The sequence below is a fragment of the Haemorhous mexicanus genome, chromosome 3 (genome assembly GCF_027477595.1).
Source record: "Haemorhous mexicanus isolate bHaeMex1 chromosome 3, bHaeMex1.pri, whole genome shotgun sequence".
Lineage (NCBI taxonomy): Eukaryota > Metazoa > Chordata > Aves > Passeriformes > Fringillidae > Haemorhous > Haemorhous mexicanus.
Window position 1 is genome coordinate 72570265 of NC_082343.1, and position 60948 is coordinate 72631212.

General features: G+C 38.2%; 1 protein-coding gene across 1 annotated transcript; it reads left to right on the forward strand.

Moving 5' to 3' along the window:
* Nucleotides 1-6833: 6833 nt before the first annotated feature.
* On the forward strand, nucleotides 6834-60661 carry SEC63 (SEC63 homolog, protein translocation regulator). Its single transcript, XM_059842337.1, has 21 exons — nucleotides 6834-7025; nucleotides 21188-21287; nucleotides 22055-22169; nucleotides 25680-25792; nucleotides 28091-28152; nucleotides 31478-31536; nucleotides 32293-32343; nucleotides 34808-34916; nucleotides 37344-37438; nucleotides 40025-40157; nucleotides 41342-41434; nucleotides 46141-46295; nucleotides 48065-48212; nucleotides 49974-50056; nucleotides 51683-51742; nucleotides 51964-52122; nucleotides 53004-53162; nucleotides 53979-54080; nucleotides 57912-58010; nucleotides 58867-58971; nucleotides 59525-60661. Exons 1-21 carry the CDS (start codon nucleotides 6902-6904, stop codon nucleotides 59666-59668), a joined length of 2268 nt encoding a protein of 755 aa, XP_059698320.1. The 5' UTR covers nucleotides 6834-6901; the 3' UTR covers nucleotides 59669-60661.
* The last annotated feature ends 287 nt before the right edge of the window (nucleotides 60662-60948 follow it).

The window sequence follows — 60948 nt, forward strand, 5'->3', positions numbered from 1 at the left end:
AGCAACGAACCAGCACGTCTCAGTGCCAGATCCCTCTCCTGCACTCTTGCAAATCATGCACTGGGCTACATGTTTCATTGAGACTGATCTGACTGCAGTGTTCTTCAGTATTCCCACAGATGAAGAAAGCCATCCCCTGTTCGCATTCACTAGGAAGGGACTTCAGCTGATGTGATCTTGTCTTTTAGAGGGGTTTAATGTGTCTTTCACCATATTTTCTCAGATATTAAAAGAAGATTTAAAGGACATTGAGTTACCTGGTGGATTAATTTTAGTGCAACATGTAGATAATATTTTTCTAACACCTAGTAGAAATTGCAATGACTGTTTGAAAGATATTAAACATTTATGTACTGCCTTAGCAACCAAGGGCACATCTCTATCCAGGCTCCAGCTGTGTCAAATGGGAGTAAAATATCTGCAATTTGTCTTAAAGGAAGGACAGTAAGTAATAGACACAGAAAGAGTAAAGGTTATAATTTAAATTCTTTGGCCAGTTAAAAAAACCCACAACCAGCTATGAGGATTCTTAGGTGCAGATGGGTTTTGCCAACTGTGGATACCAGGATTTGTGGAACTAATAAGGGAAAAAACTCCATCTTTAGTATTAGGGTACCCAATATACAATCTATGTGCCACATACATTTGAATTACTTCATGAGCACTAAAGACACAACCCGTGTCTCCCCAGTATGGACATAAATACAAACTAACTCTTTTAAATGTAAATGTGTGATTCCACCTGGCAACACTATTACCAGTACCAGGAGATGGGGAAGAGCTCCACTGATGCAACGTGGTTATCCAGACTATTAGCGAGGCACCAGCAAATCACAGATAGACAAAACCCAGGTCTTGTTTTATCCACAGGTGGATCATCCTACTGTTCGCACGGGCAGCAAAAGCCTGGCTACAGAGTTGTGGAACAGTGGCAGGTTGCAGATGCCAGAGACCTTCCAGCAAGAGTTAGAGCTTAAGGGGAAGAGTTAATTGCCTTAGCTGGAACAGCAATGCCTGGAGAGCAGAAAGTGAGCAACTATCTATACAGAATCTAAGTGTGCTTTTGGCATATGCCACACAATATTGTGGAAAGAATGGGGGTGTCCCACCTCCTCAGCAAAAGGTGTGGTTAATGGAACAGAAATTTGGGACTTGTTGGACACAATTCAACTTCCCAAAGAAATTGCTGTGGTTTGCTGTCCATTCTGTACAGGGGACACTACCGTAATCACAAAGAGAATGTCCTAACTGATGCAGCAGCAAAGGGCACAGTTCAGCAACCTGCAGTGGACATCATGGCAGTTACAGATGGGAGTTCATGGCCAGATGTTGACCCTCCAGAAGGATTATGACCAGTCAGGTGTGACAACTGAAGAGAAGGAACTGCGGAAAAAGTTGGAAGCAGTGCAAGACTAAAGATGGAATATGAGGAATAGGGGGAAAACCTGACTTACTGAAGAAACAACTGATAGCTCAGTGGTTCCATGATGAAGCTCAGGGAAGAATGGAAGTGGTGGCTAATCAAATACAAGAAGTATGGGCAGATCTGGGTGTCTACACAGCTGCAAAAAGAGTTACTAATACCGGTCCCACCTGCCATAAATTATAACCTATATAACTGATCTATGAAATCAACCACAACCATTTTTCCCATTCCAAAGATTGCAAATAGATTACATAGATATGGCTGCAGCATGTGGATATAAACACTCACTAGTGGTAGCAGCTTAATTTTAGCTTCACAAGAGGGGGGCATGCACAATCAGTAATACCAGTTATTGCATGTACATGGACCAGAGTGGAAGGACTTCAGCCAACGTCCAAAGTTGTGGGAACAAGTAAAATTAATGCAAAAAATATAATAGGACAATATTTCAGCAAGATTCCAAGAAGGATGGTCACTTCTTCACCAATATTTTAGCAAGAAATAGGGGCTCACCTCCTGGGCATCAGATTAGAAGCTTGGGCCAAATGAATTCTTTATAGGTTATTCATTTTTATGATGATCTTTGAAATAATGTTTGTTTTTATTAAATGTGGTAACACTTGCTGTACTCAACACCTTAAGGTATTCTGCTCCCATAGAAGAGCAATGTTAATAAAAACTAAGGAAGGGATGTTGTAGAAGATGTTAGTTTCAACTTAGCACTAGCAGCTTAAACATTAATAGCTAGACTATGCAAAGCCTGTAGTTTGTGGTATATGTGCTGTGACATCCATATTACAGCATGCCGAGCAGCTAACTACAGAACCAGCAGAAAACAACCTAAGAGGATGTCAAACAGGATACAGAACCACTGTATATTGTCCAAGGAGATGCCTCCTTAGAACTGGCTACTCACAAAACAGCAAGAGAATCAATAAAAAGTAAACAGACCCCAGACTCCACTACTACCATTAGTCCTAGCTGTCACGTGAGGGGTGAACTTATATTGTAAAGGTGTAATTGTCAAGGGATTTCTTTGTTTGGGTCCATCTTCGGAGGTGCCTAGTTTGATCTGGAGCACTGTTAATAAAAAGATTTTCATAGAAGAGTCTGTTTTTGACTTCCTGATTCTCCTAAGCCTCGAGCCGAACCCTGCTACGGTGCCTGCCAGGCATAATTTCCACAGCACCATCTGCTGGCCAGTCATTACCTCCTGAGAGCCCTGCTCTCCAGACTGCCAGCTGCGGGAAGGCAGTCCATCACCTCATGTCATGACGTGTGGGACACAAATTCCCACAGCGTACAACATATCTGCTAGGTTTTAATATCCATTTTACAGTCCTAAAATCTTCTGTTCTGTTTGGAAACTTCATATCTGTTGCGGCTGCATTGTTCCAAGTTTCACTAGTCCTACTCACTAAACCAGTCTGATTGTCATCTTTGGCACCATACCAGCTTTGTCACTGCTTTTCTTCCACAGAGATTTGGGGACCTTGTCAAAGCACACTTTCTTCTACTGGTAATTTGTGTCCCTGGCTCATACGATTAGGGATTAAGGTAGGATTGAACTCAGTCAGCTGCAGTTTTGTAACTAAGCCTGATAAAAGCCTGAAGGTGTGGTAAGAGGCAATCAGCAGCTGACAATCTCCCACGAGATCAGAAACACCAGCAGGGGATATGCAGGATAGGTGCCAGTGACTATGAAACCACTGTGCAAATGACCACGTGTGCAACACTGAGTAATTTGAACCTAGTGTAGGGTGCTGAAGGAAAGCCAGGTGGGTGGCAGAAGTGCACTGTGAGATGCTGGGGGCAGCACCCACGACTGCAGAATCCACCTGTGCAGACCCTGCTTACATGGAAGGACTCATGACAACTGCTAGAAGCATGACAGGGCTGTGTTGCAAAAAAGGAGCACTTTGGTGAATTGAAATAACAGGTCCTTAAAGCGTTTTGAGAGCATTTTGGGAAGACCAGATTCCTCTAAGTTACAAATAGTTATCAAGATATCCTATAATGTTATCTTCATCTGCAGTGGACCACATTGCTTTTCAAAGCCGAGCAGCTGGGGTTGTTTTTACCTGGGTGACCTTTCAGGCAGGCCATGAGTGGAAACAGAAACATTGCTTCTTCCCTTTTCCTGGGAAGCAAGGGATCATATCACCTATAGGCAAGTGCAGTATGTAAGGAATGGCACTGAAATAAACCACAGGGGTTTAGGTTAGAATGGTCTCTGCTCACTACTGCTCAGTTATGGAGCAACCTCCCATCTGGCTGGGGAACCTGCATATCGGAGCTGACGGTAGGAATTATTTTTCTCTATCCCTCCTTTCCAGTGGCTCCTGGCTAATAGCTGGAACAGGCTGGCAGGGAGAAAGCAGAGACAGGATAAGGCTGAAAGCAGCCCCTTATGATTCACTCACTAAATCAGTTAATGCCATAGGCAACCAATCCCCTCACACACCAACAGGGCAAAGCAGCAATGCTGCCAACAACAGACAGAAAATCTGTAACTGGGTTCCAAAACAACGGCATTAAGAAACTATCTGATGGCCTGCAACAGCAGCAGTGCCTGCTTTCTTCCTGGTCTGACTCCTGTCATCTGCTGAATACATTGACCAGAGATTTTCTACAGGGCACTTATTTATGCTGCTTCCTGCGTGGATTTTACAGTGCCTTGTAAGATTTTGGCTCACCCACTGCTCATCCTTCAAGCTGGTGCCCTCACAAAGCTTCCTCATCTAACAGGCTGCTTTCACAAAACCTGCAGGAATGTAATTGTCTGTGAAAGCTCTGTCCCTTTATCTGCCTGAAGTAGCAAACTCAGCAAATGAACACAGCTGGAGGAAGAGCATTTCCTCTGCTTACAAAACTGGTCTGATTACATGTGTAGGTTTTTACCTGGCATGTCTTCTTTACTGTGCACAGCAGCTTTTCACTGCCTCGCTGTAAAACATTAAGGACTAGAAATCCAGAAGAGGATGAGTTTTAATGCATTCAGGGATCTTCCAAAATTTCTATTGCAAGAGTTGCCATCACTGCAGGGAGTGTACAATACTCAGGGTATATAGCAAAAGACATAGAAGGAAATATCTTAAACTTTGCCTATAAACCCTACAGGGATCTAACCAGAAGCAATTACAAAGTGTATCAATGAAAAAAATGAGAATCTTTTATTAAAACAATTAATTAACACAAAATAATATCCAAGAAAAACTAGAGATTGTGTCTATTCACAGACTACCACACCATGGCACCAGGACATTTGGTGCTCAACTCATTGGTTGAGGCATTGTGTTACCTTTCTCTCCACTTCCCACATCAGTCTTCGTTAATGTTGGGACAGAACTTCTTTCTAAGGTATGCCTAATGCTCCTCTTGCATGGGACGCCATCACCATTTGTGTGTCACACTTGCCCATAGCCTGAACTGTGACGGTGATTGCAGGGGTCCCAGGATGAGGGAAGAGACGAGAAAGTTGACTCTATGTTCAGAATGCTTGATTTATTATTTTATGATATATATTATAACAAATATTATACTAAAAGAATAGAAGAAAGGATTTCATCAGAAGGCTGGCTAAGAATAGAAAAGGAACCAATAACAAAGGCTCAGACTGACTGAAACAGTCCGAGACAGGTGGACTGTGACTGGCCATTAATTAGAAACAACTACATGAGACCAATCTCAGATCTACCTGTCGCATTCCACAGCAGCAGATAATCATTGTTTACATTTTGTTCCTGAGGCCTCTCAGCTTCTCAGGAGGAAAAATCCTAAGGAAAGGATTTTTCATAAAACATGTCAGTGACACCTGAACTTATAAGAACTCAAGATGTGAGATTTTTACAGGATTGCAGTTATGAGTGGCTGTACACTGGACCGTGAATCTGTAGAGATGAGCATATTCCCACAAATGGGCATGATTAGCAATCTTTTCTCCCTCAAAGAGGTAAGTTGCCATTAATGATGTGAATCATCACAGTACCTGCCTTTTGATTTCACACCTTTAGGGTCACATCCCCCGAAGAGCACAATCATGCCTGCAGCCAAATTCGGAATTAGACATATTTTAAATTTTTCCTCTCACATGTTTGCTGAGGGTCCACCCTCCAAATTCTGAGAATTCTATTATGTCTGAAATACTTTCCATTCCCAGGCTCTTCCTGGTGAGAACAGAACAAGAGGCAACAGGCAGAAACTGAAGCACAGGAAGTTCCACACAAACATGAGTCAGACCGTCTTTATGTGCAGGTGACTGAGCACTGGAACAGGTTGCCCAGAGAGGTCGTGGAGTCTCCCTCACTGGAGATGCATCAAGAACCATATGGATGCAATCCTATCCTGCTGAATGGATTCAGGACCTTGACAGGCTGGAGAATTAGGTAGACAGAAACCTAATGAGATTCAACAAGGACAAGTGTAGGATACTGCACCTGGGGAGGAATAAACCTCAGGCACCAGGAGAGGCTAGGACTGATGTGCTAGAGAACAGCTCTGCAGAGAAGGACCTGGGACTCGTGGTGGATGACAAGCTGACCGCGGGCTGGCAGCACCCACATAGCCAGGAGGAGCAGTGATACCCTGGGGTGCCTTGGGAAGAATGTAGCCAGCAGGTCAGGGGAGGTGATCCTGCCTCTCTACCCATCCCTAGCGAGGCCACATCTGGAGCGCTGTGTCCAGTTTTGGGTTTCTCAGTACCAGTGAGACAAAGAGCAGAGATGATGAGGGATCTGCAGCATCTCTCACAAGGAGAGACTGAGGGAGCCGGGGCTGCTTAGTCGGGAGAAGACTGAGAGTGGATCTCATCAATGCATATAAATTACGCAAGGGCATTCGTCAAGAGGATGGTGCCAAACACTTTCCGGTGGTGCACAGTGACAGGGTGAGGACAGCCACAAATTAAAACACAAGAAATTCCACCTCAGCATGAGGAATAACTTTACATGGGAGGGTCGCAGGGCACTGGAACAGGCTGCGCGGGCAGGTCGGGAACTCCCCCTCTCCGGACACATTCCAAACCCGCTTGGGCGGGTTCCTGCGTCACCAGCTCTAGGTGCTGTCACCTGCTCCTTGGAAGGGGGGTTTGGACGAGATCCAGAAATTTCTTTCAGCCTTAACGAACTTGTGATTCTGCAGCGCGTTCTCTGAGACAACCCCGCTTTAACAGGGAAATTAGACCCAACAGCTAAAACGGCCCCACACCAGCCCAGACTCCGGGATTTAGCGCTTCCAGGGGGCGGGGCCTTGGCCCGAGCCAATGGGCGGCCGGGCGGGGGCCGTGGGCGGGCCCGCCGGTGACGCCACACGTCACCGGGCTATGGTGGCTGAGTAGTGACACGTCTCCTTGCGCGGCCTGCCGAGGGGCGGGCGGGCGAGCGAGCCTGCGATCTCGCGGGATCCCGGGGCGGCGGTACCGGGGGCCGCCGGCGGCAGCGGCGGCAGCGGCGGCGGGGACGAGCGGCCGGCGCGGCCATGGCGGGGCAGCAGTTCCAATACGACGACAGCGGCAACACGTTCTTCTACTTCCTCACCAGCTTCGTGGGGCTCATTGTCATCCCCGCCACCTACTACCTGTGGCCGCGGGACCAGCACGCCGGTGAGCGGCCCAACCCCGGGCACGGCCGGCTTCTGCGCCGCGACACAGCGGGGCTGGGCCGGGCCCGCCGCGGAGCCGCCGCGCTCGGGGCGCCCGTCCGGCCCTGCCCGCGCCCCCGGGGGCCGCCTGGAGGGGCGGCGGCTCCGCGCTGCGCTCGCCGGCGGCCATTTAGCGGTACCTGGGCCGGCGGAAGGGTCCCGGGGCCGCCGCCCCCCGAGCGAGCGTGCCCGGCTCCGCGCCGCGGCTCCTGCAGAGTCATTGCTGCGCCGGGGTCCGGGTCTTTGTTTGGGGTTTGCGTTTTCTCTTGTCTTCCCGGAGTGCTTCAGGGTGGATGACCTAAATTTTGATCGTGGGGAAAGAACAAGCTATTGAGTTGGGGACAAAGAGGAAAAGTTACTGGGTTCAGCTTTTATGTGCCATAAGGTCACAGCGGGTGCGAAAATGGGGATTTGTTTTTTTTTTTTTTTCCCCATTGCAGATCGCAGTTAAATGTCCGAAGGGCTAAATTTCTGTTTCACCCATTGGGATGATGCTTTGTATCCCTGAACAGTGTTATAAAGTTTCTTTGACTAGTTCTAAATCTCATTTCTAAAGTAATTTTCCACTTTGTCTTTCCTGCATCCCTCTATTCTTGGAAGCAGAAGGCGTTTTGGTATATAGGCTGCACAGGAACACATTTTTAACAGCAGTTCTGAGATTAAAAGGCTGTAGAAATTGTATTTAGAGGCTGGGTGGTAAATGCTTAGTAAAACAGGGATGCTTGATACTGGTTCCCTTTGCAGAAACCTACTGACCTCTTAAGAACACTTGTGCTTTGCAATCTGAGAAGAATCCCTTTTGTTCCTTGCATCTTTCTACATTCAGTATCTGGTGGTTACTTAGTAGCTTTGATGCCGTTTTAAATGGCTTGCCAGGTTCTGCTCAACTTAGTTTTATATGTAGAAGAAATACCTAGCAATGGAATCTTAGTCCTGGACCTTCTAGTGAGAAGTAGGATGGAACAAATGTTGTTTTGGTGCTAAATGACAGCTGTTCACAGTCTTGGCTGCTGCCAGACGTGCTGGTGGCCTCTGACAGGGCTCGGGCTTGAGAACCTCTCTAGAGGGTTGATCTCTGCCCTCCAGGTACTTACTACCTGTTGTACAGCTGAGGAATTAGTTCTCTCTGCTGAAAGGAAGGGTTTCCCTGCCTCCTCTGTCTGCATCCTGACTGTTGCAAGAGGGAGGCGTTAGTGTTGTTGAAGGTGTTTTGTAATCTTTGGGTTGTTCTTGAGGAGCGGGGAATCAGAGAGAAAATACTACTTCTGTAACCTTTTTTCAAACATCAAGATTTTTATTTTTGTTCTGGTGAAGGGTGGGAGGCAGTGGGGGAGAATCACTTTTTCTCTTGAATAATGCTTTACTTCCTCCATAGTTCTCAAAAGCTGCTTCTTGGGAAAATGGGCTGCTTCTTGCCTGAGATGCTGTGCAGAATGGTGTGGCTAGCAGGGACACTCTGTGATGTTAGCATCAGTTTCAGGAGGCTGATAGAAGCAGGAAAAGCTGTAGAAATGCTGTCAGACTTGAAGCACTTTACCAGCCTTACATAGTTGATTGTCAACTATCCTTATAGAATGGCAGAAAATGAAAATCTGATTTTGGAATACGGCTGTATGGATTTCACCCAGTTTCGAAATAGGCCTGCCATTAAATTTATTACTGATTTCTTTCTGTCTAGCCAGCGTTGTCCAGTAAATAGGGGGGCCTGCTGCATATTATTCTGCATTCAGTGCTAGATTCTTACAAAGCTGTGTCGAACCATACTTTCCAAAGCAAAAGGTAGATTTTGTTATGCTGTTGGTGCAGAGAAATGAGTCAACTAAGTGAAAATCACCAGTGGAAATGAAGGGAGATGGAAGAATGATTTCTGCCTCATAATTGTCTTAATGGATTTTAAAATGTGAATGTAGTCCAGTTTTTAGCATATGCATTAGTGGCATGCCTACAGTCTCTTGATTGAGTTCTGTTCTGCAGGCTCTGTTGAAACAAAGACTTGTGGTGTCATCCAGATCATCACTTGGGACTAATGTTGATCTACTAAGTAAGTTCTTATGAAGTAAATCTGCTGAGTAGTAGAACATTGTGATGTTTAAGTTGTTTAAGTATATGGCTCTTAGGAAAGTAATTTCTAGCAAAATCCTCTCAGTATTTTTCTCACAGCTTTTTGTATATATTCAAGCATGCCTGTTCCAGCATTTGAACAAGATTTCAGGAATAAATTAAAACATTGTGATGATGGAAAACACTAATTGTTTAGCCACCATTTCTTGTTTTCAGTGTAATTCGCTAGTTTAAAAAAACAGCAAAGCCAGTTATTTCAGAAGCAAAGAGAAGGCCTATGTCTTCAGAAGAGAAATCTTCCAACACTAGTAACTCCTGCTCCCTTTGATGAGCAGAAATATCAGGAGGTTGATATGAGTTGTTATTTTGGTGCTAGTTTAGAGTGAAGTTTCCAGTGCTGAGGCACATTATTGTGCCAAAGTGAACAAGCTCTGCCAAGACCTCTGCCCTCTGTGTGTAGGACCAAGTAACATTTTTGTTCTGGAGCTTTGTTTTGCCTTTGTCACCCCTAGTTTACTTGGTGAGGATCTTCAGGGTCTTAGTCTCTGTCTTTGTGATGATTGTGAGGGAAATGAGGAAAACTTCAGACCGTCTCTTACTTGGTGAGGTGCAGTTGTACTGGTTGATCTCTTTCAGCTCCAGCTGCAGGAGTGAAGAAGACCAGGTCAGGGGGAACTTTTGAAGGAAATCAATGCTTGTCCTCCTCACTTCAGGACCCCTTTGCAATGCAAACCAAAGCATCCAAAAGACACAGAGCAGATTCCTTTTTTGGTAAAAACTGTGTTGGAAGAGGAGCTTCAGCCACGTTGTGTTGTAAGAGCAGAGTAGAGCTAGCGTTTCGCAAGGGTAAAATGCTCACCGCAGGAAGGTCACGCCACTGGTGCCTGCTGCTTCCATCTACAAATGTGCTGCCATGGATTGCTGGTATGTGATACAGTACAGAGTGCCAGTGGAGGGAGAAGTGCAGCAAAAATCTGGGAATTGCTGATGGCCTGTAATATTTTAGGATTTGTTCTGTGCTGTAGTTTTGTAGTAAATGCTCATGGAATAAATAACCCTCCCCAAAACTCAGTATTTGTTTTTACTATAGTGAAGCTTGGAAAGTAAGACTGGATCTATATTTTACTACTTCAAGGAAAATCAAAATGTGCCTAATGTCAGATTTGTAGTAGAATAGTTTTTTGGCAAGCCATTAACATTTTGCTTTTAGTTCTTCTTGTAATAAAGTTTTGGAAAGCCTTGTCAATACTATTGTCTAGAAGAACAGCATGATGTAACTTATGTCTCTAAAGTACTGAGAAAAATTTGAGCTGCTTTTTTTTCCTGAGTGTCTAAACCTGCTTTTTCCAGGCGTTCTGATAGAGTCCATATGAAGTGTTGCTGCAGCCTTTGGTAGGGGTTGATGTTAGTATTTGGGAGGGTTTTGCTCTGGTGTGCTAGACACCCTGTGAACTGTCCCATAATTTCATTACCTCAGCTTTGATAAACCAAACAAGCAGGTAATTGACTTTGTAAAGCGGATTTGTCCAAATGACTTTACCTCCTTGGTGTTCACTCCAGAGCTAATAAGGCCTTTATAGAAGGTTAATTATTCAGCTTTGTGTCTTGGACTGAAGTTTCATAATTGCATTGAGGTAGCAGTGCTCTAACAGAGTTGTCTTGTATTTCTCCCTATCTCTTATGCCAAATAGAGCACCAGTGTATGGGATTGGAAGAAAGTAATTTTAGCTAAAATTGGTTGTTGTCCCTTTTTTCTTCTCTTTCTTCTGTTTTACTTTTAATGTGTATTCATTTCTGTGTAAGACTGTGTGTAGCTGGGATGGTACAGGATGTGACTGAGGGAAAGAAGACTGATTTTTTTTCCAGTGTTGGTGATGGCTTCAGGTGATGGTGAATATGGCTTCAGGCTATATTGTTTATCCTTGACTTGTTTCTTTAAAACATATATGTTGTATATATGTTTTATTACTAAAAGAAGTCATATTTTCTCTGGTTTACCTTTGTTTTGGGAAAATACTGGTGTTAATTTAGCCTAATTACTGTGAGTAAAACTATTGCAAAGATTGCTCTTGGAACAAAAAAATGTGATTGCTGCTAAAAAGTTCTTCTGGTGCAGATTCATTCTTAGCTAAAAAGGTATTTTCTGCAATGGGAATTTTCAAGTTGTTTTTCTGATTGTTAATTGTGAGAGTTGAAGAAAAAGATTTTTTTTTTTTTCCTTAGCAGTTAGGGGTGGAGGAGTGTCCATCAAAGTACTTTCCTGTTGTTGGACTTGCTTTGAAGTTTCAGCGTAAGCTTGTGTAGATTAAATGTCAGCGGCTAGAAAGGAAATGGAGAGCAAGGGGTGAATTAATTTAGTTGGATAATATGGCAGTTGTTGCACAATGCTGATATGTTTGCTGAACTTTGTGTACTTTTTGACTTATACCTGTGCTATTGGATTGAGACACATAATTATAAAGCTGTGCTGAAACAGGTGGTCAGAGATTGTGATGTGCTTTGCAGTTAAGTACATGTACCTGGAAGCTTGCTAGTTCATCTTTTTTTAGTTTCTTTCGGTCTACATTAAATAAATTGTCCTGTTTTAGGGTGCTGGGTATTCATAATTTGTTACAAAGCTGACGGAAAGAATAGAAGTGTCTATCCTAAGTTTTTTATAGTAAGTTGAACAAAACAAGATGTTGAAAACATTTCACAAACCCCTAAGAATAACAGCTGTGAATGCAAGGATAACGCTAAAACAAGATTGCAGTCACTTCTCTGAGACAAAAGAGGCTGTAGGAGCTATTCTGTTTGGAATGTAGATCTTCCTTCTTGAAGTTTAAGAACATAAAAACCTACTGTAGGGAAGGGAAGCAAGCCAGATAATGGCTGTATTTTTGAATCTAGAAAAAAAGTATTGGTATGAAATAGATAAAAGCTATTTAGTTAACTTTCATTATAATAGAAATCCATACAAAGTCTATGGTGTTTCATAATTAAAAAAAATATATATTTGGATTTTGTTTGTTTGTGTTTTTTGTTTTTGTTGCTGCTCCCCAGCCTGGCTGTATGTTGTCTGGTTTCTCACCACTAACACTTTTCCTTTGCACCCTCCCCTCTCAAATGTATCTGTGTGAGATACAGCCAAAGTTTTCTTGAAGACCGCTGGGCTAATACAAAGAAAAACTTTAAAAAATCTGGTTAAAGAAGGCAATTTCCTGCTACTCTTTGAAGTTGCCATGCCTGTAGGAAGTAGCATAGGCAGTTAGAGAACCCTAAAACTATTCCAGCCTTTTTTGTATTGAGGGTGGGCAAATATATAGAAATATTTAACAACCATAGCTTACTTGGTGACTTAAAAGGGAGAATATAATACCATGCTGATACTTAATATTATTTTGTTAATTTTCTTATTGTACTGCTATTTTGAAGCAGTAGGGCATTTTGTATACTTCTGTAGAGAGTAGATGTCACTCACATTAAAAACTTTGATCAGAAGTCCTGAGAAAGTTGTTCTGTAAAGGTTTGCTGTCTTAGGAGCCATACTTCTCAGTATACCTGGATATCTCTGTGTAGTAGTGTCAATAATGAAGGTTTCTCTGTAATTTTTTGGTGTTTTTTTAATCTGTGTCGCTTTAGGCTGACCTCAGAGATTCTCATATTAATCCTCTGCTTTAAGATGCAGGTAGGGAAACTGAGGCTGTGAAGTTTATTTGGCTGAGGACAAACAGCTAGTGAGCAACTTGGATGTGACTCAAGCCAATGCAGAGAATGCAGGCAGCACTTCTTCAGTTTTATCTGTAATGGAGTAATGAGCACTTGTACCTCACAGCAGCTGAGGGAGAGGAAGCAGGATTGCTGCTGCTCCCACTCTGGGTAAAATTCTTCTGTGATGCTCCTAATCCTCTGGTGTGAGATAAGATTGGTTGGAGTGGGTTAACTGTGATGCCTGTCCTTGCCCACAGCTCACTGAAATCTCATTAACCTTACTCCAAAGTATTTCGAAGCATTTTGGCATTTGGTAATGCAGGATAAAGTACAGGATGCTGGTAAAGGACAGGATAAAAGGACAGGATGAAAGCACAGGATGCCATGCTCATTGCTAATGTGGTGCATAAGCATGGGTGTGAAAACTTGATATCTGTGAATATAAGCATTTTGTGCCCATATATATGTGTGTGCTTATCCTTTCCTGTTAATATAACCTTTTATCATTGTGTCAGGAAGTGGCAGGAGAGTCAGTGAAACTCAGTTATGCATCTAAGGACTGTTATTACCTACAAATTGAGCTTTTTGAGAGATAGAGTATGCCATGGTTGACATAAAACATTTCAAGTTCCAAAAAATACTGTTTATTAGGTGACTGTTTGAAGGCAGAATATAATGTAATGATGATACTTAACTTTGTTTTGTTAATTTTTTTTTCACTATTTTGCTGTTTTGAAGCAGTAGGGTTTTTTTGAGAAACATTTGAAGCAGGGGCAAACATCATGAGATGCCACTAGTAATGTCTAGCAATTATCTTAAAAAATATTTTTCAAAACAAAGCATTTGCAGAGAGTTTTCCAAATTACTCTGTTATTTGGAAAAAGAATGCCTGTCTTTTCATGGAATTCTAAAAAAGTATTGTAATCTTACTATAACCACTATAGCTTCCTAGCAGTAAAATAAAAATAATAGCCCTGTATTAGAGATTAGTTGAGTAGCTTCAAGACTGTCCAGAATACAAAATGCTGAAAAGCTTTTTTGTGGCAAGTTAAGGATGAAGCCGTTAGAAAAACTTTATCTTTCATTACATGTACATAAAAATAAAGTAGTTTCTATTTTTAAAAAATTCATCCTATGTTACGGAGGCTTATGAGAACGGTGTACTGAAGGTTTTATTGCACACCTTGTTTGTTTAATAGTTGCTGCAAGGTTGTCTTGACTACTCACAGAGATGACACTAAACTACCAGGTTATACAGGCTATTAGATTTAGATTCAGTTGTGGTTTCATGGGCAGCTAAACTGTTCCTGGAGAAGGAGCAGGAAATTTGAGAGAGAAGCAAGGTAAATGACAGGAAATGGAATCAATAGTGATTCCATAGTTTGGGGTGGTTTTTTTTTTTTTGGTTTGTTGGTTGTAATTTTTTTTTTTTTAATTTGTGTTTCAAATTCATGCCTGTGAAGAAGCGTTTGGATCTGCAGCAATCTGAGCAAGTCTTGACTGGGTCTGATGCTGCATCCTTGCCCCCTGTGGTGCTGCTTTCTCCCATTGTGGGGTTTATAGGCCTTTCCCTCAGTTACTAGCCAGGACCTGACATGTATCTCAATTTCATGGTGAGGAGGGTTGTGCTGGCTGGAAATATCAAGAGCAGGGTACAGGTGCAAGAGCACAAAGCAGGTACCTAATTTCTTTCCTGAGCAAAAAGATTAGTGTCTGCCCCAGTTTTTAAATAAGTATACAACTAAGAAGATTTAAGAGGTGTTTTCAGATTTTTCACCTAGTATTTCTCTTTTACAGGAAATTGCTTACAGGCAGAAGATTCCTTTACCATGGTTGGCTGGATGAACTGTTTGAAACTAGGATATTTGTAAGCATTGTGGTTTCTACAAAGGCTTACCTTGCCAATAATGTTTCAAATACCCTTTTTTCTTTGGAAGCAAAAGCATGGACATACTGGGTCAGATCAGGTGGGGTTTTTTATGTAGTATTACAGAAGTGAGTGCCTTAAGGAAGGAATAACAGGACAAGCATAAATGGTGGTTCCTTTGCATATTCTCTGTGTTTCCACTGGTTTGGAGTTCAGTAACTTTTGTTATAGCATCTGTACCATCCTGTGTGAGGGAGGTCACCGTATCTGCTGCCCACATCACAAATAATTGCCTTTGTTTTGCAGCTGCTTCTGATGATGCTTATTTGCTCTACTGGAAGAGGAAGTAAATGTTCAGTCCTGCCTGTCACTTAGGTTTTTTTACAGCCTTGCACTTTACTCTCTCAGCTGGAAGACTTGTAGATTATATTTTAGACATAAATCTCCTTACACGTTTGATGGCTGTTGTTCACCTTAATTGAATGTTTTCTGGTTGCGTCTCTCTAAAGAAGTGGGGCTAGGACTGTGCATCACATTTGAGGTATTTACAGCCTCGAGGTTTGACCTACCTCCAGCTTATGTGGTGGAGCACTAATCCCTTCCTTTTCTCATAGGAATGCTCTAAACACAGGCTCTGATTTTTATTAGTAGTAAACATTCAGCTGAGTTTTACATGGAACAGTTTCTCACAACACCAAGATTGCATTCTGAGAGGTAATGGTCAGCCTTGAGCTCATCCTTGTATACATAGGATTAGGATAGCCCCCTCTGCTGGACTTTTGTTTTCATACCCTCAATTTCATGTGCCATTCAGAAGTGTGCTTGCTTGATCTTTACAATTCTTCAGGATGCCCTTGTCCTTGTTACCCAGAATAAGTTCATATCATCCAAGAGCTTTATAGTCTGATTACTTATTAATGAAATGTGTTGTAGTTTCAACACAGATTCCTGCAGAGTTCCTGGCGATTTCTTTCTGCTGGGATAGTTGGCAATTCACTCTGTCCTTCTAGTCACATATTTATTTTTGCAATGGTTAGATGGTTGTTCTGAAAGACTTGTAAAAGGAACCTTTCAAAAGCCTTTTGGAAACCACAGACTGTATCAGCAGGATCTGTTCTGTATGTTTACTTCCTTGAGAGGACTTAAGCAAAAACTCTACTGATGCTGAATGGATGTATGATACTTATCCTTGTGTCCCTTGGGTCCACTAATTCTGTCCTTTATTAGAGTTTCTTCAGGGTGTGCATCAGAACAGTACTGACTACAAGCATTTTTAATGACTGATGGTATGTTAAGTGATTTTTGTTTGCATTTATTTTGGATTGAATGTGTTCTGGTTTCCTCCCCACATCAAACTGATAAAATTCAGTTGATAGTTAAGAGTGTGTAATCTTGGAGCACAGCATTGTTGTTGGTTTTGTCTGAAATTGATAACCTTGACTCATGTGGGTGTTGTTCCATAGTAAAATGTCCAATTTTTCTGATTCCTCTCAGATTCTGTTAAAGTTTTGCAATGCAGCTATAGCTCCAGCCCTACTATAAATTTGATAATTTAGGTGATAGAACTTAAATGTTATTGTAGTTAGTTCCACTGACTATTTTGTCAGTGCAAATGGGGCAGTACACTAATAGGAAGGAGAGGGTTTGGAAGTGGCTTGATTAGCAGTAGTGTAATGTGGAACTGTGCCCAGCTGACTGTAAACACAAAGCTTGGGTAAGTAAACTCTGAAAAGAGGTTAACTTTCAGGATACTGAATTGTCTTATGTTGCTGTTTTTTAAAGCTGTTAGTAACAAATGCTATCTTTTGGTCAGCAAATATGCATGGAATTGTGGGAATGGAAAGTTAGGTTACTTATTGTTCCTTTTAAGCTTTATCTAGTTGCTGCAAAACGTGCTCTGGAAAAAAGCAGCTTTGCTATTAAGTGTTTTGTAGGTCTCTTTGTAGTTAATGAACTGCTTGGGGTTTTAATACTTAAAATGTTACTCAAGACACATAATTTTTTTGGCTTATTTCTGTGAATATTAACTAGAGAGAAAAATCTCTTTGAAAACAACTAGGGTGAGATTATTCAACTGTAAATGTTTTAGTTAAGAGGCTAACCTGGACATGACCTCTTTATAGATAAATAATGAGGGTAATGAGGACAATTATTATAATGACAGACATTAAGGTTAGAAAGCATCTATCAGATGGTTTAATTCTTCACTGCTATGGTCCATTCAAAGTCCTGAAACATGGTTTCCATTTTAAATTTTTTTTTAAAGTAATCCCAGTGGGAACAGTAGTGCTTATTTGAAGGCTTTTTCATTTAAGCAACAGTGTTTTAGAACACTTTAAAATCAATTTAATTTGCTTCATGCCTCTTAATTTGGGGTTTTACAGTAGAAGTCAATCCTATTAGAATAAAGTTGAAATTGCTCAGTACTTCAGAGGAGCTGCTGACTTCGTGAGTTTGCTGTGAGTTTCAATCCTGCCTCTTAGTTGCTGGTAAAGATGGGTTACTTCTTTTACAACATAGTTATAAGTGTTTGTCAGTGTCATTTTTGAAAGTAACTGTGTGGGTTTTTTTCCTCATCCTGTGACTTTTAAAATTATCTCAGATAACATACTATATCCATGTGGAGTCTTTTTCTGTAATAATTATCAAGGAAAATGTCAATAGAGTTAAGCATAGATGGCCTAGTGAAAAAGTAGGGTAGCCTTTTCCTACTTCATCTGTTATCTGAGAAATGGTTAAGTGCTTAAGAAAGTAAATTTTTACAGAGAGCCTCAGTTCAAGACCTCAGTAAATAAGTTGTTCATACAATTATTTGATTTCTGTTATTGCTGAAGTAGAAAAAAGCCCAGGAGTTCAGATTTTGCATATATATATATATATATATATATATATATATATATATACACACACATAACTGTGGAAAGTAAATAGGAGCCTACTTAAGTGTACAGTTTAGAGGATTAAAACTGTGGAACTCTGAGTAAAATCCAGGAAACCTGAAAACTCTGGAGTGTTTCGACTGAGTCTGTTGCCCTCAGTTTTAACAGAACAGATGTAATGCTTAGAGCTGTGGTGTCCCTGTGCTGTAACCTTTACTGAAGACTTGAATGCTGTGTGTATTACTTGCACCTCTTGATGCTTTCCACAGGTACAAGTTTTCCATTCAGGTGTAGAGAGAGGATGACACACTACAAATGAGTTTTGTGAAAGTCTGGTTTTAAAGTGGGCTGCAGAACTGTGTTGCTCTGTGTTCCTTGCTGAAAGAAGTAATTTTCTTTCAAAACCATTCTCCTTTGGATGAATTGTCTGCAACTGGTGGACAGAATATTTCATGTGCACCACCTCCCATTTCTTTTTCTGACAGATTCCACTGGAACTGTATTCTGGACTTTGTGACTTTGTTTTTTGTAGTAGCCTGAAGATAGAACACAGGAGGCTAGGAAGTATTTCTGTCCTTTCCTGCAGTTTGAGGTAGAATAATGGAAAACTGGTGGTTTCCATTGATTCTGGATATTAGCTTTTTCCTTGCTTTTGGCTGTCATAAAAATGGACTGATACTTTGAAGCTTTTATATGCTTTAGATATAAATACTGATGCCAGTAGTCTTATTTGTGGTATTTTTTTCCTGAAACTGACCTTTGTTTGTTGCAGCTGAAACAAGATTCTGGGGATTAAAACTTCTCAGTATAATTGCAGCTGTATCTCTTTCTGTTCTCTCTTCTAGAATTGCCTGTGTCCAATAGCAACAAATGTGCAATCTTCTCTTTTTTCTCAGAAGGATGAAGAAGAATCTACCCTTAGGTTTTGTTTTGTTTGTTTTGTTTTGTGGGGTTTTTTTAAGCACTTTTTGGAACTTCCAGAACCTGAAACAAAAATATTAGGTTTAGGTAGGGGTCAATTGTCAAACATTTCTGAGAATTGGGTGTATCCTCCTGTTTCTTTGGAAACAAGTAAGTAAGATAGGTGAACTTCAAAACCAATCTTAAGCCAGGCATGGCTGAATTGTAAACACAGGTTGAATGTAATCTCTGAAAATTGGAAATCCAACCCGTAATTAGCTTTCTTCTGTGTGTATGTCCTGTGTCCTCACCCATTCTGTGATTAGTAAATCAGAACAGAGGTTGAGACAGATATGAGAATTTTTGCTGCGTGAGGATGGTCATGCTGTAGAATAGCTTGTTCAGAGGCACAGTGAGCTCTGTCTTTGAAGCCACTGCAAAGGCCTACAGCCAGACCTTGAGCAGCTGTTTTTTTGACTCTCCTCTGAGCAGCAGGGTTTGATTAGGTGATCTCCTGAGGTCTTTTCCACCCTTTCCAATCTGTTAGGTTGTTCTGTTTTACCCAAGAACTGTGTGGTCTTCGTTACCCATGCAGAAGAAGCATATGCCTCAGGCTTAAAGAACTGGATTTTCAAGAGGTTTGCATAAGTTCTGATCAAGAGAAGTCAACTGTTTACCTAAACACTCTCTACTTGTACCTGTTTTGATGCCCAGAATACAAAAGAAGTGACTGAAGCAGTCAACAAGGGAAGACCAACCTATGTAATCTCCTTAAACTTCTGTAAGGCCTCTGACAAAGTCATGAAAGAGATGGCACTCAGCTTTTCTTTTGTATCAGTACTAGTTATATTTCTTGAACTTGAAAAATGTATTAAGATGTAGTTTTGACTGGACATTCGCATTCATTTTTTAAGTGACTACAATATGTACTTGTGAGAACCCTTGTGAGTAAGAATTGTGTTGGGGAAAATCTGCTTGTGAATCTCAGGAACTTTGGGTGGATTGAGAACAATGTGGAGGGAAATAAAGCAAGCATGGGATGCTTTCCCAGATTATTTACAGGAATGAAGTGGCAGTCTATGTCGGAACCCAGGAAATTCCTCTGGCTGCCCTGGAGGACTCGAGCCCCTGCCCAGGGCAATCGGAGACTTTGGCACAGAGCCCAAGACCCCTGTGCCTTTGATTTAGCCCTTGGAAAAAACAATAACCAACCTTTATATGAAGGATTACAAGCCATGACAGTTTAAGTGGAATGATAGTGAATTTATCACGGGGTGAAAGATTTTTTTGGGTTTTTAGAATGGGGGTTCAGGGGGCAAGATGGAGGAATCTGGGCATGTCCAGCCTTTCTCCTTCTTCTTCTTGGCCTCCATTTTCTGCTGTGATGTTGGCACTTTTAGATTGGTTTAGAGTAGAAGCTTGCTGTCTAACATAGGTGATAGGTTTGGAAAGAAATTGTAAATATTGTACACGTAGTTTTTGGTATAAAAAGATAACACCACCCCGGGGGCAGGCAGAGTGCCTCTGACTGTCTTGCTGAGTGGACCTCGGCTGGACAGAAGAAAGAATTTTATAGATAAGATACAATAAACAACCTTGAGAGCGAGAAATGAAGAGCTCTGACTCCTTCGAGCGCCGGGCTGGGAAAAGAGACTTTCTAACTTATCTCGGGGTCACTCTGACCAGCTAGAGAGCCCTGAGAAGTCTACATCCTCTTGTGAGAGGGGTGCTTTAACAGTACCTTGATGCATGGGGTAGTGTTAGTGAGATTAACTCAAAAGCCTCATGGGTGCATTATTATGTCTTTGCTTTCCAAGGCTCTTTAATACCTATTCCTAAAACCGTAGGAGAGATTCACTATTGTGAAGGATTTTGCCCATCGAATGAGAAGTGGTTTTGACTGGAGGAAAAGCATTTCCTCCCACCCCACACACTTGTCTCCCTGTAATCCCATATCAAAGGATGTTGTCTGAAGTGCTCTTACACTGTAATGGGAAGCCATGATCTGGACTGAGAAGAACCGAGAGAACTCTGCTTGTCTGCTTTTAAAACTCTGAACCTTTTTCCCTGACAGAATATGGATTCCAGAGCTAAGATCCAGAGAAAGTACAATTCATATTTCACTGCAGAGCTTTACCTTGAGGAATGTGTAAGGTGTTCACTGCAATGTGATCAGGGTCTTGCAGGATATTGCAGGGCAGTGTGCCAGTTCTGTGGCATGGTAAATTCACTTGTGTAAAAAGGAAGCTCCTTTTGTCAGACAAAGGCAAAGCAAAAAAGATCTGATTTATCCACAACTTGCTGTTGTTCCTGCTGTACTCTTTATTTGTATACAAACACCAGTTTGCCTGTGGGTTGCATTCTGTTTGTTTTTCCTGCATGCCGTAGCTGACATACTGAAAAGGGAAACTTCTGGAGTTGAATGGTAGAAGCAAAGTTTACAGGTGCATGTTAGGCAAAGGTTGGGTTCACATGTGATGGTTACTGTGTGGCATATAGGAAATAGAATGGATTTCTTTGACGTAGAGAGAGTAATCTGACCAACTTCTTACGTTTATGCATGTACAGCATCACTTAAATGGATAGAAGGCATTCTTTCCTCTGCTAATGCTGGACCTTATGTTAGTCCTCCAACTCTCCTTGTACTTCCTGTTCGGGGTGAGGTGGGCATGTTTGCTGTTCTGAGTTTTGTCAGCTTGGTTAATCACAATCTCTCTATTTTTACAGAACAAATTCGATTAAAGAATATAAGGAATGTATATGGAAGGTGTTTGTGGTACCGCTTGCGACTGCTCAAGCCACAGCAGAACATAATTCCTACAGTGAAGTACGTACATTTCATTTGCATGGCTTTCCATTAAAGCAATTCTTGCTTTCTTTTATATAGAAATACACTGGTTTGTAATCAAAGCAGGGATTAGTTACTTTTGCATCACTAAAGAGACATTTGCAATCTGCAATATTTGAATAATTAATAGGTAATCATTATTGTCTAGTAGGGCTTGAAATCTAGGTGCATACTGTTTGTCCTGTATAAAATACCTGAGTGAGCCTCAGCTGTAAAAAAGGAAACATTGCTTTTATTTGTTCAAAAAAATAATTCTCCCTCACTGAAATCAGTAGTGCTAGTGCAATCTTTTGATTTAAATATTTAGTATGCGAACATATATACTCACATATAAAAGAATAATAACTTTGTATGTTTGAAGGTGAACCCTTTATCAGTTCCTTGTAATGCCCGTCCTCAAAATGTTTTGCTGTCTGTTATGCACCTGTGTCAGCTTTTTGTGTTTTGGGTTTTTTTTCCTTTAACACATTGTCTAGGATCTACTTAAAATCATCCTTTAAAAATAGGAAATAATAGTGTATACCTGCTGAGGAGAGACAGTTAAAAAATGGAGGTTTTGTGGTAGTGGATTGTCCTTGTTAAAAGCTAGGAGAAAAAGCGGTATTAAAACTGAAATACTAATACCTGCTTTAGTGTTTCTTGCTGTTTTAATACTGAAGAGTGATATAAAATGACTTTCAGTGTTATTAGAATGGTGCTAGAGCTTGTGGATTTGTGCATTTAAAAATTCTTTTTCTTCCAAACAGGAAAATAGTCCTCCTTGCTGGCTGGGCATTATTTTTGTTCCTTGCATACAAAGTTTCCAAAACAGACAGAGAGTATCAAGAATACAACCCTTATGAAGTTTTACATTTGGATCCTGTAAGTAATAACATCTTTCACTAGTCTGTACTACTGTAACTGTATATGCTGTGTGTAGATGTCTAATCTTGGACTTGTTTTTTTCAAACAAAGTAAGTTTAGTGAATCTGTCTAGTCTTTTGTTCTTTTTGGCATGTGAAAGTTACTGCTGCATGTTATAAAGTCAAAGTCAGTTATGTGTTTTTTGCTTATATCTGTACCAATTTATAACTTTTATATCTAGCGCCTTCAAAATGGAGTGAGGTGGGTGTTTTAAAATCCTATTCTGGTGTTGTTTTCCTCTCTGTGTACAGGAAAACAACCAAAACCATCTGTTTTGTATGCCCGGTGTAAATCTTCTGAATAGGAACTTTTAGGGATCCTGAAATAACTGTATAAACAAGAATGTGAATTCATTTGATTTACAGTTTCTGTGCAGAGCAATATTTGTAAATCAGAGGTTTCACTGAAGGGTGTTGGTGATGCACATTGTGATGTATTGCAGGCTAGCTTGAATCTTGGTTGTATCTGTGAATGCAAACAACAAATTCTAAACAGTGATCCCAGCCAATAGTTTTGTTGAACTGGGATAAAAAAAAGATATAGCACCTATCTAAAAAATAGATGTAGTGCTTTGTTTCATACTGAAGGACTGATTCAAAATGGATGCAAAAAATTATGTATCCCAAGGATAGACTTCCTGAACTTCTTTTAAACTCTTCATCTTAACCACAACACCTCGAGCAGATTGTCTGCTTATGTTAATTATTTCCTGATCCAAGGCTCCTCTGAATAACAGTAGTCATCTTTCCAGTTCTGGAGTCTGAGGTATGTTTCACTCTCAAGTCTGAAGAAATACTCTGTAGATCCAGCTCAGCACAGGAACATGAATGAGCTTTGAATGTACCTGTTTTGATTAAATGTGATGTATATTGTTAGTGTGAGAGAGCTTAATATGTGTGTGAACTTTAGCAAATACATCTCTTGCCTTTAAATGATGTTGACTTGTTAGCAAAGAAAAGCAGCACCTTGTGCTAAGAAAGCCATTTATAGCAGGTGAGAAGTCTGTAGCCTATTTCTAGCTAGACAGGTAGAACACCTGCCTGTCACGTCTGGAGCCAAGTTACTGCAATTCAACCACTGCTCAACTCACTGATTGCTGATTAGAATTCTCTCACTGATGCACAGGAAGGAGCAATAGAAGTTTTTACTGTTAAATGGTATCTGTTGGACCCATGCAGTTTAAATGTTCATATAACTAGGTTAACTTTGATTAAACAAATCAGGCTAGGGATTAGGTCATCAGAGTATTTTCCTTTGTTATCCTTCTGAAATTTCTACAAGTATCAACCTAGAGGGCAAAGAAAGGAATGCACGTAGTGAATTACAGCTTTGTGTTTACTGATGAAAACTTGTACACATGCTCAAGACATTTGCAACTTCCCCAGGCAAAGAAGCCAATTCTGGAATGCCTCAAGAACTGAGGGATGGAGCATATTCTCATAAGGACAAGCTGAATGAAAGCCAGAGATTTTAAAAGGGGGATGAAAAGATGGTTGTGAAGATAGATAGTTGAAGTAGGGCTCAAGAAAAGAGTTCAAAATCTGAGTCTGTTTCTTGCTATCAGGCAATTTCTGTTAAATCTCTTTAAAGATTTTCAGTTTGGACTGTGAAAAATGAACAGATTTCTTCTGTTACCATTCAACTGGCACCTTGAGAGTTGTTACTGGTCCTGCTGATGAAGTGATACAGATGCTGAAGTGTAGTTAGATAATGGAAATGTTGCTGTTGTTAAAAAAAACCCCAAAAACACCAGCAACCCTCTCCCCCCCAAACTTAAAAAAAAATTAAAATGGTTGCAGATGCAAGCACTTCAAGATTTTGTTGCACAGTAATTCACTTCTTCTTTGCATTCATACTCTAGTCAAAATTATGTTTTGTTAGCATATCAATTTATAACAAGAGGCTTTTTTTTTCCAGAGAAGAACTACAGCACTAACAAAGTCCACATAATGAACTTATACCAAATTTTATATGCAATATCAGCACTGTGTTTAGAACATAGAATAGCTTTTTTTGAAGCATACCACTGGAATTCACTAACACATAAGGTGCTCAAATATTAATTATTTATTTAATAAGTATCTGTACTGCCATTTTAAAGATGGGATCCAAGGCATAAAGATGAATCTCAAAAGGATCTATATACAGGCACACTCTGTGTTCCAAGCAGACTGACACCAGCTGTGCAAGGTTACTAAGCATTTCTGTAAGTCAGGCCTGACCTCTCTAGCCTAGCTTTTGAAAATGAGGAGTAAGAAATTAACGTAGATGGAAAACATGTCAACTTTCTGGGATTGTGTGCACCTTCTGTGTCAGAGAGAAAAAATCAGTTTTGTTTTTTTACAGGCAGCATTCATGTGAGCCATGAAAACACATCTCAAACAGCTTCCTTTTGTTCTTTTTCCCCTATTTTCTAGCTTCTTCTCCCTATCTGGCATTCTTTCTCTAGTCTTGAAACACGTGGTTTTAGTTGAAGTCTAATTTATAATGTAGTAAATAATCCTGTGCATTAAATTCGGCATGCTGTTGAAAAATAGTGTTGGAATATGGCAGACTGTATAAAGTGAGATAAAGTAGCAGCAAGTGAAGCCTCAAGGTAGCTTAATTTCTGGTTTAAATTTATTGAAACAATAGCATAATCTGTGGATAAATTCTTGTGTGCTTATTATGCAGTTAAGGTCAGCATGCTAAGCTTCTCTGGCACAAAATTTTGAAAAGTCTTGTGGTAATTGTTGTGCAAAACTTAGCAGATAACATATAGAAAACACTTTAGCTGAACTTACTATAAAATTGTGTTTGTTGTCTTGGAGTAGTGAAGTTCACAGTCCAAGCTGTACGTTAATGCATAGGTGATTGTGTTGGTGGCATTTAACAACATGCTGGAGTAGAATAAAAATCAATCTTTCTCAGGTATAGGTAATGTATTCCCTTTATTCAAGAAGTTTGAAATAATTTATGGGTAGGATGATTCTAGTCAAAGGTGTTTTAAAGTGGCAGGGAAATCTGCTGTTCCTGGTGACTGACAGATTTATTTCTGCATACAAACTGTAAGTGGAACATCATACTTGATCTATGAACTATGCTTAAATAGAAGAATATTGCAAATGAGAATTCCTTGTATTCATGACTATGTTTAAGATTCACCAAACAGATATGAAATCCTGCCTTTTTTTTTTTCCTATGGATGGACAAGCGAAATAATCCAGATAAAACCCAGTGTTCAGTCATCTGAGTGTATTTCAGTTAGACTCTGAAATTCTGTCTTCATTTAAAAACAGAATGGTTGTAAGAATGTTTTTCAGAAAAATAAAAATGTTTTAATGAAATATAGGTTCATGGTCCTATGTTAGAATAGAATTCTTCAGTGAATGGTTCAGAAAAATACTGCGCAATGTGTATTATGATTATATATAAGAATGAATTTTATTTAAGGTATTTATTAAAAAGTGCAAACCTTTCCTTTTGAAGGGAGCAAGTATATCGGAAATAAAGAAACAGTACCGTGCACTGTCCCTAAAATACCATCCAGATAAAGGAGGAGATGAAGTTATGTTCATGAGGATTGCTAAGGCCTATGCAGCGTAAGTTTTTTTTTTTTGCCTATGGAAAAAAGGGAATAATAATATTATGGGGAGAACAGCCTTTACAGTAAGAGCAAGGATGGTGTAAGCAGGCCGGAAGAAATGTGTTCAGACATGTAAGAAAAGTCAAAACGTGTCTTCCTGCAGTGAGTATTTGCTTTGTATGAGTTAGGAAGGATAGTTTGTTTTGCACCTGTCAGAATACTGTAAGGTGTTAATTCTTTGTGTTAACTTTTATGTCAGCTAGGAAAAGTGTTTCCAGTATAACACATACTAAATCTTAAAGATGACAAAGAGCAAAATGGGTGTTGTGGTTTTTAACCAACCAACTCTGTTACAGCAGTTTTGAAGCAATGCTTAGAAAATATATTTACTGTTCATTTTACCTCGTGGTAAAGCCAAGGAGTAAAAGACAGTACTTTTAACTGTTCTGTCCAGTGAAAAGGATGTTTTCATTCCAGATCTGTTTTCTCTCAGCTTGCTCCTATCCCTTTTCAGTTATGCTTGCCATGCAGTCCTGATTTTTTACTTGGTGACTGTTTCATAATTTCCTGTAATTTCATAATTCTTAAAAGCTGAGTCCTTGAATCTGCTTTTCCTCTAGAGTATTTTTTGGTCTTATCTCTTACAGCATTTTAATTTTTTTAGTACCTGAGGGATGTCTAACATAAGAATTTGGTATAAAGGAAATCAAAATATAGGCATTTCAATATACAGTTCAATCACAATACCAGTGGGATTCTCCTTACTGGAGTCTCTAATGCACTCACTATCAGGATGCTGATGGGAAGGCATGTGTGGCTTGAAGCCAGCTGGAGCCCGTTGCTCTCTACAGAATTCTAGTTGTCTGGTTTTTATACTCTGGTGGACTGAGCCAGGTATTTACTCCCCTCATGCTGATGTCTCAAACTTGAGACATTCATAGTTTTTTTTATGCACTCAAAGAGAAATGTTTATACCACCAGTTGATCCCCTCATCTGTTGATAGGTGTTTTATGTAAAACAAAGGCCACCTTCGTGTCCCCTTGGTGCTGAGGTGGAGTTAGCTTCTCTGCAGCAGCTGTGCTGAGTCACTGTGGTCACAACATGTCATTCTTGCCTATTGCCTCTGAGACTTCTTCAGTTATTGGGGGTTTACTGGGTCAATCACATCATCAGGGAACCTAGGAAGTGGTGATTTCTGCCTTGAAGTCAGTTGTGTGTATGGTTAACCTTACTGATGGAGAGCCCTGTTTGGGAAGAGGTGGGAAGGAGAACCAACACCATGCTCACTTGAGAGGTTTGGAAATCATATTTTTGCTTAAACACATCTATATCACTTTGAAAATCTCTTCAGTTGGAAATTCTGGTATGCCTTTTTGAACTCCTGAAGCATGTAAATTATTTGCCTTACAAGCCAGTACTCAAACACTTGGTGCTACAGTTTGATAATTCAAACACTTGTGCATGTGCTGTGCAGAGGTATATTGTGAGGTAAATGATGGTGAAGTTCCTTAGCCATAATGTCTTGAAAGACTATAAAAGCTGCCCATTTGGTGAGTCTGCTTGTCAACAAATGGGAGACTTAGAAGTGATCTGGAGAGGCCTGACTTCTTCACTGGGTTTCTTATGTGAGATAAAATCTATCATACAGTGAAAGCCAGGTATTCTGTTTTCTAAAGCAGTATTCTTCCTTCTAGTAACAGGAGTTATGTCAAGGTGGCACACAATTGCCAAAAAACTGTCATTACTGAACAGGCACAGAAACTGTAAGATTTAGGAGGTGGTGTCTTATTTAATAAGAGAGTATTAAAATATGAAACTTGGGAGTTCCAGGGGAAAAAACCCAACAACAATGAAAAACAGGCTGTCAAAGGCTAAAGTTCTAGAATAAGATAAAGATATGGATTACTTCTGATCAATCTTCCATATTTACCTTCCTCCCAACAAATACGATAAATTTCAACCTCTTTCTTGCAAAATTTTCTGTGCTGTAACCTAACATCAAGAAATACTGTGTGCTGATGGATGTGCAGTCACTGTTGTGAAAGTGAGATGTGATTGTGCCATCTCCTGCATAGGCATCTTCTGTGTCTGATTTCCTGTCAGAGTCCTTAAAGAATTCACTTGTCTATCAAGGAGGAATACAGCAGAATCTAATAAACCTATTAGATTTCATAGTAAAAAAAAAAATACCAGAAGCTGTGTAGCTTTCCAAACCACCTCTAAAGGATAGTGTGCCACATTTTAAAGTTTCTTTTTGTTAATGGTTTAGAGAAATGTCTTCTGTATTAACTTAATATCTCTTCTTGTAACTAGCTTAACTGATGAAGAGTCACGAAAAAACTGGGAAGAATTTGGTAATCCAGATGGACCACAAGGTAACAATTATGAATGACAGAGGTTCTGTAATCACTGCCCATTGAGATGTGTAATACCTGATCAATCCACAAGCAGTTAGAGCTTTATATAATAACTTTCTCCTGTGATTAAAGCAGCACATGTGATCAATTCTTTGCTTGTGAAACTGGCTCTGGGGGTGGTGGCAGGGAAAGGCAGGGAAGAGTTTGCTTTACACTTCTTGAACTTTTTATTATGGTGAAAAGAGAAGAATTGTTTTAGTCAGCTTCAGTAAGTAGGGAGATTTGCCAATATTAATGGAGGTATAAGCAAAAAATAGAATACTGCTTATCAGAAACTTGTTGATTTTAAACATTTCTTGGTATTTATGGTTAAATACTAGAGATGTATATTGAGAAATTAACAACTTGCCATAGTGCAATAAACACACTTTGAAAGGATGTACATGGGGTTATTGTTTCTAGGCAGGTTGCTACATGAAAATAATCCTGGTGGTGGTGTGTTGAAGTTTTACAGTAGGTGATCCAAACAAAATGAATTTAAGACTGAAATTTAATAATTTTTTCCCTACTTGCAGTTGTGTGAATTGTTTGTAAAACGCTTTTGTGATTGTTTACGTGGCCTACTAAGGAAAAATGTTGCTTATTTCTAGCTGATACTCATTACAGGCAAAATGGAAATCTGCCATTTGTTAAGCAAGTTATACAACATATCTGTGTAGAATGAGTTACAGTCAGATTGGAAATAATAAATGGAATTTGTAACTTAATTCTGAAGTTACAGGATGACATGAGGGTACTCTGTCATCTGTGCTGTAAATTCTTCTTCTGAATTATATCCACCCAACATAGGACAATAATTTATAAGTTAAAAAAGCCAACCATAGCCCTTGAACTGGTGTTTCAAAGAAATAAAAATCTTCCCTCTTCCTTCAAAAAAACATCTTTGCCAACTATATCACAGTCGGACAAAGGCATTTCTAAGGGACTAAGGGGGTGGATCAGCTTCTTTAATCACCGTGTTTTATAGCATAACAGATTTCTGTCAGCTCCTAGCTTCTAGTTCTTCCTTTGCTTGGCAAGTAAGAGGTCTCTATCCCTCTTGCTACAAAATACAGATAAAATCTTTCTTCAGAAATGCTTCACAATATCAGCAAAATGGTACTGTATATTTTAATAGCTTTGCTAGGACCTTTCTGGATGCTAAATTGTTTTCCACATCCATAAGCCACTCACTTAGTGTTGACAAGGCATAGGATTTGAAGTTAGGCAGTTGTGTCAGTGTCCTTGAATGGACCTGAAGCTGTGACATCAAAAGAAAACTCAGCCAAAACTTGAGAAGGCACAAAGATCCTTGGTTGGCTTAGTGATTGTATTCACAAAGCTAAGAGACTTTGGATTCCCAGAGGGCAAAATGAAGTGATTTTTTGGCAGGGTAGCAGTTTGTACTGTGAGTGTTAAGCCTCCTGCTCTTCTGAAAACTCTACCTCAGACTTCAGTGGAAGTAGAATTCTCTGCTTTATTTCTAGACCTCTCGTTATTGTTTGAGACATATGAAGAGAGGGAGAAGTCCCTGAACTTTTCTCTCTCTCTCCTCTATTCTCTAACCTTGTTCCACATTAAGATGTAAGGGGCTTTCTAATTTACTGTAATTCTTCTCTGTATTTATACATCTGTGGTGTAAAAACATGTACCCAAGCTATGTACTCTAGTCTTCTAGTTCTGTACAGACAAAGGATGGATATAGCTCCTCATGGGAGTATTTTCTGGGCTGAGATGAAGCACATCTAGGGTTAGACATGCCCAACCAAGTTCAGTGTGGTACATCCCACCCTCTGTGCCCAGCACAGAGGGACAGGGAGCAGCATTCCTCTCTATCCAGCTGAGGCAGTGTGAGGCCAGAAGCGGGCAAACAAGGGTTTTTGTATTTGCATGACTTGCTGCTTTACTAAAAGTAAATGCAAAATCATTCAAAGAGTGTTTACAAGCAGGTGAGGGAGATCTGAAGAGTATAAAGGTAGTCTACTAAAAGTGCCTTATGATTAAAGCCTATTTCCCCCTGGTATTTGCTGGTGCTTCAGTTCAGTGAGCATGAATGGGGGCAAGGAGACCCTCAGACCAGAAGAGAAAGAGCTTATTACTGAACTGCTTCTGTTCCTGGAACAATTTAAGTCTACAATCCTAAAGGTCAAAAATATTGTAGTAAACTGAAATTTACTTCATCAGTAAAAGACAGATTTTTAGTAGATTCTTAAAAAAATCCATAATCATTAACAGGTTAGAGTCTGGAGATCTTCCTTCTCCAGAGCAAGACATTTCCTGTAACTTAATGTGGTAAATTCACTGGGTATCATCTGGTTGAACTCCTAAGGCTGAGGGCTGGTCAGGCTATTCAGATATTTGACTGGGGACTCAAGGAATAGTAATTTTCAACTTAGAGAAGTCACCTTAGGCTTGTGGATAACAGCTGTTTATCTGAATTGATGGCTGTCACAGTCTGTTGGAGATGGCATCAGTGTAGGGCCTAACTACAGAGGGATCCTAGCCCGTCCTTATTTAAGGCATTGCTCCTCATGGATAAATGCTAGTACTAAGGAAAACGTGTTGTTTTTCTTTTAAAGTCCTAGAAATAGATAAAGTCTTAATTTCTTTTCTTTCCCCCACTGGTTTCATGGAACTCTTAGTACTGGGATAGATAGTGTTTGCAAAATTCAATTTATTACCACCTGTGTCTGAAAAGCTATTTTATGCTACTCTCTATTCAGATCTGTATACTGGAGATGTTAGAGAATCACGTCTTCTGTTTTCTGTAGTCCAGCTTCTTTTGAATTGAAGAGTGTTCCTCCTTCTTTCTTACCAGTCACAGAAATTTAAGCTGACAGAGGGTTTTGTGTTCACAGTTTGCAGCTTAGAAACTTGTTCTAGAGGGACAAACCAATAGAACTACCCATAGAAGTAATTTGCTCAGACCATTTTCTTACAGTTCATTTGCTTAACTTAACTATATTTATTTAAACTGCTGAAAACTCTGCAATGCAAAACTCACAAATCTTTCAATTAAAAAAAATATATATGAATAAATCTTGCCTATTTCACTGCAGTATTTTAGGCTAAAATATTTGGTATTTCAGGTGTTGGATTTAAGTCCTGTTATTGCATACTTGGCATATTTCTAATTTGTTGCTTGATTTGGCTGTATTTGTTAAAATTTTGCTGATTGAAGTAATAAACATGAGTGAGTTTTTTGTGGGTTGGTGGTTTTGTTTTTTTTTTTTTTCAGACATAATGTGACTTTAAAAGTGTTTCTCAGTATTTTATAGTGAACTTATTTTCTTTCATCCTACAGCGACAAGCTTTGGTATAGCTTTGCCAGCTTGGATTGTGGATCAGAAAAATTCAATTTTGGTAAGTCAGCTTACTTAGCTCAAGAATTTAAGGTGAACTTTCAAGTGTTTTGGGAAAAAAAACCATTTAATGGTTAATACTGCACATTTTTAGTCAAAACACATTCATACTTTTGTCCAAGTGCACGTCTTTGAAGCAAATTTCAGGAGTCGTGAGTGTTAGAGTAGCTTAAATCTAACCTTTGAGAGTAAAGTATGAATATGTTTGGATGGATCTCATTCCAATGACAATGAGGTTCTCCTGTGGCCCCCCCGATACAGAGTGTGTTTGCTCTTGCAAGGAAACACAGTTAGAGCTGCGTGCTGGGCTTCTCTAGTTCCATTTGGTTTGCTAGTGATGCTCTAATCACACAGTATCTAAATGTTCTTCCTGTTGTACTTGTGGCTGCAAGGTGTTTTTCTTAACCACCTTATTTCTTTTGATCGTCTGTCCACTGCATCACAGTCTTGCTGCCAACTTTTTATTTATTAAAGAAGCTGACCTGTGACAGTGTGTGAATCATTTAAACTGATTCATATGTGAATCACACTAAACTGACACTCCTTATTTAAGCCATACCTAGTTATATTACTTGTAAGTTGCTCTTCAGAAATAATTACACTGTTATGCAATAAGCTTGTGATAAGTTTTAGTAAGCTTGACTATTTTAGAATAAATAGTCAAGTACTGCTTGACTATTTTAGAATAAAGATTAAACAAGAGTGGTATTAAGTAGCCACAGTATCTAATAAAGTATGTTTTGTATTTTTTCTGTAGGTGTTGTTTGTATATGGATTAGCATTTATGGTTATTCTTCCAGTTGTTGTGGTAAGTAGTACCTGATATTCTCCTCTCTGTAAGCAAGTTGTAAACAAAGCTGTCTAAGAGTTCTCATTCTTACCTTTCATGGAGAGTGCAAGTGAGCTGTTTTTTAAAAGGTGGTGTTTTATTGTGAAAAAAGTGTAGCTGCTGTAGAGTTTACAGAAAAATGCAGTGCCATGATAGAGAGGAGACTCCAGGGAAAATACTGGCTATCACAAGAATTATTAAGTTATGTAATTTGTCTTGCAGTTTCTTTCTCAAGAAAATTATTGAGGTGATGAGCTCAAGAGGATATTCAGTGGTGTTATAGTAAAGCTGGTGGTGCTAGAATGATTACTGCTGGTGAAGCAGGTGGTTGATTAGGTTTTTCCTACCTGCCTTTGTTTAAATAACTTCAGTTTTTATTGATCTTCTGTACAACATGATATGTCTGCCCTTGACATTCCATTGTGTGAGAAATCAATTGGTAGGTAAGTGTTATTTCAGGGTTTGGGTTTGCCCTAAAGTATTGCTTTTGAACAAATTTTTTTACCCAGTAATTGTGCATTCAGGGTGTGGCATGAAGCAAGATTCAGAAAACTGACACCAAAAGGCCCTCATGTTCTTGAAAAGAAGATTTTCATTTGAAAAAGTGTCCTGAGGTCTTGGCAGCTGCTTGTATCTAGTGTGTGCAGAGACTCAGAGAGACATTATTCCTTCCCTTTCAATCTTTCTGTGTAATTGAAAATTTAGTTTGGAAGATTAAATATGATGACTTCAACAAATGGTTGAATAAAAAGGTCTAAAGTCCAGGATGCAAAATTTTTTCATGCCTTTCCTTTTAGGATTCAGTTGGTGCTTTTTTGTATACAGGTACTTTTAGTGATTTACACCAAGTTTATCATAGCTCAAGTGAAAGGAAAACAACCTTGCTGTTGTTTTCAAATGTTCTGAGCACAGAAAAAATGTTCTGCCTCTTCTTGCCCCATACCAGATGTAGACTTGTATGTTCAGACTTGTCACTCTAAATTTCTTTTATAAATCAGTGAAGAGGAATAGTCATTTTTATAGAGCAAGTTATTTTATCATTTCATTTGAAAGTAGTCATACAGGATAATTCATGCCTTTAATGGGTCTGTTTCTCTTTCACGAATCAATAAAGAAGGCAAACTTAACTGCAGTGTAGTCATTCCATGTTTGATGGGCATCTAAAATAGAGTAAGGCTACTTCCACCCTTTGAATCCAGATTAATGAAAAAGACCAATACTGATAAGTAGTTCTTTCCAGGCTTCCACTGACCTAAATAATGTCCAGTACATGAGGCAGGAGACAGGAGCTGTATCTGCAGAAGCAGTTAGGGCAGCCTTTTTCATGTAGGTTTGGACTGGCTAGGTATGTTTTTCTTCCAATACTTGTACAAATATTTGATAGCTGTGGGATTATAATTAATTTTTTATGCAGAAAAACATTGTAGAAAGCTGTGTAATATACTGTGTCAGCATTCATCTATTCACAGATGAATCAAAACCTAATTTATTTAAAATTTGTTGGAGCCACTCCTGGAGTATTTCCCAAATAATTAAGTAGATTGCAGAATTCTTTCCATAGTGGGGGATATTATGAAACTAATAGTAGTAAGCATCACTTAACTTCTTTACTGCTGCCTGTTGCTCGTCACTGATAGTAAATTTCACAGTAGATAGAGGAGTATCTTCAATGTGTTTTCTTATGGTTAATGAGCTTTGCTTTCAGGGAGGAGTTTAATGAACAGATTGCAGTTTATAACCCAGCACACCATTTTTCTGAAAATATTTTAGAGGGTACAACCACTGTAGAGTGAGTTCTGTAATTTGAGTCACTGGTGTAATGCTAATTAGGCAATTATCCGAGTGTTGCTCTTCTTCTGTCAACCTGAAGGTGTATGGCTTAATTCTGGAAATTTACAGTGAGGGCCCCATGCCACCTCCAGATTCCTCTTCTGAAAAGCATTTTGTGGTCAGGTGACTTAAATCACAGTTTTGCAAATGTTCTCATAGTGAAAGAAATCTCTTTGCTCTTGGTTTGGTCTTGGCCTGCCTAAACTAGATTTGAATGCTGAGTTGCACTGTAGGGAGTTACCACATCATGTATAGCTAGTGGTAAATCAAGTGAATTCTCTGTTTAGTGGATTTATTAAAACAACACCAGAAATAAACCAAGCAGTGTATATGTGTGCAGGTGTATGTGCTGGGGAAAATGTCTCTAGGCTAGAGGTCATTTAAAAATGTTTAACATTGGATTCTCTCAGATGAATTTATCAGTGTGCTTTTAAAGTTTGTGTCAACAAATACATTTTTGTTCCCCTCTCCTTTTTGAAATTCAGTTCACCTCAACATACGTTGTATCAGTTGGGCTGAGTTACCTGGTCGTTGACAGACACGAGGTCATGCAGTATGGCTGTTTTGATGCTTCCTTGTAGCTGACACCAGTCTGCTCTGTTGAATATTTCAGGGTTCCTGGTGGTACCGATCAATACGATACAGCGGAGATCAGATTCTCATTCGGACAACTCAAATATATACATATTTTGTCTATAAAACCCGGAACATGGACATGAAACGTAAGTAAAAGGCATCTTGAACTGTAGATGTGTTCCTCTGGAAGTGTCAGTCTGCTGACATTAAAATACTTCTATTTTATAGGCCTTAATTAGGTTAAAGCAATGCTGCTGGTTCCTTTAGAATGTTTTTAAAACTTAATTCTGTTGCAGGTAAAAAGTAAATGTCTGGGAGAGGGAAGTGTATAGATCTATATTTATGTCTATCTATACATGAAAAAAAAAAAGAAAGAAAAAGGGTATGTTGGGAAAAACGTGCTGACTTGCCTGTAGCCTCAGTTGCCAGTAGGAGCCAACCTCTGTGTGTTTTCTTCTGTTTGTGTAAAAAAAAGGCTTTGGAATTTTTAGGAGCTTCATAAAATTTTTGTGTGCATAAAGAATGCGACAGCATTTCTTGTTTTTAGATGTTAGAATAGAGAGCTAAATTTCTGTTTAAAAATTGCTATCAATTTTATGTTGTTACTTGCTTGTAGCTTTCAATGTACTTCCTTTTCTTGTCTACTCCCTGATTTTAAAGGATCCCCCACCCATTTTTTTGGGCAAAACTGTAGGTGTACTTTGTTGCTGCAAAATTGTGTCTTACGGTTTGGGGGCTGGAATGAGCAAGAATTGGCACAGTACTACTTAGTTCTAGATAGGATTTAACTAGATTGCACGCTTAGAGCAATTGAAAAACAGAATAGAGAAACCCCCAAAACTTTCTAAAAAAGGGTTCATAAGTATATTTTCTTACTCCTTTGAATTGCACTGTTTTTCAGCTTTAAATTTGCTGGAAGATTGCTGAAATCTGCTCTTGATCCATCCTTGTCCTACAGAGCAGAAATGCTTTGCAGGTCATCCAAATGGTGTAGGGAATGCAAAGGTGTATGCAAAGATGTCACCCTTTTATTCACAGGACACATGGGTTTGGGTGTGGGATTAGTTCAGACTGTTTTGTACTCTTTTGTCATACTCATATGCTTTTTCCTATCTCCAGCTAGGTGAGAAAAGAGTGAGTAGGTGAGACTTTGAAAGTTTAGGGAGATCACTTTCTTTTTTCAGACTTGTTCTTAACAGTAATTTGTTTCATATTGAACCTCGCTCATAACCCAGCTTCAAGGCTTTCCTTGTCCCTCCTAAAGATTGATTAAAAAATGAACTTTAGGTTTAAGTGGCCTTACTTAAGGATGTAAAACTTTTAGGTAGTTCCAGGATCAGAGGCAGGTCAGTTTTTTCTACTGAGGTCTGTTGTGCAGTCTGACTGAAAACTGAGGTGCAGCTGAGGTGGCTTAGACAAACCACACAGTGATCAGGTAAGGCTTTTGCTTGGTTGTGAATTCCACTGCAGTGTGGTATATGAGTGTCAGCAAATACAATCAAACCAGGCTAGGAAAATGATGAGATAAATCTGCATGACTTGCCTTGTTTTAAAGTATTTTTTCAAGCTTCAGGACAAACAAACTTTCAGAATCTCTTTTTGTGGAGATTTTCAGTTGTTGATCTTAAATAATGGGAAGATATTTATAGTCATCTGAAAGTCTTCAATATGCTGTGCTGAAGAAGAGAATAGGTAATTTAGCAAGGAAATGAAAATTGATGCTCAGGGAACTTGACTCATTGTTACTAGTTTGAATTCTCTGGGCACTGCAGGTAGGCAAAAATAACTAACTTGCTTGTAAGTGCACTTGCTCAAAATATAAGAAGGAAGCTTGAGTAACTACTGCTGAAAAAGTTATATTAACTGGAGCAAATGATTGTGTGAGCTCTCTCTGATTGTCTCTGGCTGAGGGGTCTGGTATGTTCATGAGCAGGAAGCTCACAGTGGGACTAAAATATCCAGTTGTCTAGGGCTTTCATTTTAATTACTCTACAGAATGTTTTGTGGTAATATGGATTTTCCTAATCACATTAAGAAAAGAGTGGTCCATCATCTTTGTGCAATTTGTTTGTAGGATTATTTATTGGACTGCTTTTCTCATAATTCTAATAATTTTTTGGTGAATTTTCAATGCTGACTGAGCAGAAAATGGAGCTGAAATTTTATCCTTCCTGCCTCCCTCTTCCATACACGTTGTGGTACTGCTGCAGGCACATGGGCTGGTGAGAGGAGTGGTTCTGTCAGCATGCAGAAGTAGTCAAACTGCTGTGCAGTGATGTCTGCTAGTCCTAATGAAGTCTAATTATATTTTTTTCAAGACATTAACTGTCAAATGCTGGACTTCGTACCTTGCAAAATTGAGCCTTGAATCATCTCTCGGTTTGTGCCAGACATTGATTCCTGCCTCCTTTGCCCTGTGGCAGTAGTAACTGATCCATTAAGTAGAGGACATGGATATTCATGGTTGTTGGGGGAGGAACGGGAATGAGTTTTATGGCTGAAGGTCCTGAAGAAATCGGTTGGTGGCTTAGGATGTTGACCTTTTTTTTGTCTGACTCCAATTATCTTTGCAGGGCTTATCATGGTTTTAGCAGGGGCATCTGAATTTGATCCTCAGTACAACAAAGATGCAACAAGCAGACCAGCGGACAACATCCAGATACCTCAGGTCAGTCATGTCCAGAGGTGTTTTAGCTGACTCCTTGAAGGGAAGAGGGAGGTGATGCTTCTGGGTGACCAGCTGGCATAATTCAAGTTCTTCAGGCATTAACTTTGTAGTGAGGCAACTGTATCCCTTCAGAAATAGGAGTTAGAAGCTAGACTCGATTTAAACTTTTTTAAAAGAAAAGATAGCAATAATAGTGCTAATGCTTATTTTAAATTGAATTGGTTTAGTATATAGGCTGCTGTATTGATCTTTTGGGGAGGGGTAAAGTAAATAGGAAGTTGTGAGTGTTGATCCTTAAAAATTTTGAGAATTGACATATGGAGGTGATCACCATTTGATATTCTTTTAAATTGTTAACACAAATCTGGTTGAGTGCATTACCAGTAAAATAAAATTATTATCTGATGTCTGAATTAGTAATGTCTTTAAATACGTGAAAATTCTTCCATGCATATCTATTCCCCTCTGATTGCCTTTTATATTCATTTCCATTCAGTGTTTCCAATGACATCAGAGATGCCGTAAATGCATTCTGTGGCAAATAATTTTTACTAGCAGAGTATTACAAAGTCTTATCAGAAACTAATGCTTTGATTTAAGAAGTTTAAAACACAGTATATAAAATGCTTCAATAAAAATGTTTTGAGTTGGCAAAAAGAGGGGGAAATAGTCTCACAGATTTAACCTTTGCATGCACACAGTTGAGTTTTCATGTTTTAAACATGACCTAAATGTAAGAGTCAGTCTATTTTCTTTTGCTTAATTGTCTTTGTCTCTTTTGCAAATTCTTTATCATGTTGTGGACTTTGAGTAAAAGATAGAATTGCAATAAAGTGGGGTTTTTCAGCAGTGAGAGCAAAAGGCTGGAAAAGACTTTGATCAATGGTTCTTCACTCATGCTGTTGCCAGCATTGGCATTCTGCAAGGCCTTTTACATTTAATCATTCATTATTTAAAAAGCAGTCAAGCCTTCTGTAACCATATCCTGCTGAGAAGCTGTTCCAGAACTTGCTGTTCTAGCGATTCGGAGTCTTGTTTGTGACCAATTTGTATCCTTGGTTTTTATCATCACTGTTCTGGTTTTTATCAGCACTATTCGTGCTGTGTACATCCTTATGCATCTGTAGACACAAGCAATAGCCCATTAGTCATCTTTTTGTCTTTGTTTTGCAAAACTAGAAAAACTGCTGTCTTTCATTCCTCTCTTTTCCAAAAGGCTCATTTTGCTCCTCCTGCTGTGTACTGAACAGGGTACTGCTCCCAGTTGATAGATTTCTAAATTTTACATTTTTTTTTATCTGCTTAGAATTGTCCACAGTATACTGTTACGTCTTAACAGTGCCTTAGTTGGTGGCACCACTGTTCCTGTATTTCTGCAGGGAATGACTTTCAGCATACTCTTTTCCACAGCTGTTTTATATGGTGTTTAGTACAACTAGAGTGGGATGAGTAAGTTTTCAGAATTTCCCCATCTTAGGTATCTCTGTTTTCCAGCTAGCAGGTTCCCATCTTCGAGCTGCTGTTCTTTTAGTATGCAAGTGCATGACTTTGCATTTTATGACAGATTTTGTTCCCTTTCTAAAGGTCCGGTACTCAGTGTCATCTGTGTTTTTTTCTGACTATATGGCAGAACAATTCACTGAAACATCAACACAGAAGGGTATTGCTAATAATTTCTGCTACTGCTTTTGGGGCCATGATCAATGTTCCCATTTTTCACAAATTCTCTTTTCTAAGTTTTACTGCTCTAGATCCGGGGTTAGACCAGGGGTGCTTATAAGAAGCTTCTTACACGTTTCTTATAAGCACAGAGTGAGAAGATCTTTTTTTCAAGTGTGGGGGAAGACTGGTTGGTGTAGCTTAGCTTTTGATACCCAAAGTTCTCTTTTTGTCTAAAGATTTTGGAATTTTTGAGCTTAAAAAGTGAAGCTTCTGGGCCATGTACTAATGGTACTTTACCTGAGCTACTGTTACTCAGACCTGGTTGAACTGTGGGTCTTGGTCCTGTGGGGAACAGGAAAGGTCATCCTGAGTAAAGAACACCATGCTTTTTTCAAGATGGTGTGGTTTATAAAGAAGTTAAAATACTTGGTCTTCAGCCTACCAGGGATTTCAGGCTTGTAAGCCTCCTTCCTGTTTTACCTGAAATTATTCCTAGGGAAGTTTGCTGTGTCTTAGATGGGGGAAAGGTCTCAAGGTGATGCTGTTGCTTGTTGCTTGTGCATATTAAGTTCAGTGCCTTAGAAATATGGTGGAATCTAGTAAACCTTAGCAATAAAATCAGATATTAAAAATATTTATCTGTCAATACAAATTTACTTAATACTACATAAGACAAGTTTATTGCATGCAAATCTTTACAACCCACCCGTTTGCACATTGAAAAAAGATTTATAAAGACACATCTAAACTTTTTTGAGCTGAGTTTTGAATAAAAATGGCTAATGTTCATCTCTGCAGAAATTTCCAAGGAAAAGTTACTTCAACTCTTGCTTTTGTGAACATGCTTTTTTTCCCCTTGTGAACTCTTCTCCTGTATTTGCTTGTATTTTGCAATAAAATAGCTGTTTAACTGTTTCATTTTAGCTAATCAGAGAAATTGGTGGCATAAATTTAAAGAAGAATGAGCCTCCTCTCACCTATCCTTACAGTCTGAAAGCCAGAGTTCTGCTGTTGACCCATCTTGCCCGGATGCAAGTTCCTGAGGTCCTTGAAGAAGGTAATGGCTTCTCTCCTAGTCGGATATTACTGGAAACAGAGCAAGATGCTGCATTATTATTATGATGCAAGCATTGCTGAATGCTACAGTACTTTTGATTCTTGTCCTAGAAAGAGGACAAGAATGGATCTCTACTCAATAGTCTCTATGCAAGCTGTTTAATTTTTCAACTTTAATGACCCTTTAGAGCATTTACTTAGCATTTCTTCACTCTCCTGACAGCCCTGCGATACTGATATTTTACTCTTTAAGGCTTTTGGCTGCAAATATGGCTTGGATAAATTGTTTTTGATTTTTGTAATAGAATAAAAAGTTAAACATGAAGTATATTTGCTTTTCAGAGCAAAGAAGTCCAAGATCAGCATAATGCTGCTCTCTGTAGCATTTCCATATGTATTTATTTTTGGAGGTTTTTAGCCCAGTATGTGAAGTAAAGATGACAAGATAAGAACTTTAAATATCAGTTACCTGTTAGCTTTGGTGTGTGTTTTGGAATTTTTAATACTTTTAAATATTGAAACTGAAATGTTTCTAAATGTATTTCTTAGCTTTCATCCATGAAAGCCATAGTTCTAGGCTGGCCAACAAAGTTGAGATGTTCTACATTTTAATGGAAATAAAAAAATTAAAACACAAACCAGCAAATCAGGGAAAATTCTTTGCTTCAGATTTTTCAGTTCCTTTCAAAAGAAAAATAATCAGTTTTAAAAAGTCATGAAAATATCTCGTATTTCTTTTCCTTAGTTACTGTTTGTACTTAAAACTTCACAGTATTGCATTCAAAAAAATTTTATATGTTCCAAATAATGTTTTTTGCAAAACTGGTGTTTCACCTAAAGTTAAAAATCCTAGTTTTAATTTGTGATTACCTAAAGAATTAATGTGACTTTTAATATAACTAGTAAATTGTATCATCCTGTTGCTTCTTTTTAGATGGATCTAATAAATATTTTGTCATTTGGTGTAGAAGCTGGTATACAAAATTTGTTTCCTCTTAGCACTTTCATTTTCCTAGTTTTTTAAGGAATATTACAGATGGATATGTCAGTAAGAATGAAGTGGCATTTTTGGTAATACAAGAATGAATAGCAGTGAAGACCAGGCCATTAAATGGTGCAGTTCATGTAAACTGATTGTTTTTCCTGAAAGTATATAGCATAATTGCAGCCAGTTGTATCTTGCAGATCAGCAGTTTATCCTTAAGAAGAGTCCTGCACTACTTCAAGAAATGATTAATGTGATCTGCCAACTAATAATAATGGCTCGAAGCAGGGAAGGTAAGAAAAAAAACTGTGTAATTAAAACCAGTAAATATGTTCTTCACTGTGATACTTCATAAAGTCTTTGGTTCTTGTGGAAGACTTAACCTGTGATATTTAGAAATGCCTAAATGCACTGCTGCTCTTTTTGTAATGAGAGAGTTGTCTGTTTTGAGGATTGAAATGCTGCTGCTGCCAAGCTCTGCTCTGAAATCCTGAGTGTGTGTGTCCAGCTTGTAATTTTTGCAATTAAAGTTTCTCCTTAACTGCAATTGAAAACCTTTTCTTGAAGATGTGGTTCATTTTCAGTAGCAAAGCATTTAGTATAAGACTTGTGTTCTTTTCATTTGCACTTCAACAATTTTTCTCTCCTGTTATGAGTGCGTCTTGTTTTTTAGATCATTTCTTTGCCATTATTTGTTCATATTTCTCCATATCAGAATTCTATGCTCTTTACCTGCTATGTAGTTTTATTCTGAAGTTGTAGGGACAGATGCTTAGCTGTGTGTCTTGCCATAGAAATGATATTTTAATTGAAATACAATATTTAAGCATTTTTTTCCACTGTAAACAGGCAGTTACTCAGAAGATGGTTCTTTGCAGTGTAAGGAAGCAAACACTTTTATATCACTCCTTTTTTACACCAAACATAGTCAAGGCATTTTTTTATGTCAAACTGGTCACCATTTTTTTGCTATCAAACAATACTTACTGGTTGATTTTCACTAGACCAAAACTCCTTTAATAAGCATTGATAGCCTCCTAGTAAGAATGGTTTTGGGGAAGATATTTCCCAGAACTATTGCAAGTGGTGCTGGAAATTGTGCTCCATAACAAATTAAAGTGTGAGAGGGGATGTGAGCAGGTAAGGATGTTGTGTGCTAGCTTAGATTATTTTTTCTTTAAATTTGGATAGTGTTTTATAAAACATACCTGAACCTCTGTGATACTGTAAAATACTTCAAAGCTCTGAAAAATACATTTTTAGATGGCCTATATATTAGTCAGCTAGCAAATAGTTGTTTTCTCTTGTGCAAAATGAAACCAAAATAACACAGGCAGAAACTTTTTTTATGCAACAGAACTGGAAGTCTTTGAAAAGTGAGAAACACCAATAGTTCTTGTAAAAGCTGAAATAAGATACTGAACAGAGGGCATTATATACTTTGCAACCGAAATGTCCTTCAGGTAGCTGTATTCTTTTCCTTTAGTTCTGAATATACACAGAGATACTTTCTTAATTTGACTGTAAAATAAATATTTATAGATGCATTGTTCTTAATAAATTGCTTTCAAGTTCCCAGAACTTTAGATTTTAACTTAAATTAAAAGAAAAGGAGACAGTATTTTGAAATACAGTGGTGTAAACTAATTTTCTATTAGCATATGAAATGGTTATTTATAAACCAAATCTGAACAACCTCTACCACTAATAATTTCCAGGGTTTATCATTATTTCTTCCAGCCTCAATCAGTTTGTGAAAGCAGAAGAGAATTTATAGCTGTCATTATGTACGGTAGAAATTACTTCCCTAGATTTGGGAAAAAAAAGTAGGTATGGGTCATAGGTAGAGTTGAGGACTTGTCTGGTACTTCTCTAACAGCTTTTCTTAAAATTATTTCCAAAGTTTGACAGTGGCAGTAGCCAGAAATTTGTACCAAGCAATCAAACATTTCCTCTTGCTTCCATGCCAGTGCTCTCAGCACATGGTGTTAGAGAGAAGGTGGTACCCAACAGTCTTTGGTCAATAGTGAAGTCACTACTTTTACAACTTACTATTTATTTAACAAATGTAGTGCATTTACCCTGTTTTTGATGACTGTGCATGTAGAGAGAACTGTGTTGCCCTGGGAAACAACTGGAATTTGTAAAGGTGGCATTGGTTTGGTTTTGTGTTGTTTGTGTTTTTTTAAGATGAATAAAATTGAACTTAGGTATTGAAATTTTTAAGAGACTGCTTTGCTTAAGTTTATATTTGTCACCATAATTTTAAGTGACTTAAAACTGAACTGCAGTTGGTTTTGGGGCTAGTTCTAATTTTCACTTAAATCAACCTTGACACAGTACATAAAAGGATCACATGCTCCAATTAGTCATAGATTTTCAGCAGTCCTAGCTCTATGAACGTACAAAGGCAATGGCATGTGTTAATACTTTCTAAAGAAATATTTTGGGGACAAATCATACTTTGTGAAACCTAAATTGATAGTGGGACATGAAGCCTCAGTTTGTGCTGCATTCCTGTCTTTCAAATATTCTGAAATGTTTTTGTTACTATTAGGAGCTTAAAAATGTCTCCAGCAATTTATGCTTACCTTGTAATCAGGTCTTTTGGAGAAAGACACTTGATAGGAATCTTCTCGAGCTTGGCACTTTGCTTTGTGGCATCCCTTGCTTGCATCCATTGTTCTGGGGCTATTTAGCTGATACCTGAGAGCCAGCAGATGTAAATTATTTTCATGGCTTCCTTGAAATCATCCTTAAATATGACAAGTAGATAGCTGCCTTGCCAAGTGAGGTGTTTGCTGCCAAAAACATGGGATGTGCTCCAGTAAGTGTCTGCCGAAGTTAGGCATGCGTTCAGCTGTCCAGTCAAAGCACATTCCTTAATTCAGGTTGGAAGCTGCAGTGTAATAAAGGGGTTGTGGCTTGACCCAGTTGTATGCCAGTCCTTGCCAAGCAACTAAAATTTGCATTTAAATTTGGGATTGACTACTTTAATGTCCTGTGTAGGTTTTAAACTGAAAGAGGGTGGTTTTAGATAGAAATGCTTTGCTGGTGAGGGTGGGGAGACACTGGCACAACTTGCTTGAGAAGCTGTGGATGCCCCATCCTTGGAAGTGTTCAAGGCTAGTTTGGATTGAGCAGCTTGGTCTAGTGCAACTTGGAGCAACTTGGTCTAGTGGATGGTGTCCCTACGCAAGGCAGGGGGTTGGAACTAGATGATATTTGAGGTCAGTGCAAACTAGTCTATGATTCTTTATTTTTGGTCAGTTTAATAACCTTACATTAAATGTCATCTTGTATTGCGCAATTTGACAATCAGAAGCTGTCAAAATAGGTACAGCAATGACATTAATTTTGTGGTAGGAGCATTTGGGGGATGTTAAAAGCTATGCTGTCCTCAAGTCCACTCTCAGGGAACATAAAGACCTGTGTTCTTTTCAGGAAACCAAGATCATACTTTCCAACTTTAAAATATTTTTCTACTGTCATATGGATGATGAGTCAATCCTTTAAAAAAGAGAATATTTTCTACTCTGACTAGTGCTCTGTGGTCTCAAAGCTCTAGGTGAATTTCCTGCAAAAGACAGTTTGTCAGAGATTATTTAGGATTCTTTTATTGACTTGGTCTGCAGTGTGTTTTTTTAACTTAAAAAAAAAAAAAAAATCCTGTGACTTTCCTTAGCAGCAGCAGCCAAAAAAATTACAGGGGAGGTGGAAGCTGAGTAAGATAGAAAGTAAATGTACTGTTACTTGGTTGGGACATTTATCTTTCCATTACTACATTTTTTTTAAAGTTGAAGTTACATCTTTCTTAGTTACCTGTGTGTCTAGCCAGGTAGTTCCATTTGTGTGTTCTGCTTCTCTTTGCGTTGCATATAATTGTCACACGTCCTTCCATGTAATTTGATTTGATAGCTGTTGATATTTATAACCTGGTGTAATTTGTAGCTGGGTGTAATTAGTGAAGAAAGAGATAATTTGAAGAGCAGAGGGGCAGCTGAAGCAGAGGGAACAGTGATCTACCATGTGCAGTTGCTCTGCCCTCCTAGCTGCTTAGAAATCTGCCGCAAGTAAGAAGTTGTCTGAAATGAGTTCTCTAAACAGGGTTTATGAGGAGTTTTATTTATGAATGAATGGTTGTCAAACAAAGTTATTGCAGTTTGTGTCTGCTCTGCTTTTTCATTTCTTTGCAGATGTGATGAGGACTAATAATTGCTAAGTGGGGTTTTTGTTTTTTTTTTTTTGTTTTCTTTTGCTCTGTTCTGGCTAAGACTTATTTCTCCTTGTCTACTTTATAAACATTTTAATTATGAGTGTAGGTCTTTTTGTACATTAAAATATGAAAAAAATTATAGGTAATTTCTATAAGAAAAGCCAAATAGACACTCCTTTTAACCAATTAGTTTATTTATAAATAAGGTATGCATTTGATATTTTTATAGCTCTTCTTATTGCCTTCTAACATAATATAATGCACTCTGCTTAGCTTCAATTATAAATATAGTTTTCTTCTTGCATGTGATAGGCTGCTACCTATATGTTCATTTCTCAAGATGGATATATTATAAATAATGTATTGTAAAAGATTAATGTTTAATGATAAATTATAATAAATGATACACTAAACATGTTTTACACACACATACATAAAACATACAAATATAAAATAAGTTTGTTTTGATGCTGCATTTTTTTAAACTGAATTGCTGAATTTTTTGTCTATAATAATAACACAGATATATTGTGTAGTTGTTCCCTCAGACCATGTTAGTGTTCAATTGTGACATCCTAAATAGAGGGAGGAAAATGTCTGCTGGTCTGTGTGGCTGGAGTGAGAGTAAAAAGTCTGCCTAATTAATTATACTGAACATTTTAAGATGTCTCTTTCTTTTGCTTGGTGGACTGGAAATAAGGTTTTCTGTAATGCAAGTGTACATTGGGAAAGTATAAGAAGAAAAAAATTAAAAATTGTGTTGTTTGTTTCATTCTCCTCAAGAAAGGGAGTTCCGTGCTCCATCTTTGGGATCTTTGGAAAATTGTATGAAGCTTTCCCAGATGACAGTCCAGGGACTTCAGCAGTTCAAGTCTCCCCTTTTACAGCTGCCTCACATTGAAGAGGACAATCTGAGAAGAGTTTCCAATCATAAAAAGGTATAAAAATACAAATGACACTTGGTAACCTCTTAAAATGCTATATGCTACTTCTTTTACCTATTTGTGGCTAAGGAATAAGGTCATGAATTAACTAAGTAATAAATATATAGTTATTTTTAAGGAGCTCAATACAATACTTCCTGGATTTTTTGTCTGCTTTTGATTTTTCAAAAATCCCTCTCAGTTAGGAGGTGGGAATTATGGTCAGAGGTCTGTTAAGTATAAATAAGTGTAAAAGATCAGTCTGTGTCGACCTAAGAAACAACAGAAACAGTTTCTATCTCCTATTTAATATTCTTCCAGAATGTGTCTGGAATATCCTACTGTGGCTTTTTTTTCTGGGGATGGCAGGGCAGGCTTGTTTGACTTTACATTGTTCTTAAGGTACTTTGATAGAAAATATATTTGGAAGCTTACACAGAGGAGTTCATAAAAGAAAAAAAATCAGTTACTGTGGGAGGCATTTCAGGTTTTGTGATCCTTTGTGTGAAAGAATGTGTCTCATAAAGCTTTTGCAATGTAACTATAGTTGGGTAAGTGTTGGGATTTGTAGAACTAAGGATGAAAAAGAATAGTCTTGTCTGAATACCTGCGTGTGTTTCTTTACCAATTGTCTCTGCATTTCAACCTGCTTCTTCATTTGAGTCTAGTGTATCTTCTGGGAATGCCAGAAACAGTTAAAAACAGCCCTTTGCTTCTACTAAAAGCTGTTGACTTTTTGGATAGTTTTATTACAGTGGTTAATTTGCATGAATCTTGAAAATATTCTTTTTATCTGATGGAATTTTTGTTTCACTTTAACTACAGCCTTAGGGGGTGTTTAAATGCTTCTGTGTTAGTGCCAAGACTAAGAATTCTTAGGTATTGCATTTTTTTAATCCTCTCTGAAGATGCTTGTTCATGAAATATTCAAGTAGTCATATCCTTTGAATAAAGTAAAAGATTCTTTTACAGGTGTCATTAAAGACTTAGTTTTTAAATCCAGTCTTAAACTACAGGGAACATATGAGAAAATAAGCAATTTCAGATGTATTTTTTGACATGAGCATTGTAGCTAAGTGAAAAACAAATAATTTGGCTATGTTATAATCCCACCTCTGTTTGTTGTGAAAGAGGGGGGAAAATCCAGTTTTTAAGGCTAGTTTTACAGGATCACATGCATTGAGTTCTTCAAAAATACAGTGCTCTAGATTGGCAGTATGATCAGTCTACCTGGATGCATGAAACTGTTTTTAATAAAGTACATGCATTTATAACAGTAGGTAATAATTTGTGGTTTTTTATCCTTTTAGCGCTGCTCTGCAGATATTAGGAGTGGATTTAGATTTGTTGGCAGTTCAGTACCAAAAAACCCCTAAACTTGTATTTGGTAGTTTCTGCTAATGTAAATCTGAAAGCACTGAGGTATTCTATCTAAATAAAAACCCTATTAGTAAGATTTCTTAGCTCAACTTTCTGAAAAACCTGGCTGAAGTAACAATTTTATAAGGAACTATGAAGAACCATTTCTAAGAGGTGACATACTGAAGAACACAGCAGTGTTTAAAGCAGTTCTGTTTAGTAGGTTTGAGTGCAACCTCTTTGGTTTATTGTTTCTTGAAACATACTCTTGCTAGTTTCCTAAAGTGTGAGTTTTTTTAATAAGAACAAATGTAATGGTGTGTATATATTAGTACAGTGATGTGGGGACTCTGATGTATTATGAAGAGCTGATTTGTGGTCTGTGTTCTGTGCTTCCATGGGACTTCCTTTCTTCTTTTTTTCAGTATAAAATCAAAAGTATTCAGGATTTGGTGAGTTTGAAAGGCTCAGATCGTCGCAATTTACTGCACTTTCTAGAAGATAAGAAATATGAAGAAGTTATGGCTGTCCTTGGCAGCTTTCCATATGTCACTATGGATATAAAACCACAGGGTGAGTGGGAGGTCCTTTTGTTCTGTGTATGTCACTCTTCTGACATTTTGATAGTCTGCTGGCAGTAAGCTTTTGGAGGATGCTGAAACACACCTCACTGCTATCTGTGTGATCTGGAAATTACATACTTCTTTGAAGTGGTGGGTTCTTGTGCATGAGAGTTACAGTCTGAGGAGATAAAGTACATTGAAACATACCATGTATTCCCAAACCAGCAGTAGTTTCTCATACACGAGCTTACCTGAAGTTCCATCATTCGGTTTTAATATTTCATGAGCAATGTGGAATTTTGGTTCGAATACCACTTTTATTAGCTCTCTTAAACAGTTAAACTTATTCCAGAATTTATGCTCAGCTTTCTTCAGCGTGCAGGTTCCTTTCTTCAGCATTTGTGAGGTTCCTCTGGGGTTCCTTTGTGATAATCCTGGTGTAGTTTTTATATCTGGCAGAATTTGTACAAACTATGCTTAGCTACGTTTTATTTTAGTGAATGTATAATGCTCTCCCTCTCTGAAGATTTGGTATATTGTAAGCAGTTCCTGTTAGACAGCTTTGCAGTGGGAACTGAATTAGTTCTGTGGTCTCCATTTCTTTGTAGAAGATCAGTGATAGTAAATGTGTGATATTTGAAAGTCTGTTCTTATTCTTGTTTCTGGTTTATGTTTTCATTGTGATAGCAATGATCGCATTCAAAATGTGATATGCTTTGTCTGGGGAGCCTGATTGTAATTTGGCTTCTGTGGAGTCCCCTGTGAGAAGCAAATGTTAGTAGAAATATCTGTTAAGGAAGCAAATGTCTGCTAATTTTGGTGTTTCTGAATGTTATTTATGGTGTTTTGTTTGGTTTTTTAAACAAATAAACAGAAGATTTTATGTTATTGCATCGTAGGATTGTATACAATCTTGTTAATCTGCTTAAAATTCAATCTTGAAGTACCTCCCCATATTTTGACAAACATTTTTCTGCCTGTAGTCTTCATTTGTCACACAGCTGCACTCCAGTGTGGTGTGAAGGATTAAACCATCTAGATGCTTTTCTGTTTAGCTCAGCATTGCCATTATATAAAATATATATATCTAAGACAAGTGAATAGTAAAACTGCTTTCACAGGAAGGGACTAGAGGGGAATAAGTAAAATGTCTACACTGGAATAAAACTCTATTCCTCTCCTACCTGAGACGTTCTCCATTTTATAGGTTGGAGGTATAAACTCCTCAGTGGCTCCCCTGTGGGGTTTGTCCAATGTTTCAGTTAAACTAATAATTGCTGTTCTTTTATTTTCCTTTGCCTTCTCCTTAAAAAATAATTAAATGCATGATTGTTAATGTGGCATTGAAATTGAGTTGTTAATAATATGAAAGTCAGGAAAATGAAAATTATGATTCCCAGAACAAATATAACAGGGTCCCTCTGGTCATGTGTGATATTTCATGTTTCTGAAGTTTTATACTTTAATATATAACGCACAATATTACAGGGTTATGGTTCCCACAGCAGCTATAACTTTGAATTTTCCAACTTTCATGCAATTAAAATTTCAAACTCATTGTTGCAGTTTTATAGGTTGCTGAATTACCAGTTCTCATTCTGATAGTCTATTTGAAGTTGTAAGAGACTTATTAAATAATACTTTAAAGTTATTTTTTGTTAAAAATTCTGGAATTTGAATGCCTACATTTAGAAGTAGCAGAAGTAATATTTAATGGAGAAAAAGGCTTTAAAGAAGTCTAATAGATGTGTTGTTTTTCTTTTTGCACTAGTTTTGGATGATGAAGACAGCAATAACATCACAGTAGGTTCTCTTGTCACTGTTCTGGTCACACTAACAAGGCAGACCATGGCAGTAAGTATTAAGAATACTTGTTCTTTCGTGGTAGCTGTGGTTGTACACTAGTAAAAAGGCTGGTTGTTTTGTAAACATAACTGTGAGGTTAAGATTTGAAATTGAGAATTTGTGCTCTTAATCTGTCCTTATGGTCTTGTTCTGAATAAGAAAGTTTTCCTGGAATAAAATCAAAGTTCAGTCTGACCAATTGCAGTTGTCTAGGGAACAGTAAAAGAACATGGCAAGTGATACTGCTCTGAGGTTTGTAAACAACAGGAAAAGAGACATTCAGAAACTTGGTTCTTGAACTAAAAAAAAATATTCACTCAAGTCCTCAGGACAGTGTTTGATTTTGCTTTATGTGGGCTCATAATGTTACAAATCTCTTGGGTGTTTTAGAAAGAAACAGTCCAGCGAAATGCAGAATATGCGTAACTTAATATAAAGGAGGTACACACCAGTGTCACATGAAGAGCGTGGACTGCTGAGTAGGAAACAGTGTGGCATAACCAAAACAATACTATACCCTAGCAGTTAAACTTCTGAACTGTGCTTATTTTCAAGCTTAAAATGCATTAATGGCTTTATTTGAACAAAAAACTTTAATACACAGAACCTAAACAAGCTTTGACATGTCAAAGACAATGTCAATTTTTGCATTTGTACTAATGACATAATTGTCTAAGTAAACAGAAAGTTTGAGTTACACCTCCAAGTTACACAAGCCTGAGTATTGCAGGTGAGATCAGACTGTTGAAGCCAGTTCAGCAGAAGGTCTGTATATGTGAGAGATCCATGTGCTCATGTTGTGGTAGCCGACGGTGCAGTAGGTAGAAAGTAAAAGCACTGCATCACTATGCTGGAATTGCAAAAAGGAAATGGCAAAGGAAACTGAAAATTATGAGGATGTTGAACTGTGCTTAGAAACTAAAATGTCTAACATCATATAGAAGATTTGTTTAAGATGTTTCCTGTGTGACCTCCACTAGGCAGTCTGGCATAGAAACACATGACTGTAAAACAAGAGCTAGCCTTTTGTATGATGCATGTCTTTTGTGGTGGTATTTCCTATTTGCAGTCTTTATATACCACAGCTCCTTGTGACTGTTTTGTTTGGGTGGGTTTTTTTTAATGGCATATAGTATATTTTGAAGAAAGAAATGCCATTAAAAAATCCATTTACAGAGAGGTGTCTCAGTCTACAGTATATTAACATTGTGTTATGTCTTAACATTTCACATTTCTGGTTTGATTTGTTGTTCTGTGTCCCTGAGTAGCAGAGCAGCTGTTGAAGTTTTTAATGCTCTGACAACTGGAGGAGAATTAGCATTTTACTACTGCTTGCTTTTGTGATCTAGGATTTCTGTGCTTTATAAAACAAGTAGATTCTTTGGAACAAGGTGACATGTTGCTATTAAACTTCTTTATAATACAAGTGATGGAAAAATCTGAGACCAAATGTTTGAACTAGTGTTTAATTTTGATCTGTTAATCCTCTGTTGTGTCTGTCACTGATAAAAGAATTTGCCATGAGTAAAATATTCAGACCTGATTAAGGTGATTTAGTCTAAGTTCAAATATGAAATAATAATTTGCTCTTGGTACAGAGAGGCATTAGTAGTTTTCACATTTTTCTCTAACCAGGAAGTGTTTGAAAAGGAACAGTCTATATGTGCAGCAGAAGAGCAACCAGCAGAAGATGGGGTAAGTGAAGAGTGAATGTTCCTTTTAATTAAGGAGAACTTTCTTTCTGATCTTGAATTGCTAATTGTGCACTTCTCAAGCATTTTTTCCAGAAATGCCTACTGAAGTGTCCTTTGAACTGTGCTTTGTAATTTTGGTTTTCAGCTTAAAACGCTTAAAGTAGAGTTGGATGACTGAAATTTTATGAACAGAATAAATATTTTAATACTGCTTTCCTGCAGCAAGGAGATGCCAGCAAAGCTAAGAGCAAAGGATGGCAACAAAAGAATAAAGGAACCAAGAAAGCTTCAAAATCAAAGAAAAAGAAGCCATTGAAAAAGAAACCTGTGCCACCTTCATTGCCACCACAGAAACAGCAGAAGCAAAAACAAGCTAATGGGGTAGCTCATAGATTCAATGATATTTATAATTTTATTCAGTTTATCACTTGTAGTCTGATGGAGGGTTTTGTATCTGTCTCTTCTGTTTCAGTTTATGCTTTTGTGAAGTGTGTCTTCTAAAATATCAGTTGTTTTCTCTACGTTTAACAATTACTAGTGAAGTAATCAGGGAACCACCATGGTAATGTTTGCATTGGCCACTGAAAGTTCTCCTCGAATGTTTTAAAAATGTGGCTTCATAGTCTCTTCTTACTATTTGTTCTTGTTATGCTGCCTTCTTGGAGGTGAATTGTTCTGTAACTTCTACTTTTTCTTTAAAGATGAAAACTGAAATGAAACTTTGTTCTGGTAAATTAAGTAGCTTTAGAAACTTTATGCTCCCACTGCATGGTGTTTTCTCCACCTCTTGGTCTATCTTGTAGGTACTTTTTTAAGTTCTCTGTAATTTTCTTAAGACTTTATGAAATGCTGTCCCAGAGTCATAGAATGGTTTGGGTTGAAAGGTCATTTGGCTTAAAGAGCATTTAGTTCCAACCCCTCTCCTGTGGGCAGGGATGCCACTTGCTAGATGAGTTTGCCCAGGGCCCCACCCAGTCTGGCGCTGAACACTTGCAGAGATGGGACATCCAGTCTGGAAATCAAATACTGTTTTTTCCTATTCCTGTTGGGAGAGCCTTATGGAGAAGGAAAATGACTTCTGTCCTCCTCTTAGTGAGTGAGGTGGAAAGGATTAATGTTCACTGTAGACAGAACTCTGTGACACAAGAGGCGCATAGATTGTGCGGCCCAACCTTAAGGCAGGCGCTGTGAATTCTGTATACTACAGTAATGCAGACAAACTAAGTTAGAGGTGTTGGGTTTTTGTTTTTCTTTCCCATTAGGAAGTTGTTGTGAAGGAAGAGGAGGAGGAGGTCTCTGATAAAGGAAGTGAATCTGAAGAAGAAGAAACAAACAGGGACTCTCAAAGTGAAAAAGATGATGGAAGTGACAGAGACTCTGACAGAGAACAAGACGAGAAGCAAAACAAAGATGATGAAGCTGTAAGCCTTACTTTTTCTTGAAGGGTGATGTTGCCTCTGGGGTTGAGAGAAAATGCATTTTAATCCTCTAGCATCCCCTCAGGCTAGTCAACACTAGGATGAAGGAGTAATACTGGTTCTCCAGAGGTTTTCAGACCTCATTCTGGTATAAGAGCTTTGTCATTGCAAGTTTGTTCCAGAATGAGTAGCGGAGAGTCTTTTCAGCATGGTCAGAAAACGTAGAAATGACATGAGAAAATGGCTAAACTTCAGGAGAAAAAATATTTCTTTCAGCTTAATTTGATTACTATCTGCTGCAGATTTGTGACTTAAAGTCTCTTCTTTGAAATGTGTTCTTTACAGGCAGTGGCTGTTGCATGCTGCAAAGTGCATACTAAGCATGCAGTAGTTGAAAAAACTTGTACAGTTGCTTATTAAATGCTAGTAATTGTCTGATTATGTGTCTGAAACGGTAATAGTGTAACAGAGAGTGAAACATTGTGGTGGTAGATGATTTCTGCACCATAAGCCTTACAATAAAAGGCTTGAGTGACAGCTGAATGAACTGTACAGGGTGAGATTAGGCTTCTGATGGGAAAGGAATCATCAAACTTGTAATCAAGACTCCTATGGCTGAGGTAGAGAGTGTTTAGACGTAGTATTGTAGAATTGAGTTTTGAAGAATGTGTGCAAACCCCACAGATCTGCCTTTTCTCTTTATAATGTTTAGTATTGCATGAGAACTAGTCACATGTACTATTTTCATGGACCATTTTCTGTCTTTTTAATTCAAAAAATGGTTAGTGCACAGTAATTCTTTAACCTTATCTTTGACAGGAGTGGCAAGAATTACAGCAAAGTATACAGAGAAAGGAGCGAGCCCTTCTTGAAACGAAGTCAAAGATAACACATCCTGTTTACAGTCTTTTTTTTCCTGAGGTCAGTAATAAAAAACATTACAGTTGTGAAACATGAAAATTAATAATAATATAAACTAATTGATCCATTTATATTTTTACTATAAATATTGGGCTTTTAAAAAAGCTTAATACCTGGGGAAAAAAATTAGTACTAATTTTATAAAGTCTTTACTTAAAAATTAAACACTTTCAGATACTTTTCTAAAACTTTTTTCTTCATTATTCTTTCTACTCAGTTCCCAGAGGCTTGCAAACCTGTATAAAACTTAAGGTGAAACATTTTGGGTCTTTTTAACTCTACATCTGTCATGGGTTAGCCCTGGTTCAGTGTCAGTGCACCCATGAAATATATTTTTCTTAAATGGCTGCTGTGAGATGTGACCATCTAACTGCAAGTGCTTGTTACTGGGAGAGGTCCTGACCCCTCCTATGCTACGAGTAATCACAGGAGAGTTTGGGGGTCATTTGGATCAGCTGGTAGTTTTGACTTACTGGTTGACTTCAAGTCTCTATGCAGCAATGTGGTGGCAGCACAGTGTGCAGCTATGGAAGATGGGGTTAGTTGGCAAAGCTCTCTCTTTTCACCACAGTGTAGTGTGGAAGTGGCAGAAGCCAGCTGTGGAACAGTCTTTTCTATAGAGTTAAAAAGTACAAGTTCTACTGTGGATGAGTGTCAGAGGAAATTATATATTTGAGAGTGGTGACTCAGTATAGGATGGGATGTGTTTACAGCAGCCTTTGGTGTTGGAAGAACTACCTGATATATCAGTTGTTACTTGGACTAGCAGCTAGCCACTCACTTGTCTGAGAAGCCCTTAACAGCAGTGGAACCTTGAAAAAGAGGAGATTTTTCCAAATGGAGGGTTTGTGTTCTGAGCAGATAAGTTAGGTCCTTGGGGTGACCTGATTGGAACCAGGAGGGAGTAGTATTTGGCCACATTTTCTTTTTTGGCCAGTGGTTCCAAGAAATGGCTAATAGCTCCTTTCCTTCCTTGCAGTCTGACTAAGGAACTAATCTAGGATCTCTTCTCTGTTGTTGTGCTATCTCCAATAAGGCAAATAAATTGTCTTCCTGAAGGCCTTAGCTGACATCTAGTTTTGTAATGGCTGAACTTGAAGCTGTGTTTTCCTGACAGTTGGGTGCACTCCCATCTCTCAGTACAGCTTCCACCAGTATACCAGCATAGTGTAAAAAGGTGTGCTGGCATTCTGCTCTTCTGGCTGCCTTAGATCATGTCAAATGTGCTGCAGAGTCTTAATACCTCCTTGCTGTGAAGGCAGCTGGCTTTGGTCATCAGTTGAAGCTCACAGACAGTGAGTGTCATCCCCAGTGCCTTAGGGATGCTGAGTATTTGTATTTTTTCTCTTTTACTGAAGTGAGGGTCCTTTCAGAGACTTTGCTTACACTTACTCTGTATAGAGCTGCATAAGCTTCAGCTGTGTGTGACTGAGTTACATATGGGTTTTGTGATAAAAAACCTAAATACAGCTTGCTGCTGAAAAGAAATCTAGGGCTGATCTGAATACTTGAACTTAAAAGATAGACACATTCTCTCATGGTACTGCAGTTGTAAATTTTCCAACTTCACTGATTTCATGAAAGTTGAATGCAGCTGTACTTTGTGCTGTAGCTGCAGTGGGAGCAGGTTCAGATAGAGTTGATCTGCAACATCTGAAGAACAAAAACCATCATAGTCTGATTTGGTTTTTTTTCTCATCTGTTATTTAGAGTATTGTTTGTACTGTGGTCATGGCCAGTTCAGAGATAAAAAATTAGAGATAAAATGCTGTGTTCCAGATTTTAAAGATGTTTGAGTAGTAGCTGAGCATAATACTTGTTCTCAGGAGGCAGCCTTAATGCTGTTTCATCCAAGTTTTGGGGCAGTTGATTGCTCTGCCAGAGATGTGTCTTTAATCTATGCAGGTTCCTAAAGAATTATCTTCTGCTCCTGCATCCATGGGTCCAGAAACTGCACAGATTGTAGTTTTGACATTTTTTAGGTAGAAACTGGCCTTGGTGTTCCAATTTCATGAACATACTGGTTCCCTGGCATGCCAAACCTTGCACCCATCTGTTAAAGGGCGTTTTGCCCACTTGCCTGTTAGTTTGCCAGATTCTCACAGGCATAAACTTCAAATCCTGCCCAATAAGCAAGAGGAAACTCAGTCCTGCACAGTTGTCCTTTCTGTAAAAAAGTGATGGCACTTCAGGGTCAGGAACACTCCTGTAATTTCCAAAAAATATAGAGTCCTTTGAACTTTACATCAACGGTTGGCATTTGCACTGGTATTTTTCCCCAACTTGGCTGTTATTTTTATTAGTTTTTGTGAAAAGCCATTTGATGATTTTGATCTTTGTCTCTTTCCATCACTCTTAGCAGCAAGGATTTTTTTTTTTTTTTTGAAGAACAATGTATAGTAAGTCAGCACAATGTTTTGGTAAAATCAAAAATAACATTGATACAACTGCTGGTCCTTTTTGTTATGGTCACAGTCCTTATAGGCCCAAAATGGATTCTGTAATGGATTTTGCTTCTGTAGCTCTTGTTCATCTGTACTATTTATACTGTTCATCTTTCTATTCCTAGAGGCCTCTTGGCTAGGAAATAAACACTTTGACTGCCTAAGAGTCTTCTTTGCTACAGCTGTCAAGAAGATTGACAATATATTTACTGTTGAAACTTACAGATAAAATAACTTATGCCTTGTAATCACATGGGATGGTTTTTCCTAAAGAAAATCACTTGGAATAGTTGTAAGAAAGATTTAGAATTCTACACATTCTGGCACTAAATAGCATATGAATAGGTTTTTGTCCTATTCTCTGTGCCTGTTCCAAGAACATGAGGGAATGCTGATGCTTCAGTGGGATGATTTTGCTTTTATACACTTCAAAATGGGTATTTAACATGTTGAGTTAATTTTACATATCTCTGTTCTGGGACTCAGGAGTGCTAATCGGTGTTTTTAGTTGTTGGTGTGAGTGTCTTGCTGTTGTAAATGGTTGAATTTTTCAGTGAGATTGTGATAGTTAGTGTAACAATTAGTCACTTCAAAAGCAAAAAAGAGTTAATTTGGCTTTTGTAGTTTTTCAACATGCATGATTTAAATCTCAGCTCACCAAACACTGGCTTCTGAGGTGTTCAAAAAATCTAAAACTACTGAACTTTTAACTACTCTGGTAGAGACAAAAATTCTTCAAATTCTAATAACAGCATTTGCTTCCCAAGTGTGGAATTCAGAAGTTGCCTGTATGTGATAGGGAGCAGTTATTGGGCATATTGTACATATACTGATGTATATTTGTAAAACATCAGTAACAATCAGTTTAGTGGTACTGAGTCATTTCCTTGAAGTGAAATCTCAGTGTGTTCAAATGTCATTTCACTTTTTGGAGGGGAAAGCAGTGGGACAGAGCATACTTGCCTGAAAAAAGACTTTTCTGCGAATAGTTCTTTATCTGTTTTTACACTTTCCTTGCTTTAGATGCTCAGCTTTTTATCCAGGTTGGATTTCTGTTGAAGGACCTAACGTTGTTTTATATTGCATGAAGTTGCTTGTTAATCCTCAGTGGACAGAATTCTTTGGGGTGGTTCCATGTCCCATGTGGTAGCTGAAGTTGAATACATGGAATGAAGCCTTTGGAGACCAGCAGTTACTTGTCATAACGTGTTTGCTTTCAGTGTGCAGTGTACACCACGTATTTTGTTCATGCACATCCAAGAGTTTAAATAAGCCACCAAAGACCAGTGAATCCTAACTGACTGTTAAAAAGTGTAGGGGCATCTTGTTCTGTGACTTCTATAATGCTGGGGGTTTTTTACTGTTTGTTTTTTTCCCTTTATGAAAGGAAAAACAAGAATGGTGGTGGCTGTATATTGCAGATCGGAAGGAGCAGATGTTGATATGTATGCCATACCACGTTTGTACACTAAAAGATAAAGAAGAGGTAAAGTACTTGGAGAGTTTTCTTTCTGGGGTATTACAAAACTCTGTTGAAGTGTCTCTGGTATGCAAATACATGTAGATTTTAATTTTTTTAATACTTATCTCTTAAGATAGAAAACAATTTTACTCTCTTGATAAAAAGAGAGAAGTGCCTTTTAACTATGAAAATTGATAGTGGAGAAAGAAAAAGTAATTTAAGACAACTTTGAAGTTCCTTCTGGAATATGTTGGCTTTATTTTTTTCTTGATATCAAAAGATTATGAAAAGCAGTATTTATAAGCAGTGAAATTCCTAAATTTATTCCAATTGTTAGAAATATTAAGTGTTCTCTTTCTGTACAGCAGAGACTGTGACAAATGAATTAGCTTTGGCTCATGTAAACTTTGCTGAACCTGTAACCTTTGGCAGTGTTCTTTGTGCCACTTTTCTGAAAAATGAAGACCTAATGTGTTTGATCTTCCAAATTAGATGTTACATTCAATTTCAAATAACAGCAGAGTTAAGATAAAGCTTTCAGCAGACTAAATATTTTAACCTGTTTGGGTTTTTGAGGCTTAGCATACAGCAGGGTGAAATTGTGTACTTAATGTAGTTACTTGGCCTAATTCAGAAAAAAATCACTGATTGAGTGACTCAGTGATTTTTCAGCTTTCATGGCAGGTATTGTGTTTGGGTATTGTTGCTCTTCTCTGCAGGTATTTTATTACATAGAGATATTCCAAGTGTCCCTAGTAAGAAATTAAAACTTTCAATTATTCTGTAGTAGTATTCATTGTTCATTGGAGGCCTCAGGTACTTGTTTCAATGTGTCATTTGAAAAAAGTAAGAACTTTATGGTGTGAAATCTCTTTTGTAGGTAGAGCTGAAGTTCCCAGCACCAGGCAAGCCTGGAAACTATCAGTACACAGTTTATTTAAGATCGGATTCATATATGGGATTGGACCAGATTAAACCATTGAAGGTGATGTTTGACTCTGTTATATACTTGTATTACATTGAAAGCTACTTCTTATGGTCATTAAAACACCAGAAGTCCTGTTAATAAGAATTCATCCTGTTCTAATTTTAAAACAAGTGGGAAGGTGGACTTAGAAATGGTTTCTGCGTAATGTACAGTGGTAGTTTTATGATGGGTTAAATGGGACTAAAATTTGAGATGCTTTCCCATGCATGTGTATTTTAATTCTTGTTTTTCTAATGTTTATTCAGTTTCTGCAGTACGGTTGGCTGTGGCTTTTTATACCTTGAGGTTTGCCATGCCATTTCCCTGCCCTTCCTTAGCCCTAGATTCATTCAGTTAATGGGAAAAATCTGGTATGCCTTATTTCTGGAAGCAGTTCTTGGTTTTGGGGAGTGGGATGGGATTTGTTATGTTATTTAGTTGGTGTTTTTAACTGCTCTTTTTTGGGTTGCTTGTTTGTTTTGTGTGTGTGAACTTGTTTGTTTTCCCAAATTGCTGTTTATTGTCTGTAAGCTTTTTTTCCCCTCTCTTCTCTTTCCTTATCCAATTACAGCTGGAAGTTCACGAAGCAAAACCAGTGCCAGAAAATCACCCGCAATGGGATACAGCAATAGAAGGTGATGAGGACCAGGAAGACAGTGAGGGCTTTGAAGACAGTTTTGAGGAGGAAGAGGAAGAAGAGGAAGATGACGATTAAACATACTATTGATTGACTACGATATCTGCACACAGTGCAAGCTCTTGGTCTGACTGTGGAACTTGTACAATTAACCAAGAAACACAGTACAGAAGCTTTGAGAAGGCTGAGTTTAAATTTTCTTTACCAATTAAGAGTGCATTATGTAACTTCTCAGTGGAGGTGAAACAAATCTGTTGCCATTGATACACCTTGGAATATGCTTATGGCTCATAGCCTTCAAAGTGCAGGATGGTGCATTTGTTTCAATTGAAAATAAAAGCTTTTTTATTATAAATGTCCAAAAGTGTGGGCTATGTATTGTCTGATCAGTTTAGGGTCCAATTTAAATAAAAGGTACTGTTAGCTAGGAGCAAACTTTCAATCAATTTTTCTGCATTAGGAATTTATTTTAGAAAATGTTTTGGTATATTTGACATTACAAATATCTGTTGATTGAAGCAACGTTTGCTCAACTTTCAAACTTGATTGGTTCTGTGGTATTCATTAACTATTTTGCTGTGATACTGCTCACATCATTCATAGCTTTAAGAATCTGTTTTACTTAACTTGATCATTACAAATTGGCATCATATCCATTGCCACATTCCATATATTCCAGAGGGCTGCTTTTTTTAGAACTGTTGCCTTTTTATGCCCGAAATTATAATGGAAATCATAAACTTTCTTGACTCTGCCATAGGATACTTATTAATGGCTTAAAACATTTTTAAGCCCTTATTTCATCAGATCAACAGGAGATCTGAGTCTTTTGATAAACAGAATGTCTGTAAGTAATTTTGGGACCACATGTTATGTAAGCTAGTGGCTTTTGTGTAATACCTTTATAAAAGGTACATGCTGAAAGCCGAAGTATATTCTTAATTCTCAATCTACCTGACACAGTCAGAAACATTTTAAGGGTAAAATACAACATGCAGAGAGGGCATGTTTTGTATCAGTTTTGAATTCCCATCAATAAACTGGCAATTTGATGGCTGTTTGCATTTGTAATAGTGTGCATCTTTGTCTGAGGTTGTTCATTTGTTGTTTTGGTTTTTTTTCCCCTACCCTAGTCTTCTGCAAGGTTGAAAACAAGATGGTGATTCTGTTCCTACCCCTTTTAAAGAAAAAAAAAATCAAGTCTAATTAGAGAATGAATTCAGGGAGGAGAGCATCAGGGCTATTAGTGTATTGTATGAAACTTAACAAAAGCCATGGGTGGATTCTTCCTTTTCTTCCCTCAATAAAACAAATGAAATATTGCTTTTCTATACTTCAGAAATACTTAGGAGTGTTCT

Excerpts from the sequence above, each read along its gene's own strand:
- SEC63 (XM_059842337.1), top strand. The coding sequence starts at position 6,902 with ATGGCGGGGCAGCAGTTCCAATACGACGACAGCGGCAACACGTTCTTC. Across the intron at positions 41,435-46,140 it reads AATGGCTCGAAGCAGGGAAG|AAAGGGAGTTCCGTGCTCCA; the intron begins GTAAGAAAAAAA and ends ATTCTCCTCAAG. Across the intron at positions 52,123-53,003 it reads AGCAAAAACAAGCTAATGGG|GAAGTTGTTGTGAAGGAAGA; the intron begins GTAGCTCATAGA and ends CTTTCCCATTAG.